Source organism: Sparus aurata, chromosome 12, assembly GCF_900880675.1.
Source record: "Sparus aurata chromosome 12, fSpaAur1.1, whole genome shotgun sequence".
Lineage (NCBI taxonomy): Eukaryota > Metazoa > Chordata > Actinopteri > Spariformes > Sparidae > Sparus > Sparus aurata.
The window spans coordinates 787,262-859,350 of NC_044198.1; the positions used below are offsets into that span (position 1 = coordinate 787,262).

At 43.4% G+C, this 72,089-nt stretch overlaps 2 protein-coding genes across 3 annotated transcripts in view; both read left to right on the top strand.

Moving 5' to 3' along the window:
• Positions 1 to 16,452: 16,452 nt before the first annotated feature.
• LOC115593358 (thyrotropin receptor-like) lies at positions 16,453 to 48,491 on the top strand. Of its 2 annotated transcripts, XM_030436874.1 has the most exons (12): positions 16,453 to 16,935; positions 17,190 to 17,461; positions 17,553 to 17,624; positions 32,641 to 32,715; positions 33,030 to 33,104; positions 33,200 to 33,274; positions 33,372 to 33,449; positions 42,114 to 42,182; positions 42,465 to 42,542; positions 42,735 to 42,923; positions 45,263 to 46,346; positions 46,422 to 48,491. In XM_030436874.1, exons 2-12 carry the CDS (start codon positions 17,298 to 17,300, stop codon positions 46,653 to 46,655), a joined length of 2,193 nt encoding a protein of 730 aa, XP_030292734.1. In that variant the 5' UTR covers positions 16,453 to 16,935; positions 17,190 to 17,297; the 3' UTR covers positions 46,656 to 48,491. The 2 variants fall into 2 exon arrangements, with proteins under 2 accessions (XP_030292734.1, XP_030292735.1); XM_030436875.1 differs by lacking the exons at positions 32,641 to 32,715; positions 33,030 to 33,104; positions 33,200 to 33,274; positions 33,372 to 33,449.
• Positions 48,492 to 60,060: 11,569 nt separating this feature from the next.
• Positions 60,061 to 72,089, top strand: part of LOC115592943 (uncharacterized) — a 12,257-nt gene continuing 228 nt past the window's right edge. The window contains 12 exon segments of the mRNA XM_030436213.1: positions 60,061 to 60,865; positions 61,012 to 61,064; positions 61,149 to 61,344; positions 61,546 to 61,873; positions 61,875 to 64,539; positions 64,753 to 64,814; positions 65,385 to 65,445; positions 67,172 to 67,760; positions 67,907 to 68,239; positions 68,883 to 70,066; positions 70,898 to 71,416; positions 71,418 to 71,903. Of these exon segments, the coding sequence (XP_030292073.1) occupies positions 60,061 to 60,865; positions 61,012 to 61,064; positions 61,149 to 61,344; positions 61,546 to 61,873; positions 61,875 to 64,539; positions 64,753 to 64,814; positions 65,385 to 65,445; positions 67,172 to 67,760; positions 67,907 to 68,239; positions 68,883 to 70,066; positions 70,898 to 71,416; positions 71,418 to 71,903 (7,281 nt within the window).

The following is a 72,089-nucleotide window of genomic DNA, read 5'->3' on the forward strand; positions in this document are numbered from 1 at the left end:
AACTATGAATTAGCCAAATACCGCGTGTAGTACACGAAATCATCTGGCAACGGGGCGGTGCGAGGCACAACAACACAACAAAACCACAAACAACAACAACAACAACCAACACAAACAACAAAACAACCCCCCAGGGGGGACAGCCTGACATTCCGACAAACCACCATTGCGAAACCCCACCACTCCGAAACACAGCTGTTCCGACCCTCCCCTCAAAACACCGCTGTTCCGACCCTCCCCTCAAAACACCGCTGTTCCGACCCTCCCCTCAAAACACAGCTGTTCCGAAATTGATTTTCAGGTTTACATTACTTCCTACATCAAACACTGCTGGCCGCACTCATACAACTCATTGTTTTTTATTGCTAATAGGCCTATGTCACTACCTTCATTTATTATGTAGTATATTTTTGCTTGCAGCAAACACATTTAAACGTTTGTCTTATCTTTTTACACGTGCTATCCGTGGTGCTGAAATCCCCACTTCCAGCCGCACTCGCACAATTCTGAAATAAACTGTGGCCCATGGGTGCGATTTGCCGGGGAATGACCCCTCTGGTTGTTCGTTTTAACATAACTTGTCTTTGTGGAAGGTTAACAATGTATGAGTGGATTGAGCAGTGCTGCTCAGTTTGTCTTTGAAAAAAAAAAGCAGAGGAGAAGAATATAGGCTACCTATGTATTTTTGATTCAATAAAAACTACATGAAATTGATTGTGTATCCATCTCTTATAGCCATAGACGGATTATCATGACCACGGGCCTACACACGCAAACTGTGCGCACGCAAAGGCGCAAAGGCTGTTACATTATTACATTGAATGTAATAATGTCCGCAAACGTAATAAACCTCAAACAACTGACCGTGCGTGCAAAATCCAGCTGCTGACCCTCCGCTCCGCTGTCACACAACGGATCCCCCATCTGCGCTCCCTCTCTCTCTTATAATTATTTGCCCGAAAAATAATTTCCATGAAGAAAACATCGCCTGACATTTAAATTTAAATTCCCATTGACAATACAAATCTCAAGAAATCTGGATGTATTGCTCATTTGTAAACACAACACTTATCAGTCTATAGGCAAGAATCTAAAGGTTTATTAATTCAATTCATTTCAAATTCGCTTTATTGGCATGAATGCCACAACAACAATATTGCTCCAAGCACCAAGAACCATGAAAAGAATACCTAGCACAGTACCGTTATACTTGCTGTGTGTGTGTTTATGTGAAATAATAATAATAATAATAATAACTTTGAACATTATCACAATTAATCTAAATTAATCTCAATCTGCTATGTAAACAAAATGCAAACATTACAGACTTCTAACAATTTTCTAAAAGTGTCTGTATTTTAATTGAGAATAGTTTTTATATAAATTACACAAAAGGAAAAGAAAATGTGATTTGTTTTACCTATTTCAGCCATAAGCGGTCATATTGACCGCACATCATTTCGCGGGATTTCATTCATTGTCTCTCTTGTCTCTAACTTTGTTAGCGGTCTCCAGCTGTACGACTGCAACACAACTTTATACGAAGAAGGACTAACACTAATAGCCTAATTGATTCTTATTTATTCCACTTACAGAACTGTTTACGACTTGAAACCATGTTATTATATATGACGTTTCTAAACCAAATGTTGCGGCTTCAAATGCATCAAATTCCCACATCCAGTTATGCAGGCAGCTGTCCAGGGTGCTGAACCAGGTCACAGACAAAGTAGGCTGCACTCTGCGTTCTGATGTTTGCTGGGCATATCTGTCCCCCTTGCTTTCTCACCCACTCTGTTGTGGGAGATCTCCCACAGAGCAAAAGAAATACACATTTTTACTCTCTCGGCTGAACTCTGGCTTGAGCCCACTTCACCCAGGCGCGAGCCTGCAGCCCCCGCTCCTGCTGACAACAGACCGGGGGAGAAAACAGACATTTCTTTGCTCAGAACCCATATCAGGCTGTGTCTGAATATGCACGAAGATCGGTATAATGCATTGGAGCAATTTTCATACAATTTCGGATATTTAGCATGATAAAATAATTTCAATTCAACATAGCCATTTGTCCAGCTGAAGCATAATGAGCGTTATGTCATTAATATGAAGTAGGCTTGTTTTGCGGTTAATCAGCCACATGATCCGTTTGAACCCACAAAGGAAAAAAGGATAAATGTGCAGCCTCGAAGCCTCGTTAAATTCCTATGACGCGCACTATACGCGCAGGGATCTGATTGTTCCACACGGACCGTTGTTCAGGAAGCACACCAGCGCGTCATACATGTTGAATTTAGCTGGCTGGCACAATTTAGCTCTGTATTTGTAGTGATGTGATGCGGTTTGACTAGATATGATGTTTAGCTTTGATGTTTTTAACCTCTTCAACCCGAGCTGCGCATGTTGCATTATACACCTTATAAGAGCATGCTAACCATGTAGCAACATATTAATGCAGCACACCAACTTAACGGGAAGAAGCTCAGCTAAACGCTCATGATAATCATTTTCACCTAATCGGAACTCAATTCAGACACCAAGCAACTAAAGGAGCACGTAGAAAATACACGCTATTGGCGCATGTCAGAAAAATCGGCGTTAGCGATTACGCTACTTTATGCTAACGCTACATACAGTATGTCATATGAAAGCTGGGACTCTACAAATTTCAACGGTATACGTCTCGTCTCATCACTCTGCGCCCAAAACTCACTGAAACAGCCGCCGAAGAAGAGCAAAAATAAACATCACTTTATACAGACATGATCATGAATTACGTGCTACATTGGCTGTTTTGTGATTATAAACTCTGTTTGAGTGCATAACACCGCCTCCACCGGCTAATCCAATGTGACTGTGTCACTTTGAAATGATTCCTGACAGTTCAGGATAAGTTTCGGTTCCAGGAAGACCCTAGTCTTCCCACACAGTGTATTTGCCTCCTTGTGATTGGCGGATTAGTGTGGTTATCATGGATTTGGGGACTGAAGACTGAAAAAGTCTTATTTATAATTCATTTATTTTATTTGTTTATAATTGTTTTATTTACATTTATTTTTTATAAATTGTACACATTGTGTGACTGTTTGGCTTGATATTTTATATTCATTCCTTGTTCTCAGGTGGGTAATTTGCAGAAGGTGCAATCCTTTTTTTGTAATGTTGTATTAAGAAAACAAAACCAAGGCCAAATGGCCTTTACTATTTAAGTTTGTATTCACAGTTTTACATGGTATACATGTTTTACAGTAAGTTGATTTAACTGTATTGTTGTTTAATTATTGGCAATGGCACTTAATAAATGGGCTTAGTTTTGGAGCCAAATGTTGGAGTTGGAATGAATACCTCTGTTTTTTTGAGAAATGCTTGATCATTTTACAGCCACATCATTTTCGTTATGGATTATTTGTTTTGGTTGTTTAAAAACGCAGTAAAAAAATTATCCGATTACTCGATTAATCGATCGATAAAGTGCTAGATTAATCGATTACAAAAAGAATCGATAGCTGCAGCCCTAATTAGCTTATAGCACTTTATAGAAGGAGCTTTATAAAGTTCAGTCCATTGACTTGTATTAGTTCACGGGGCTGAGCTGCCACATCCAATATGGGGGCGACGTCGACGTACGGTCCAGCGCTGATACCTTCAGTTTGTTACCAGGAAATACTGACTGTAAAGTACCGTGTGTGTTTCATGGGTCTGACTGTGAGTCTGTAGTCTCACCCTCCGTCACTGCCAGCAGCTCTTCAGAGCGGCTTCATTACGATCACCGTAAATGTTAGAGAATTTCGCAATTTCTGATTTAACCAGAGCAAACTCTCCTCTCGTTTCAGGTCACTTGCCCTTCCTCCTGTGTCACCGGTCTGGCGTCTCCCCTAATCCTTGATTGTTTCCACCTGTGCTCCCTCCCCTCATGTGTATATAGTCTTTGTCTTTCCCTGTCCGCGTTGCCAGAGTATTTCGTTCGTCCTGTCGTGTACATCCAGCCTAATTCACAGCCTTGTCTTGTCTTCAAGTTAAAGCCGGACTATGCAGTAGTCTGGCACAAACCCGGATAGCCGACCTGGAGTCAGCCTGTCTAGAGATGAAAGACACGCTGTTGATGGTGGTGAAGCAGAACATGGAGATGCTAGCCAAAATTGTCAATTTGGAGAGCTGTTCAAAGGAAATAATATCAAGATTTACGGAGTGCCACAAGAAAAAGAGGGGAGTTCAGTCATTGAGTTTGTAAAAGAACTGCTTAAAAGTCACCTCACCCTGCCTTATGGGGTGGAGCTCCAGATCCAGAGGGAGCACAGAGCACTGATTCCAAAGCCAGCCGCTCCCTCATCCCCGAGATTGATCATAGTTAGCTTTTTACAGTTTCACGTTCAAGAGGTGATTCTTAGGAAAGCTTAGCAACAGAAGATTGAGATGAACGACCAACGACTTTACTTTGACACATTTACGCGACTGACATCAAGGAAAGACGCAAGGTGTACGGACCCATCAAAGCCACGCTGACGGATAGGGATCCGGTATCAGACGCCCTACACGAAGATGTGAGTGCTGGGACTCCGGACTGAGGATTTACAGGACAGCGGACGAAGCGGCTCAGGAACTGATTTGACAGAGTCAAGGTGATGGTTACAACAAAGGTGAGCGCCGCGACGGCCACTAAGGAGCAACTGGATGCGGTGATGCCATGGAAACACACCATCGCTTCAGAAAGCGCAGCTCAGTGCGCAAGAGAGAGGCTGACGAGGCACCGAGTGAGAGAACCGAAATGAATAAGGAGATAAATGTGGCCCAGGTGAATCCAAACATTATTATTTAAACAAAACAGGGTATTATTATTAACTTACTTGAATAAATATATACTTTTGTGTGAGGGTTTTTGTTTAAAACATCCAACCCTGGGCCACATAGGATAAATGACTCATGTCTTACATTATTAAGTTAGTAAAACCGACCGGAGGTATGTAGTTTACACAAGCACTTAATGTTGGACAATTTAATAAGTATTTTCTCACATCTAGGATGGGCCCCTACAGAAATGAGGCACTTTACCCTCTTTCCACCAACAGGGACCTTAGGGGATGTCAAAACACATCCTTTCTTTTGGAAGTCACACTGTTATTGTTGTTCCATAGTTATAGTTATTATGTTTTCCATGTTAAGAGTTGGATTAGAATAGAATAGAATAGAATTACTTTAATGATCCCAGACTGGGAAATTATTTTGTTACAGCAGTAGTGGGTCAGCAAATAAAACACTTAAAACACATAAATAGAATCCAATATATACATAGTGTATATATACAGTGCACAGTGTGCTATAAACAATAATAATATATACAACAAAACAAAATATGCAAAATATACTATGACAATAATAATATATACAACAAAACAGTAGAGAGACCAGAGTTCTCTGTCAGGCAGAGGTGAGAGAGTTATTATATAAAGTGATGGCTTGTGGCAGGAAAGATTTCCTGTATCTGTTGCTTCGACAGCGAAGCTGAAGCAGTCTTCCGGAGAAGGTGCTCCGCTGTCTGACCAGTGTGAGTTGGAGAGGGTGGAGAGGATTATCCATGATGGATAACAGTTTTTTCAGTGTCCTCCTCTCCACCACAGCCTCCAGAGTGTCCTGTTTGCAGCCAATCACAGAGCCAGCCTTCCTGATCAGTTTGTCGAGTCTGTTGGTGTCGCTGGCTCCAATGCTGCTTCCCCAACAAACCACAGCAAAGAAAAGTACACTGGCCACCACAGACTGATAAAGATCTCCAACATCTTGCTGCACACGTTGAAGGATCTCAGCTTCCTCAGGAAGTAAAGTCTGCTCATCCCCTTCTTGTAAACAGCTTCAGTGTTAGATCTCCAGTCCAGTCTGTGGTTGATGGTAACACCCAGGTACTTGTAATTGGATTGCCACACAAATTCATAAACAGTCAAGTTAAGAGTATAATAAGATATTGTCACTGAATGTTAATGGTCTGAATAATCCTGTGAAATGTCAGAAGAATGACTAAACTGAGGAAGGATAAATCACAGATTATATAGCTACAGGAAACTCATCTGTCTAGAGAGGAAAGTGAGAAGCTTAAGAGGTTTGGCTACACAAAATCATTTTATAATTCATTTCGCCATGGGTGTAGAAGAGATGTGTCCATACTTATTCCCAATTCTGTGAAATTTGAGTGTATCAAAGAAATTAGTGATAAAGAAGGGAGATATATCCTTGTGAGAGGAAAACTGGAAAACTAAATGGTGACATTGGTTAATGTATATGGCCCACCCAATAGTGGAAAGTTATTCTTTAAAACCTTGCTAGATATCATAATTTTAGAAGAGGATGGAATACTAATATGTGGTAGAGACTTTAATATTGTGATGAATAGTCATTCTGACACAACAAACACGAATAAATGTATCAATCATGTTACTAAAGTAAAAAGATTTAAAGAATTTGGTATAGTTGATACTTGGAGGGAATTACATTCCTCTAAAAGAGACTACACACATTACTCAGCCCCTAATGACAGCTACGCTCGAATTGACAATTTTTTCATTAATAAAAAGGAGCTATATAGAGTAAGGGTGTCACAATTTCGATTTTAAATCGAAATCGACTGAAATTAAGTCACAATCTCAAACTTCGAATTAAAAAATGGAATCGCCAATGCTGCCATGCCCCCATGTCACGTCCGGTCTGCTTGCCAAGCGGAAAAAACCACACACGTGTTGAAGTGCTTGCGAGTCAACCTCCTCTAACTTAACTACTAGCTAAACCAGTAGCTATTAGCTGCTACTCCTTTCCTTGAACCCCCTCCTCTTTCACTGAAGTCGCTGGTGTGGAAGTATTTTGGATTTCCAGTGAGCTATGTTGACAACGTTTGCGTTGTTGACAAAAAAGCCACAGTTTGCGAGCTCTGCAGACACTAGATGGCAGGTTATTTTGTTTAAGTTTCCAATTGACTGTAGATATAAGTTATTGTTACATTATGTTGTTATTAAATGTTTTGAATTTGACAATGTAGTGTGGTACATTGCGAACAAAGGTCAGATACTATATTGCATAAAAGTCTAGTCTAAAAATGACATAGCAACCTGTGCTTTAAAAAAATAAATGTAAAAATCAAGAATCGAATGGAACCGTGACCTTAGAATGGAAATGTGATGTAATCGAGGATTTGGAGAATCGTGACAATCCTAATATAGAGTAAAGAAATGTGAAATTCAAGAAGCAGACGTATCGGATCATTGTGCGGTTTATCTCAAAGTAAAGAAAGAGAAAGAGAAAAGTACATTATGGAGGTTAAATGTTGGAATCTCTATAAAAGCAAGGAATCTCTGTCTGTCTGTCTGTCTGTCTGTGTATGTGTGCCTCAAATATCTCTGCGGATCAGGATCAGACTGACCTGAGAGTTTCAACATGTCTGCTGCGTGGTTCAAGGGTGTGCGACTTCGCATTTTTTTGGACTGCAATGATACCGTTAATAAATTATTTCGTAAATGCTTTACAAATTCTGCGAGCATTGTCCACCGGAGCCACCACAGTCACGTGCGCACCAGAGCCAATCACTGCAGAGCTCAAGCCACGACATACCTTAAGAAACAAGCGGATTTATACCTGCAGCGGGGCGAGCTGGACTGGGATTTTGCCGGCGGTTTGGTCCCGTTCTGTTCTGTGCATCTAAACTGACTGTTGTGGATTAATGAGACTAAACGAGTCCGGACCGAGTCTGTTCGGGTCTGAGGAGATCCGGAGACGCGCGGACAACAAAGTGGAATCGGAATCTGTGGATGTTCGTGTGTAGCTAGCTGCTAGCCGCTAGCCCACCCACACGGCCCACCTCCCGAGGCGACGGACCGGACCCACTGGCACGTCCAAAACCGGACTTAGGGTAAATAATGTCCGCCACGCTTTTTCGCGAACGTTGCCGTCACGTTTGCTTTGTGTCTGGTGCAGAAGAAACGGTAAAAACGGGCTTTTGTCATGAAAGTGTCAAAGCAGCAAGTTTGGTTGTTGAGGAACAGGAAGTTGTGTGAGGGACGCCGGCGGTGATACAGACAGCGACAGAGATAGCGAGTTTTGAGAGTTGAGAGATTTGTGACATTTAGCGTGTTTGGATTGTATAGTTAGTGTGTAATGTAGTGTTTGGTGTAGTGTGTTTAGTGTGTAGTGGAGTCGTTTTTTTGTTTAATGAGTCAGAACCGCTGACTCTGCTGGCGGGGGAGGAAGCTGGACAGACCTGGCAGGCCCAAACGTATCGTGAGGGTCTGCTGGGAACGTTTGGCAGAACCCTCTGCCAGGGAGATCTTTAACTCCCACCTCCGGGAGAGCTTTGACCAGATCTCGAGGGAGGCTGGGGACATAGAGTCCGAATGGACCATGTTCTCCACCTCCATTGTTGACGCGGCTGTCCGGAGCTGTGGCCGTAAGGTCTCCGGTGCCTGTCGCGGCGGCAATCCCCGAACCCGGTGGTGGACCCCGGAAGTAAGGGTTGCCGTCAAGCTGAAGAAGGAGTCCTACCGGGCCTGGCTGGCCCGGGGGACTCCTGAGGCAGCTGACGGGTACCGGCAGGCCAAGTGTGCGGCAGCACGGGCAGTCTCGGAAGCAAAAACTCGGGTCTGGGAAGAGTTCGGGGAGGCCATGGAGAAGGACTACCGGTCGGCCTCGAAGAAATTCTGGCAAACCATCCGGCGCCTCAGGAGGGGGAAACAGTCCTCCACCAACACTGTTTACAGTGGAGGTGGGGAGCTGTTGACCTCGACTGGGGACATCGTCGGGCGGTGGAAGGAATACTTCGAGGATCTCCTCAATCCCACTGACACGCCTTCCATAGAGGAAGCAGAGGCTGGGGACTCAGAGGTTGACCCATCCATCACCCAAGCCGAAGTCACTGAGGTAGCCCGTAAGCTCCTCAGTGGCAAAGCACCGGGGGTGGATGAGATCCGCCCTGAGTACCTCAAGTCTCTGGATGTTGTGGGGCTGTCTTGGCTGACACGTCTCTACAGCATCGCGTGGCAGTCGGGGACAGTGCCTCTGGACTGGCAGACCGGGGTGGTGGTCCCCCTATTTAAAAAGGGGGACCGGAGGGTGTGCTCCAACTATCGGGGGATCACACTCCTCAGCCTCCCCGGGAAAGTCTATTCCAGGGTACTGGAGAGGAGAATTCGGCCGATAGTCGAACCTCGGATCCAGGAGGAACAATGCGGTTTTCGTCCTGGCCGTGGAACAGCTCTATACCCTCCGCAGGGTGCTCGAGGGTTCATGGGAGTTTGCCCAACCAGTCCACATGTGTTTTGTGGACTTGGAGAAGGCATTCGACCGTGTCCCTCATGGCATACTGTGGGGGGTGCTCCGGGAGTACGGGGTCGGGGGCCCTCTGTTAAGGGCCGTGCGGTCCCTGTACTGCCGGAGCAGGAGCCTGGTTCGCATTGCCGGCAGTAAGTCAGACCTGTTCCCAGTGCATGTTGGACTCCGGCAGGGCTGCCCTTTGTCACCGGTTCTGTTCATTACTTTTATGGACAGAATTTCTAGGCGCAGCCACGGGCCGGAGGGGATCTGGTTCGGGAGCCAATGGATCTCATCTCTGCTTTTCGCGGATGACGTGGTCTTGTTGGCTCCTTCGAGCCGGGACCTCCAGCATGCCCTGGGGCGGTTTGCAGCCGAGTGTGAAGCGGCTGGGATGAGAATCAGCACCTCCAAATCCGAGGCCATGGTTCTCGACCGGAAAAAGGTGGCCTGCTCCCTCCAGGTGGGAGGAGAGTTCCTGCCTCAAGTGGAGGAGTTTAAGTATCTTGGGGTCTTGTTCACGAGTGAGGGAAGGACGGAGCGTGAGATTGACAGACGGATCGGTGCAGCGGCCGCAGTAATGCGGTCGTTGTATCGGTCTGTCGTGGTGAAGAGATTTTCGATTTACCAGTCAATCTACGTTCTGACCCTCACCTATGGCCATGAGCTCTGGGTCATGACCGAAAGAATAAGATCCCGGATACAAGCGGCCGAAATGAGTTTCCTCCGCAGGGTGGCAGGGCGCTCCCTTAGAGATAGGGTGAAGAGCTCTGTCACCCGGGAGGAGCTCAGAGTAGAGCCGCTGCTCCTCCACATCGAGAGGAGCCAGCTGAGGTGGCTCGGGCATCTGTTTCAGATGCCCCCGGGACGCCTCCCTCGGGAGGTGTTCCTGGCATGTCCCTCCGGGAGGAGACCCCGAGGAAGACCCAGGACACGCTGGTGTGACTATGTCACTCAGCTGGCCTGGGAACGCCTTGGGGTCCTCCCGGAAGAGCTGGAGGCAGTATCCGGGGAGAGGGAAGTCTGGGTGTCCCTGCTCAGGCAGCTGCCCCCGCGACCCGGCCCCGGATAAGCAGAAGAAAATGGATGGATGGATGGAGTCAGAACAATGAGGAGAAGCTGAATGTGGAACAGGCAGGAATGAGCTGAGGAGCCTGAGGCATTGCCTGCATTTAAATGTAAATAGTTACATATAACTTTGTAAATTTCAAAAACTTATGCACAAATTTAGCAAACAACAATTTATATTTGCATTATAACTAATGCAATTGGTTCATTAAACTGTTTGAGGTCCTACTCTGATGTTATGTTATTTTGTGATTTGTGATCCATAGTGTTAATATTATATGTCAAAATGAAAAAATAACTGTACAGTCACACATGTGAGGTTGTGCTGAAAATAATGACACCAAACAAGGAAAGGCAAATAGTTTTTAAGGTGAAATATAATGGTATAATCAAAAGTAGTCAAAAACAGCCAATTATATCCCTGACGTCCCACCTTCAAACACAGCCTCATTTGGCCATCCATGAAAAAGCTACTTAACCTCCCACTTTTCTATAGGAATACATGCTTCCTATGGTCAATGCACTAGTATTAAATAACAAGTCAATAGTGGAAGAGCTAAAGAATGACATTCCAAATTATCAAAAGGAAAATGACAATGGAGAGGACACACCTGTTGTTTTGTGGGATGCCCTGAAGCAGTTATTAGAGGAAAACTTATTGCAAAGGCAGCAGAAATTTTAAAAACTAAAGAGGAAACTTATAAGAAGGAAAAGGAGACACTGCTCAAAATTTAAAAACAACATAAAACTGAGTTTTAAAAATGAGATTCTTCACCACTTCCAAAAATTAAAGAAATCAGGGATAATATAGATGGAATACTAGTTACAGAAATTGAAAAGAAAAAAGATTTCTAAAACAATCTTTCTACAAAGTGGGGCCAAAGGCAACCACATTATTGGCAAAAAGATAAAAAAAAAACAAAAAAACAACAAGCAGACAGGACAATTCCTAAGATAAGGGATATAAATACAAATCAGATAATCTATGAACCCAAGGAGATTGAAACTAAATTTATGAGCTACTGTAGCAACTATAGCCAGCCTGCGTCTGCTGACACAGACCAAATGAAAGCTTTTCTTGAGAAACTAGACTTGCCAGCAATTAGGAAAAATCAGAACGACCTCCTGACCTCACCCATTACAAAAGAAGAAATACAAAAGTCAGTAAATAAATTAAAGACAGGTAAACCTCCCAGGAGTGATGGCCTACCATCTGAGTGGTACAGAACATTCAGCAAACAACTTATACCATTACTTGAATTATCATTTAATTATACGCTTGAATATGGCAAAATCCCCCCATCCTGGAAGGAAGCAGTAATAACAGTGATCCCTAAGAAAAATTACAGCGAGACTTGTTCAGATTACAGACGTATATCAATACTCAATATAGATTAACTGTATACATCTATTAATTAAAAAAGATATGAGCACTTTATTAGTGACATTACTGTGAATGATCAGACAAGTATTATAAAGGGACTCCAAACCCAAGATAACATTAGGAGAACTCTACACATCATTGATCATATCAAAAATAAAAATATCAGTGCAGCCTTGGTAGGCCTGGATGCAGAAAATGCATTTGACAGTGTTAATTGGACTTTTCTATACTTGGTACTATACAATTCGGACTTAACGTCAAAGCCGTTGAATGTATTAAGACATATAACAGTCTACCAGGCAGGGTTGTTGCCTGTCGCCAACCCTGTTTGCAATTTTCAAAGAGCCTCTGGCTCAAGCAATCAGGCAGAATAAAGATCTTGGGAGAGAAGTACATACCATTGGGCTTTTTGCTGACAATGTGATCTGTTTTTTAGAGGACCCAGACACATGTATTCCCATATTAATCAACCAACTTGAAACGTTTGGTTTCTGCTAGGGATATAAGCTCACTCTGACTAAAACACAAATTTTAACTTTCAATTATTACCCCTCTTAACACATACAATTCAAATATAATTTGAATCGGAATGCAACAAAAATGGAATATCTTGGGGTCACCCTAACACGAAGAATCGACGAAATATACAAAGCCAATTACATCAAAGTCAATAAGGAAATTAAGAATGATATGGATACATGGGCTGTCCTTCCATTAGACATTGGTTCATGAATAGAGACCAGAAAAATGAATGTTCTCCCTCATATGGAATGGTCACAGACCAAGAATCAAATTTAAAACACTACGGATCGGGAAAGATAAGGGAGGCATGGCGCTGCCAAACCTTAAGGAATATTTTCATGCAGCACAAATTAGACCTGTAAATTGTTGGTGTTTAATTTAGAGCAATTTGTGCAAGGACGAGAAATTTACATTAAAAATGTGTTTTAATTTAGTACAAAAATATAGACTGGAGAAAGAGCTTAGACTACTTCGATGGATAGCCTATGATGGGCATTTCATCCCCAGTTCTCTTGACCAGACATTTAAACAATGGATTTCATGTGGAATAACAGCAATGTGTACAGTAATAAAAAACGGGAATTTCATTAGTTTCCAGGAGATTAAACAAAATATAGATTAAATAATCAGGACATTTCAGATATCTACAAATAAGGGACTATTTTGACAAAGAAATATTCTCCTGGGGAAAAAAGCAGGGAAATGTTAAAGAATTTGCCAACCTTTTATAGATCATTTTAAACAATCAATGTTTCTGTGAAGAAATAGAATGGTCATTTAGACGTAATAAGGACCTAAGGAACAGAGTTCTGCTGAGTCTCCCTGGTTCCTTGATGGCCCAGACACTCCACAATCATATTTGACCCCTCTCCTCCATCTTAAACTCAACATCCCTTTTCCTTTACCCACTGATCTTGACACCCCTGTACTCAGTGGCTTTCCGGGGAGCCCTATTTTCCAGTGTGCACCGCTACTAAACATGTCACACGCACATACGAAATGCGCAGCAACACGATCAATTGCAGGGTAACTGCGAAAAACATTCTACTGTTACTACTACAGACAGTTAATACTGTAATAGCATTTCAGAGAGGCTAAATAACAACATTATAAGGCTACTGCTTCAAAATCAAAGAATACATTTAATAATCAGAGCAAAAAAATAAATAAATACAAAATCACAAAATCAGCAGGGACAGTCAAAGTTGTTCTGCTTCTCATACACACTCCTTCAAGAATCACATGTGGTAAAACAATAAAGCTGAACATTTGTCAAACATCGTATAGCAAACTTAAGAAACTTTAGAAATAAAGAGACTTCTTGTGCGTGTATTATTATTATTTCCATTGCTGTTATCAAAAAGGGATGAGTGCAGCTTTAACAATTGTATAACAAGCAGTATTTAAGAAAAAGATCACTATTTATGCAAAATCTTTGGATATTACAGATACCCTCATTAATTTGCTTGGCCTATACATTTATTTTGTTGGGTGCTGTTACTTTCCTCAGTAGAACACCGGTAAAGCCCCAGCGGACCAGCCATCTCATTTCATCTTTTATTTTTTCTTCCAGCTGGGTTAAAGTCACATAAAGCACAGCTAATCATAACTCTACACTATGTTAAATAATCGCTGTTGTTAGTTTTATATAGCAGGCAGCTCCCGGTCGGTCAGAGCGCAGCAGAGCCCGGCCGTGACGGTGGTGACGGCAGCAGCAGTCACACCGAGGATCAACAGCTGAGGAGCGGCGGAGGCTCCGATCCTCCCCGCCGGACTTTAACGGCTTTTATCTTCGCGTCATAACGCTTTCGGTGCGTGTTCGGCCATTAAAAACAATAGGTTTACCTTATGTACAGAAAATCAAAATCTATGTGACACAAACATGAACAGTGTATTAGAGCTCCCCCTAAATGTCTCAAAGTAGGCTTTCAGGGGAGCTCAGGTCCTTTTCAGGGGAGCCGAGCTCCCCTTAGCTCCCCCGTAATTCGAACCATGCCTGTACTATTAATTTGTCCTCCGTGCTTGACCCCCCCTTTCCTTCATTTTCCACACTCAACCCTCCTTTCCTTTTTTAATCCATACTCGACCCTCCTTTTCTTCGTTCACCACACTCGACTGCCCTTTCTGTCATTCACCGTACTCGACCCCCTTTTCATTTAATCCTCTTACCTCTAAATTCAAATAAAACTACCTTTATGCTAAATGACAGCGTGGTCTTTGTTAGCAAATTTTATTAAAGGAGAGGGCAAAAGAAAGAATGATGAAGTGAAAGAGAGAAAAATTAGAGAAGTAGGAAGAAGCTAAACCCATGGAGTGAGACAAGAATGAAGGGAGCAACAGCTGAGTACAGGGAGAAGGCAGGTAGCAACCCTCAGCTTAGTTTTTGACAAGGGCCTTGACACGCTGTACGTAGAGAGGTCGAAGTGCAACAAGATGGCGACTATGTACGAAACGACGCCGCTGAGATCTATGTAACAATATAAGTGTTTGAAGTAAACAGCATTTGCTCATGATTCCAGCATCCCACCATTGTTTAGTAAACAACACAACATTCACTTCATTCAGTCCTTTGAGCCAGAGTGCCACTGCATCTAACTTACTATCTCGCAGTGATAGCAGTGATATGCGCGACAGTAAGTTGGAGGTTAGATGCCCCGGACTATGTGCTGAGACCCTATTTGTACTGTTGCTGAAGTTTGGTGCTGTTCTGAGCATTATTTGTGGCTTTTTGGTGGCGGTTTATATTTGGATCCATTTACTGCAGTGTATTGTTGTCGTGCGGTCGGTTCTGAGGTTGATAAAACTCCGTAAATTAGCGGTCTGTTAACTTGATTTCTCGAGAGGGAGTGTAACACAGTTTCACAGTGATTTAGACCATGGATTAAATTTACACCGGAATATCCCTTTAAGACTGCAGCGTCTGGAGCAGACCCTGGCCTGCACACAGAACAGATGAGAGGATTAAGATGCTAACTTCTAACTGTATGCTATACACACCATACCTGCACACAGGACACAGAACAGAGAGAGAGACAGTGTCTCCTGCATGTGGGCCTAAATAGACTTTTCAGTGGAGGTACTCAGACACACCTGCCCTCAATCAACACCTAACACAGCCATTGGCTCAAAGCAAAAGTGAGATCCTCTACCCCCCGAAATGGATTCTACACAATAATCCACCACGGAATGTCTTTGCATGGATATAGACTCACAGTTTGCTCCCTCTGGGTGGGGCACAGCATTGATACTGCCCTGGAATACTCCTTGCAAGAGTGCTGTGGTGATCTAAATAAACGCCCAGTCTTTTCAGCCAAACTCGACCAATTGCTATAACCTTTTCAGAGTATTTCCAATATTCACTGTACTTTACACAGTTTAGTCTGTGCAAATTCAAATTCTATCAAATTTAGTCAAATTTGCAAATTGATTTCTACTTTCATCAAGCTTGAATTGATTACAGCCAAAATACACAGTTTCTTTTAGATCTTGTCAAACTCAGACATAGCAAGGGCAGAAATAAATATTTTGCTCCTATCAGTCTTTGTTGTGTTGAGATCCTGTTCGTGACACCAATTTGTTGTGGAATTTTGACTTGCTTGACCATTGAGGAGAGATGAAGAAGATTCAGAGACACTGATGACCTAAGGAGGAACAAAATAACAGCACATTTGTCTGCACAGAGCAATGTCATGTTAATCCTCTTGAGTCTCTCCAATGTTCAGATTATATCTACAGCTTAGAAAGTATCCCTCCCATATATGGTTATTTGTTTAACAACAAAGAAGGGCAAAATTACTGCAGAGCTTCTCATCTCTGGCCCAGAGAGGAATTAAAAGAAAATTGGCAGAAGACAGCAAGTCTTCGGTCAGCTTTGGTTTGTCGGGGATCTGTTCTGTAGACATATCTAAAGCAGTTTCAAACTGCTAAGTTTGCAAAGACCATAAGTGATATAAACTCATACAGATGTCACTATGCCCTCATCCATACTTTATCGTTTATAAAGGGTACATATGACATCCTATCTTATGAGGTCAGAATGTTCTGGACCTTAGATTTTTCTCCAACAGATGTTCCAACAGGACAATGATCCTAAACAACATCAAAACTGATAAAGGAATGGCTAAATCAGGCTAGACTTGAGGTTTTGGAATAGCTTTCCCAAAGTCCTGACTTGAACTCAATCAGGTAGAGTGTTAAATAGATACTGTTATAAGTCACAGAAGTCAAAAGTTACCCGAATGTAACCTATAAAGCAGTTACAATTACTACAACTTTAAACATCTGCAGCAGTGCAACATGTGTGCGTAATGAGCACTATCTTTAATACATTAGTTACATTTTGTTAATCACACTTACACAATTTTACTAAAGTAAGGATTCGAATACAGGACCTTTCCCTGAAGTGGAGTATTTGCACAGTGTGGTTTTCCAGTATTCCTACTTTTACTTGAATAAAGGATCTGTATACTTCTCCCCCACTGTATGTAATTGCTGTTCTACTGGCATAAGATACATGAAAACGATTTGTCACTAGTGCTCCACTCACACAAACTTTGTCCCATCAGCATGTGTCACTTCTTGACTGGCATTTCCCACTTCTGACTTTAGTGTGTTGCTGCAGGGTGCCTTATACAAATGGAATGTTTTTGTGCTGTGCTCTCCTCCACTCCACTTTTCACCAGCAGGTAGTGTAAGAATGTTTATAAAGTTAATATTATAGTGGGATAGAATTTTTCATTGTTTATTATGTTAATCTTTTTTCTTTACTTTTTTTCTTTATATTGTAATTATTCAACAGCTGTCACTGATGTGATTTTTTTTCTGGTAGATATAAAAGCAATAGTTATCCCATAGTTGGTGTAGTTTACTTCAGACACTTTCCTTGGGTCTATACTTTTTCTGGCATAGTCTGTATTAACAATGGGGTTTTATTTTGAAGGTCCTGAGCTAAAGACCTCCAGAACAAGGACAACCCAACCTCTTCCAAGACCCCTCTCACTGAGCAGTGTAGCCTGTGAGTCTCCACCATTTAATTACTGCTCTTACAATGAAGCCGGATTTAAGTCTTCTTTTAACCATTTTAACTAGTGTTGAGGTCGCTCTCCCTCTGGAATATTGTCCGACGCATTGCCTGTGTGACTCGGACATATACAGCGTATCATGTTTCGGAGCTAAGTACATGCCAGTTTTCCATTCTAGCACAAGGGAGGTGTAAGTAACATTCTTTTAACACTGAAGTCAGCTTGTTACTTTCCATTGTATTAATACTGATAAGTCGCAAAACACATTATTTCTGTTTCAGGTGGCTTATTGGGACAAACCTTCCTTTTATTCCACAGAATGCCTTTGCCAACTTGGCCAACATTTCTCGCATGTAAGATTCTCCTTTTTTCCCTCTAGCAAACTATGACTGGCATACAAAAGTCAATGTCACTGACCAAGTAAAAATCTGGCTAAATCTGGCAGAGAATGCATTCCAAATTCTGACCAAGGCTGCAAAAGCCATGTTTTTTTAATAATAGAATATCTTTCTTTGTCAATCAATTTGACAGATTTGGGACAAAAAACTGCTTTGCAGAAACAAAAAGCCTCCTGTGTACATTTGCACAGTCAATGTTATCTCTTGCATTACATTTTCTGTCTGCTTCCGAATAAAATATCTGATTATAATAATCTAACATGGCAAATAAAATGATATACCTTGTGAAAAGCTCAGTTACCATAATATGAAGACCAGCATTTCCTCTTACATGAGGTTGTTAAATCACACATGACCAAGCTTGTGAAATTCCTGTTATGAGATGGGATTAATAACCTCTGTAATTGTAAATGTTGATTAAACAATCACACAATTGATCTTATCACTCTTCATTATTAGTGTGAATGGTGATTCAGGACTGTGGTGGTCTCTATAGTTAGGATTCTGACTTGTTCTTCTTTTGCTCATTTTTTTTTCACTTCTACTTCAGCAGGCTTTCAGCTACAGGAATCATTCAAATATCAAAATGTTCAGCTTTTTAAAAAACGTTTCTGCTTGTATTCTGATGCTACAGCCTTTACTACAACTTCCCTTACAACTACTGCTTCTGCTTCTATTGCTTCTGCTACTACAGCTCTGCTACTGCTACTACTAATACTACTACAATTACTGCGACTACTACTATTAGAATTGCTACTACTGCTAGTCACTACAACCTTTATTATTACCACTGACAGCTGGTAATAATAAAGAATTGCCTTTCAGTGTATTCAGTGAAGCAGTATAGCACTACTTTCACTGGCTGAGTAATGATATTTTAAATACTCAGATATTTTTTTATTTGATTATTGATAACACGTAGAGGCAATTCCTAATAAGTCCATCATTATTTAGCTATTTTCAACAGTAGCAATAGTATGGTGTTTGTGCGTAACGAGAGCAACCCAATACTGATTTCCAACTAATTCCCATTGTCAGTATTAGACCTGCAAGAGATGCACGTTTTCTGTTTTCTGTGTATATTTATTCAATGTAAGCTGTCATTCTCTAAAGTAGAATCTGCATTTTGACCTTCTCCTCAATTCCTAAACTTTTTGCTCAGTTCTTCAACCACTACTGAACATTTTTAAATCACAACCAGAAAGCTTTATTCTCAAGGCAGACATGTAGTTTTTATTGAACAAATTACATAGTTGTGAAGCTCTATAGAGGACCCTGATAATACTTCAGTATGTTAGCCATCCACTAATAGAGATGCTTTTATAGTAGAAGTGGTTTTAAGTTCAAACCCACCCTTAGACAAAAGTGGCAGCAGTGGCTCAAGTCGTAGAACATGTTGTCTACTAATCCTTGGGTTTGTGGTTCAGTCCCAGGCTTCTCCTGTAGATGTACTGGTGTTACACCCTGAAAGGGGAAATATCAGTGAAGATGCTCGGACACAATGTTACCTCTCTGGCAGAATCATTGAGAATCAAATTAATACAAAAGTATTAACCGAAGGTACAAAAGTTACGATCGTGATATGTACAAAAAAATACAGTATGCAAAAATACACAAATACTGCAAGTCTATGTTTCACTCTGATTGTCTTTAGTCTTTAAACAGGTAAACAAACAGGTAAATATATTCATATTTTTCAATTTCTTTTTAGCAGGTCAATCCAAATACAACAGGTAGGTAGACACAAAATGGTCAATGGATCAAACTCAGTTGTAAAGAGAATAACAGAGTGTCAAACACAATGTCATTAACTCACAAACACATCAGTAATTAACTACAAAAAACACATTTGCAGCATATTACTGTATGTGTTCCTTACCATTAAGCACATAATATGGGTTATTATTATGCTTAAAAGACATTTGCTCTGTGTCTTCCACCAAGAAAATGGAATTAAGCTAGCTGCTTACCAGCATACCAGTTAGGAATCAAAACATAAAAAAACCTTCTAAACCACTCAGCATGTTCATAAAAAAAACCACACAAAACAATTTAGCAATCATATTCCGAAATTCACGAGCATAGATAATCATTTCATACCCAAAATGGGGAAATATCAATAAAGATGCTTGGACACAATGTTTCCTCTCTGGCAGCTTCACTGAAGATGAAGTATCATGGCAGAGAGCTCTATCTGCGCGCCTGCCCTGTAGGCGTGACTAGTCAATCACTATCGTCTCTCATAAAGTGCAGCAGGTAGATCACAGATTAGCTCATCTGACGGGTAGGTATATTTACATTCTTTGTAAATAAGTTTGTCACTTTTTTACCCTCTTCATGGGATTTAAATGTTTCAGTCTTTTTTTGCAATTTTTTGCAGTCTTTCATGAATTTGAAGTTATGACTTATGAAAGTACTTTTTTAGCTAAACTTTTTATCAATGACTTCTCTCATCACTGTATCTGTTATTAATGACTGATTTTATTGACTGTTTTCAAACTGTTTTAATGACCTTTCACTGTCTTATGAGCTTGTATACAATCAGTCTATCACACACTCCACTACAAAATTTGATGTCACCCTGACATCATAACCTTTATGAATTAAGGGTTCTCATTTGGCTATATTCTAGTTGGCTTAACTGTATCTTGGAGTTGATTGCCATGTAGTGACTGTTCTTAGTGGTAGTGTCCATACATATCTCTCTTAAGTTAAGCAGTCTTGCTGACAGCCCAAATGTGTTTTATACCTTGCATGAGTATGGGTTGGTAAACTTGGAATGGATTTGTCTGGCTGAACTTCTCTATATTATATATGGGCTGGCACTGGAACAGCATTTCATTTGCATGTGCTGCACTGTAGCATGCTTGGGCCCCAAGTTGGCCATAAGTAAACATTTTAGAGGCCCGTCTCTCTCTCCTTGGTAAGTCTGTCATTTTCAGATAGGTCTGGAGGCAGGGTTACAAGAACCTCATCCTGTGCTTCTTCAACTGGTTGAATGCTTTCACCCAGATCACAACCTCCTGTGGTATCTCAGACTCATTTACGTATCTTACTGGCCTTTCTTCAATCACTGGCACTTCAGCGTTCAACGCTGGTGACTCTCTGTCACTGACCTCTTGTGTATCGGCATACGCAATGTTTCATGTCAACCATGGGTACTGAGGCTGTACAACTGGATTGTGGTAGTACCTACATTCATCCAGCAACATGCTGTGTCTTGTTTACTGTTTTTCTGTGAAGAATGCCATGTCCATTGACATTAAGTCTTTCTCATTCACACAGTAGGCTCTTGCTTTGCCAACTGAGAGCATTAAGTTCATGTCCTGATGGCTTGTTGCATTTCAGTTTGCACTGCATTACAGGACCAATGTTCTTGTCATCTTGCTTTGCTTGTCTGACCTTAGCGTCCGAGAATGGATTTCACATTTCCTCCCTCACAGCTGTACATTGGAGAGGAGCAAAGCACTGGACGACCCGAGGTGAGCTGGAGTCTTGAGTCTCAGGAGCTTAGGTTGTCTCTGCCACATGCTCTGGTGCCACTTCAGTACACCGTCTCATCATCTCCTCAGTTTTCACAAGCATTTGTGACTGTAGGCATCCATGTTATCTTTGCCTGGACGATATCGGATAGTAAAATGAAAGTCTTCAAGTTCCGCAACCCATCTGCATCCGGTTGCATTGAGTTTGGCACTTGATAGGACATGTGAGAGGATTATTATCACTGAGTACAGTGAGAGTAGGCGTATTATACAAGTAATCTCAGAATGTCCTGTGATTGCCCACTTTAAAGCGAGAAATACCAATTTTCTTGAGTGGAGATGGTAATTCTGTTCAATGCCAGTCAGGGTTCAGGAGCCATAGGCTATCACACTGAGTTTGTCACCTTTGTTGCTATAGAACAGCCCTGAGACCTTAGTTTGAGGCTTCTGTGTGGTGGATGAATAGCTGTGAAAAATCCCAAAGAACCCAAGGCCTGGTGGCTCAACCAGACAATCTTTTAGCCACTCCAGGATGCGATGATGTTCCTCATTTCACAAAACCTTTTTTTGTTTGTGTGATGGCACCCCTTTGCCTTTCCCTGTAACCCCTTCCCTGCAATGCGGGAAAACTCTGCATGTACTGCGTGTAGTACCCTAACAAGCCCACGATAGCTCGTAGCTCTCCGTTGTTGCTTGGTGTCTTATCTTTGTTCTCACAGGGATGGTGTCAGCTGGATCTATTTTGCGTTATTCGGCTCAAACAATTCTTCCCACGTAGCGGATTTCATGCATAAGTAGTTAACATTTGCTTGGCTTTAACTTGATCCAGTACTTTCTAAGCAGCTGGAGAACTTTTCTGACATATTTTACTTGATCTCCAAATGATTGACTGTACACCAGTGTATCATCCAGATAGGGCACGCAGATGTTGTCTTGCACATCTTCCAAGCACTCCTCCATACACCGTTTAAAGGCGGCAGGTGCGTTCGTCAGCCCAAATGGAATCCTTATCCATTCATGCAGGCTACATGGAGTCTAGGGTTGGAATTTCGTCATTTTAGGGGCAAGGTCATTTGGCCTTCACTTTTTTTTTTAGGGGCACAAAGGCCACATGACAGGGCACAAAGGCCATTGAGTAAAATTTGATGATTTCCAGAAATGCTCGCGGCTCGAGTCAGAGCAGGATAGCGCAAACAGCCAGTTATTTCAGAATGTGAAATAACATACACGATGTTGCCGGAAACACCCGCGAGCCGCAGGTTTGCGAGCTAGTGCTACATTGAGTCAGCTGTGTTTCCGGCATCGAGGCTCGCAAGCTAGCCCGCAAGCCGATGAGGGACACACTCGTAGCTAGTAGCTCGTAGCAAGCAGAGGATGGGGGGGGGGCTGCTAAAAACAAAGGCATGGTACTCAAATGATACATAGCTGTTAAAAAGGCTTCATTTGATAACATGTTGTTTCTAGTGATTGATGCAGTTCCGCCTCCTTTTTGGCCCCCTCTAGTAGAAAATAAAAAGTAAAAATTTGGTGGGGAAGCCTCAGTGAGAACAACAGGTGCATCAGTGCCAAGCCAAGGCTCTGTAAGGAGAATGCTGTCTAAGGGCGTTTTCACACCTGCCGTGTTTAGTTCGGTTGAATCAAACCCTGGAGCGTTTACTCCCTTGGTGCAGTTTGTTTGGGAAGGTGTGAACACATCAATCGCACTCAGGTGCGGACCAAAACAACCGGACCAAGACCTTGTGGAAGAGGTGGTCTCGGTCAGGTTTCAAACAAAGTCTGGTACGGTTTGTTTGTGGTGAGAACATGATCCAACCTCGATCCGACCCAACTGTAGGAAGCATCAGTGCTTAACCCCGAATTTCCACTGGATACGTGTCTGCTGCGTTACGGCCCGATCAGGTGTTTTGCTCTGCCGTCCGCCATCCGGTAACCCCCATCGGTTGCGTTTTTAATCGGACACTGCGCAGTATGGTAGACAGCTGGTGTCGCCAGGCCGAGGAGTTCCCGCGATAATCACATGATCACTCATGACCTCAGTTATAGGTCTGTGTTATAAAAACAACAACAGGAAGTGTTCCCGACCGAAGGATTAGCATAAGAGCTTGTGTTTGTCTCTTTTTTGAGATTTGTGTGCTGGTGTCAACACGGAGAATTTTATTTTGAAAAGTAACCGGATGTCATCGTGTTGTTGTTTCAGTGCTTGACTTCCTGTCTGTTCGGTGCTAAATTCAGCTGAATTGCTGCCTCGTTTTCGAAATTCAGACCAATTAGAGAGCAGTTTCCTCGCACATCACACATTTTGGTCCGCTTGTTGCTGCATGTGAACACAAACCAAACTCGATATGCAACATTGTAAGAAGTTGGTGCCTGATTCGGAAAAAAGGATTTGTTTAAAAGAGAGTGCACGTTCAGCACAACCATTTTAATGTTTGTGCTGAACGTGCACAAATCACTTCTTTCCAAAGGAATGTTAAAAACACAGTTTGATCGAAAACAGTCCTGGGTCTAATTAGTTTTTGTGAAATTCTGGTTTTGATTGTGTGGATATTGTCCTGTGCCTCAGGGGCAACTGAACGGGGGGCGTGTATAGTGTAGGAAGGGGAGGGTGAAGGTGAGTGAGGGGCAGAGGGTCCGTGTGCATGTGTATCAACAGTGAGTCAGGAGGTGGGTGTGGTGCAGGAACGGACAGTCAGGTCAGTGTTGACAGATAAAAGCCGTGATCCCTCCTGGTCGTCCAGTTTAATAAGTTGAGGCCTGTTTAAAAACGCTGCAAAATTGTCAACGAATGGGAAACTTTTTGTCAGGCAGTACCACTTCAGCCACAGGTGTAGCTGATGCAGGCGGCTGGTGGTGATGTCACCATACTGAGGTGGGGGAGTGTCCAGCAGGCGATCCACGAGGGAGACGAAATCCTGTTTGAATACCTCCGACTGTTGATTTTTGTGGTCGTTGATGCCGGCCTCCAGGACCAGCGTCGAGGCCGAGTTGTGCTGTGCACTCAGCTGGAGGGCAGAGGATGCCACCTTCTTGACGTGGGCTCCAGGGTGGCAGAAGGTCCGGCCACCGTGCGCTGCCACGTGCCTGACCATGGAGGTCCCGACAACCAGCACAGGTGGGCCGCTCCACTGGCTGCCTGGAGGTGCGGTGGAGGCGGGATGGAGCATGAGGTTCGGGTTGGTGGCGCCTGGCCAAGATGGAGGGGAGGGATCGATGTCTTGGGCTTGGCTCCCTGGCGTTGCCAGTGGGACTCAGCTAGTGCTGGTGCCGGAGTTTCGTTGGTGATAGAGCCGGTCCACGGCAAGGTGGTGTTGTCCGTGGTCGTCATGCTCCGTTCACCAGCGCCGGATGTTCACAGGTGTTAGATCAGCTTTGCCTGGGTCGTGGCGACAGTGGAGAAGTCGATAAGGATTTTGTCCTTCTCCTTGAGGTCAGCCTTCAGACCAATGACGCTGTCCCTCAGTTTTGAAAGGGTGGGGAGGCAGGACTCTGTCCTGCACTCGGGGGATCAGCTGTCTCTCAGGGTGGGGCTTTCTGTTTAGTTCTTGGTAATCTATACGGAGTCAAAGGCTTCCATCCTTTTTGATTACACAAACCAGTGAGGCATAAAATAAGTTGGATTTCTTTAGCCATCCCTGTGCAATAAAATTTTGCAGATCTGTCATATCAGTCTTTCATCTTTTTATATAGTGGCTTCGGCACAGACAGGGAAGCATGTCCCGTACCACTGCTCTTTCTGGCCTACTCAGATGACTCAAGTTGATTGGTGGGTTCCATGGAGCGTCAGTAACTTGCTCACTCTCTTCACTCACTCGGTTCACAGACACTTGAGGGTGGCGATCAGATTTCTCAAGAACAGTAGCTGGATACACATCCTGAGTCTGCTGCAAGGTAAGGCAAGGCAAGGCAAGGCAAGTTTATTTGTATAGCACAATTCAGACACAAGGCAACTCAAAGTGCTTTACAGGCACACACAAATTACATTAAAAGACATAAAAATTTCATTTAAAAGACATTAAAAATTGCATTAAAAAATTTTAAAATAGCATTTTAGACCAGTAAAAACATTAAGAAACAAACATCATGTAGGATAGTATGTGGGCCTGACATGGGCAGCACCATAAATATATAATGTAGGAGACACTGCTCACACACTACTTTGATATATATATGATAATTAATCACTGGTAATTAATTTTACACTCGTAAATGGGGCACCACCTCCGTGTTTAGATATTGGAATAATCCGGAGGACATTATTCCAAACACCTAACTGTACCAGTTGGCTTGGACGGTTAGAGTCCATTCAAAATCAATTTATTCAGTCTCAATATTCTGAAGTAGTGACTTCTTTGCATGTATCCATCGGTTCTCCACATTAAAATTAAGTTCCAGACAAAGACAAACGATTATATACATGTTTATTGACTAAATAATTTGGGGTAAAATAAATGACATGACAATTTTAGATGAACAACAGATAACAGAGAAGGTAAAGACTGTAATAAGGAAATTAATAACTTTGTGTGACCGTAGGTAGATGGTAAAGTTAACGGGTCAGGATATATATATTAAATATTACAGGAGTAATTTTTAATACTATGAGACCCTAATCTTAATTCTCTTAAGTTCATAAGATAGAAGTTAGAACTTAGACAGAAGTCAGAACTTTGACAAAAGTCAGAACTTTAGACACCACTCGTTCTCACGTGTGTGGATCCAGCTGCATGAAGACGTGTAGCCGGTTTTGTCTGGGAGTCAGGAGGCACTGAAGTTTGGTGTTCTTGAGAGTTCTGGGTTGGACTACGGCACGGCACGTCGGTCCAGTAGCCAGAGGGAAGGCCGGTACTCTGTTGAGGAACTCTTGGTCCGAAGGCCCAGCGGGGTTTCCGCCTTGGGAGCGCTGGGGGCAGAGTCGGTCTCGGCTGGGAGCACACAAAGTCTCTTTTTGTTGGAGACTCCTTGCAAGGCTTGCAACGTTCTTGAAGAATTATAACCTGATTAAGACATGAAACAATAAAGTGTACAACATATTACAGTAAAGTACACAATACACAATAGGACCAAGGACTTATACATATTCCTTGTAGTTCTATCTTAACAAAACATATCAGACATTTAACTGGTAAATAACACAAGTATTACACAAGGAATGATGATCTCCAAGTCTCTCCTCCATTGACAAAAGGGAGGGGTGGTTTCTGTTGACCTCAAACTAATAAACTTCATTTGGGCTTGACAATTACATGGGAAAGATCTATTGTATGACCTTCTTACGCTATTTTTGAATCTGCTAAAATTAAGAAGTTGGAATTGTAGTTTATTAGTTATTTAGGACTTATTTGAATTTGGGTGAGGATAGACTGCAAGGGGGATTGGTATGTCAGACCCAGGAACAACAATGGTCGTAAATAACAGTTGGACATGTGAGGAGAAGAACACACAGATTAGATTTCCCATTAAGCCTTCCCCCACTGGAGAATGTTCCAGAGGGAGAGAGACGTAGATTAGTAAGACATCTTAAATCACCCCATCTATGTTAGAAAGCAGTCCTCCTTCCTTTTGGTGTGGAGAAAGAAAACACTATCGGGCTTGACCTTGTTTGACCTTAGGAAAAGGGGTTCATCTTCTTTGGAGGAAGGGGAACAGACCAGATGTGCTTAGTCGTTGTAAATTACTAAAAGAAGGTCTCTGGTGATCTGTTTATTGCAAGAAAAACAACATCTTCCCACTCGTGGAGAGGAGAGGATTTGCCAGGCCAGAATATGGGGGGGCTTTCAGTCCCATATGCTGGAAAAAGGAGTCGATTTGGGTTAAAGGTAATCATGGCCGAAATGAGACCACTTTAAGATGCAGAGACAAAGGCTTGTGTTCCTACAATCAAAACAAGTAGGCTAAAATAGAAAAGCTTTAAAAGAAACAGGACTGTAGAGTCAGAGTCATAATGCAGTTCAAAGACTTGAATTGCTTCAGTTAAAAGCAGTGGCAAAAAGAAATGTTTTAAGTCTTGATTTAAAAGAGGTGAGTGTTGGAGCAGACCTGCAATTTTCAGGGAGTTTGTTCCAAATATGTGGCGCATAGTAACTGAAAGCTGCTTCTCCATGTTTACTTCTGACTCTGGGGACTGAAAGCAGACCTGATGATCTCAGAGGTCTGGATGGTTCATAACGTGGCAGCAGATCAGAAATGTATTTTGGCCCGAAACCATAGAAATCTATTCTTTGATAGACAGGAAGCCAGTGTAAAGATCTAAGAATTGGAGTGATGTGATCTACTTTTTTGATTCTTGTGAGGACTCGAGCAGCAGCGTTCTGAATCAGCTGCAACTGTCTGATGGAGTTTTTAGGGAGTCCTGTAAGGACACCATTACAGTAGTCGAGTCTGCTGAAGATAAATGCGTGAACAAGTTTCTCCAAATCCTGCCGAGACATAAGCCCTCTTATCCTGGATATATTCTTAAGGTGATAGTAGGCTGACTTTGTAACTGTCTTAATATGGCTGCTGAAATTCATGTCTGAGTCCATAATTACACTGAGGTTTCTGGCTTGGTCTGTAGTTTTCAACATTACAGACTGTAGCTGAGCAGAGACTTTAAGTCGTTCTTCCTTGGATCCAAAAACAATTATTTCAGTCTTATCTTTGTTTAACTGAAGAAAACTCTGACACATCCAATCGTTGATTTGTTCAATGCATCTACTCAGGGTATGTATGGGATTATAGTCCCCTGGTGATATGGTTATATACATTTGTGTGTCATCTGCATAACTATGGTAGCAAATTTAATTGTTTTTTTCATTATCTGAGCTAGAGGGAGCATGTAAATGTTGAATAGTAGAGGCCCCAGAATGGAGCCCTGGGGTACTCCGCTTGTCATTTTCATCCGTTCAGATGTGTAATCACCAATAGACACAAAGTAATCTCTCTCATTTAGATAAGATTTAAACCACTTTAGTGTTGTACCAGAGAGTCCAACCCAGTTTTCCAGTTGGTCCAGTAGTATATTATGGCCGACTGTGTAAAACGCAGCACTGAGATCCAGTAATACTGAGACTGAGATTTTTCCGCTGTCTGTGTTTGAATGAATGTCGTTGAGGACCTTAACAAGAGCCGTCTCAGTGCTGTAATGTGGTCGAAATCCTGATTGGAAAACATCAAAACAGCCATTTATTATGACTGCCTTGACTTTTTTTATTCTAAATTAAAAATGTAAACTCTCTCTTTATAAATGTCAAAATGAACCTGGAGATTTGTTTTTCGCCACCTGCACTCAGCTTTTCGACATTCCCTTTTTTCCATCTTGACTAGCGTGCCGTTTCTCCAAGGAGATTTTTTTTCTTACCAGAGACCACCTTCACTTTAGTAGATGGTAATGGTATTCATGACATTTGTAATTTTGGAATTGAAATGAAGGACAAGGTCATTGACAGAGAACCTAGAGGGGTGGTGAGGAAGAGAGAGCATCAATGAATATGTCACCAGTGTTTTCAGTGATGTATCGCTTTGAGACAACCTTAGTTTGAACATTTGTGTACACATTTATATCACTCTCAAAGAAAACACAGTAATGGTCAGAGAGAGCGACATCAGATACCAGAACCTTAGAAATGTTCAGACCCTTTGAGATAACTAAGTCCAGGATGTGGCCCCTGTTGTGTGTGGGTTCTGTCACATGCTGAGTGAGTCCAAAGTTATCAAGGACACAGCACAGTTCTTTAGTCCATCTGTCCTCAGGCTTGTCGACATGGATGTTAATGTCACCAACAATTAACACACAATCAAAGTCAGTGCAGATAAGAAACAGTAACTCAACAAGGTCATCAAAGAAATACAAACAGTATTTAGGTGGCCTGGAGATGTTTAGAAATGTAGCTTGAGAAAATGAGTTTACCTGAAGAGCAACATATTCAAAAGAAGTAAAACTTCCATAAAACATCTGCTTGCATTTGAGTAACTCATTAAACAGAATACTAACAAGTAAGATTGTGTTTGATGATAAAATCATGTATTAAAAAAGATTTTCCTGCCAGAGATCTGATGTTTAATAGAGCTACAGTTACAGTATCAAATGCAACTGTGCAATTTTTTGCGACAGTTAGTGGCTGACGAGGAATGGGAGCTAAATTGAATGGATTGGCACATTTAGTCCCGCATTTCCTGTTTCTCAACAAATTCACAATATTTCTATCACCTGTAAGCACAGGAATTGAGGAGGCTGCCTGAACTCCAAGGGGCCCCTTTTCTCGGGGGAAAACAGTAGTGATATCAACTTCGTAGCCTGGACCCGGCACATATCAGTAAGCGTTAATTGTACTGTCAGCATGGACAGGATGTGCTTCGCTGTTGTCAGACTGTAGAGGCCAAAGATTATTCAGAGGGGGTGGAGGGGCACGATGACATTTTGGCGATGGTGGTTTCAAGCGTGGCAGATTTGGACGGGGTGTGAGTCTGAGTCCAACATTGACCAGCTTTTTCATCTCATCCGTGAAATCGAGGAGGGGGGAAGAGGGGGAGAGGTTGAGGCTGGCTGAAGAGGGCAGAGAGTTGGTTGGGGTTGGTGGAGAGTGGATGTTCCCTCTTGTTGCGACTGGGGGGCGAAGATGGCAGCAAGGACTCCTCCTGGCACAGCTGACTTGTCTGTTCGAAGCTTATTCGAAGTATTTCTCCTTCCAAGGGCTGTCTTATCAGTTGTTTTGGTTTGTCTTGCCTGCTGTCCTTGAAGGGAGGAACTGGTGTGTGGTGCACTGAGTAGAATATGTTGGAGGTTAACAACCTTACTCCTGACTTGTTAAGGCAGAATCCATCTGCCTTAAAGAGGTGTCTGCGCTCCCAGAAAATGTTAAAATTGTCAATAAAGTTCACCGATTGAGCGGCACATGTAGCTTTGAGCCATCTGTTCAACATCAACAACCTGCTGAATCACTCATCACCTCTACGGACAGTTGGTAGAGGGCCACTGACAAACACCACAGTATCGAGAGATCTGACTTTGTTCAACAGATCAGTGAAGTCTTGTTTCAATACCTCAGATTGTTGTTTCACAACATCACAGGCCCCTGTGTGTAAGATGAGAGATTTCGCTGTTGGATGTTCAGCAACAATGTCCAGAATTTTTTCAAGATGTCAGAGACCATATCGTTGGTAAAAGAGAGTACTTTGGTGTTCTTCTTGCTGCAAAAGCTGTTTACCTCCTTCACAGCAACATCACCCACAATCAGTGTTTGTGGTCCAGTCATTAGCTCTTTCTGTGGTCTTTTACTTTTGGATTTGGTCTCATATCTCTCCTTGTTCATTGACGGAGAGCTTGCATGGTCTTGATAAAGTGCAGCAAATCTGTTCTCCAGTTGTATTTTTGTTATTTGGGTAGGTTTGCTCTTACTTTTTGTTTTCACTGTTGTCCACGGTTGTTTCCTCTTTGGTACGGGCGTTGAGGAGGCACTCTTTTCAGAGGAAAGTGCAGGCCAACCAGTTGCATCACAGATCTCAGGACGCTGGGCTCTGCCTGTTACTCGTTCTCCCAAAAATGATTTATCTTTAGGCTTTGCTCGAAGAGTATTCCAGCAGGGAAGAATGTTCCTGGGCTTTTTATCCAGTCCCCAGAACTCCTGTTTTGTTGAGTCATTGTCGGGGGCTAATTAGCCGCGTGTTAGCAGCAGTGGGGGTTCTAGACCAGTTTTAATAGGGGAGCCAGGTTGGGGCTGGCTTTTTTGTTAGGGGGCACATACAACCCGGAAAAAAAGATAAATCCCTCATTCGGACAAAACAGTGTTTACAATTTCAGCTATTTTGATTGGGTAGTAAACTGCTGAGACACTTTATTTCTGCCTTTCCCTTCAAAACAAAATCATTGCAAGAAATCTGTCATTGTATTATTAATGCAGACTCACTGTCAGGGGGGCCACAGGGGGGTCCAGACTCGGAGTTACGGGGGCACTGGCCCCTGTTGCCCCCCCCCCCTAGAACCGCCCCTGGTTAGCAGGCTCTTGTCTGCTGTTTTGATTCCATGGGAGAGTAGTTTCGTTCCCAGATAGTCCATTCACTTCCACATTTACTTCTATCTGGTGGATCTTGGTTTCCAGCTCAGCAATTTTCTGAAGGATGTCCTGAAAGTTCAGGTTAACGAGAGGCATTTTGGTGCTAGTTAGCTTTAGCTGCTAATAGGCTTTAGCTGCTAATAGGCTTGTGCTACTTCGTAGGCCTCGTTCTGAAAGTACAGAGTTAGGGAAAATAATAAAAAAATAAATAAAAGTGAAATAAGGCAGCAGCAGTCAATTAATTGTTGTCCCAGTGGTTTGTAAATATCCAGGAGTCGCTGCCTGTAATCTCTCAGTGAAAAAAAAGAATAACAGTGGAAAAGAAAGCAAGCAGAAGTGAGAGCAAGCAGAAAAGCGTCTGCACCCAAGCAGATACAGGAAGTAAGATGTAAGAAGTAAGACCCACTACAGTTATTCCTGACAGCTCTATATCGTGATCATTTGGGTTTTGCACATCAAGAATAATGTAAAGTGAAACACCACTTCTGAGGTTTACCAAATTCTCATAGAACTCAAGGCCTTCAGAAGAGAAGGATAGTGTCTTTCTTGGGTGCCTGTGTCTGTACCTTACAGTCAGTTTGAATAGAGGTATGTTGTGGCACAGTGACTTTCCCTTTTGTGGTTTTCACAACGTAGTCACACGACTGTTCGTTTGTCACCAGGTCAATGAGGGCTGTAATAACTTTCCTTGTCAAGGCTGGGGAAAGGTGCTCTTAATCCCCCCATGCAACTGCTCTTCCCTTGTTCTTGTCCTCCAACTGTTCTGTAATGTTGGTTTTAACTATTTGCTCTATGACATTATAGCCTAAGATGGGCTGTGAAAGGCTTCTGCCGTTCATCACTAGCATGGGGACAACAAATCCTTTGGGGTCAGCTCCCTCTGCAGCTAAACTGAAAGTGACGTCAGTGATTTGAATGACCAACCAATGACTCACTTAATTATTTGAATTACCTTTTACTGTCTTATGAGCTTATATAAAATATGTCTGTCTTACTGAAGTAGCTGCAAGGAAGCAGCAGCAGCTTACAGCGATCATCTTCAAGAATTGCACATTGTAGTTCTTTTTCTTCCTTTGTGCACTTTTCCCTCCTGTCTTCTAATACCACTTTGTACCACAAGAGGCGATAGTCTATTAGCCACCACAGTTTCAACTGGGAGATGTAAAAGTGATGGGGTAACCACTTCTAATAAACAAAATAATGTAAAAAAAAAATAGAAAGTATAATGTTTGGACATTTAGCAAATGAAGCATATGAAATGTATGAAAATGTAATACTCTTCTACTTCTAGAAAGTGTTTACAATTGTACTTGTACTCAAGTTTCGTGATTTCATTCTGAAAACTTTTCAGTTTCTCTCTCTTATTTACCTTATATAACAAATACATTTGCGAATGTAGATCATTTTGAGGAGATGACGCCACATTAAAAACACATTTCTTTTGTTTGTGTGTCTTTTCAGATACATCTCTGATGATGATACTTTAAACTATCTTGAGAGGCATTCTTTCCACAACCTGTCCAGTGTCACGCACATGTATGTAAACTTTAACCAACTTCATTGTGATTAGAATGAATCCCATGTATGCTGCCATGAATTTACAGTGTAGTGTTGTCATGCTACCTCTGTCCTTCAGCAGTAGTAGTAATGTACTGGCCACAATATAAAGTAACATTAATAACTTAAGTGACAAACCTTTCTCTCTGCCATGTACTGCTCAATACAAGTAGAACATTTTACATTGGGTAACTGGTAAGAACAGTTTATGAAGATTGCAACTACAGAGAATTAAACTACTGTGATTGTTATCCTGCAAGGTGTGTGTGTGTGTGTGTGTGTGTTTCCAACAGACAACTCACTGGTCTCAAAACACTGTCATACATTGACCAAGAGGCATTTAAGGATCTACATAATTTGAAGTACCTGTAAGTCAAATTTAATTTGATTATATTTTAACTACCAGGCCATAAATAGTAGCTGTTGTGTGCTGCAATGATGACTGAGATTTGTTTCAATACAGTGGGATAACAAACACCGGTCTCACCTCCTTTCCTGGGCTTCAAAATATTCAGTCGAACCAAGAGGATTTTATTTTGTACGTCAAATGTATTTCTACCTAACTGCAATGACTACTGGTTGCTACACTGGATTAATTTTAAACTAAGATCTCTTATTCATTCCTTTTTTGACAGGGAGATAGTAGAGAATATCTTCATACAAGTAATACCTGCTAATTCTTTCACTGGCATATCTGAGAATTCACTGACCATGTAAGTAACAATTAGATAAACAATGGCTCAAATGTAATTTTCAGACTCAGACTCACTGATTCAAAGGCATTGAAGTTAGTTTTATGGTGTGTTTTTGATGTTTGTCAATTTCCGTTACAGCTTTACACTGGTGTGAATTGATTGCTCTTTATAATTTAGAAGCCACCGTTAAGTTTAACTCTGCTTTCTCTGGTGGTGGTTAATGATAGTGTGCTATGCTTTTGTTCTGACGGCTCACCACCAAAAGTGTCGATCCCCAAGAGCGACCTAACAGGCAGGAGAGTAATGGTGGACCGCTCCTCAAGCCTTCCTGTTAGGTCGCTCTCAGGGATCGAGACTTTTTGTCTGCCATGACGGCGACGCGCCGGAGATACAGCTGCTAACATGAGTTGTTCAAAAACCTTCTTTTTAGCAAACTCTGTGTATACAAACAATGTTCTCAATGCTCGTGTTCATGTGTAGAGACCCTGGTGATACTACGAGCAAAGTTTCATGTTGTGTCGAGCCTTCTTAGTGTTTTAAAAATAGCGATTTTGATGCTAGCGTAAAAGTGCCCGTAGCACTCCATTGAAAATGAGCTTGCCCGAAAACAAAACTACGGTAAATCTAAAAAGTGCCTCTTTCGTCGCAATTATGCTTTTACACGAAGGCTTGACTCATATTCAATCACAAATAAAGCCTTGGTTGCTTTCTGGTGAGAGTTTCACCTTAAGATGCTTTGGATGATTACTAGCAGAATGCAATATTGAATTTCATTACATAACCTTTCAGTAGGTACAGTAGAAGTGTGAATGGCTCCAGTTTACAGTTAAGACCAATGATGACTTCAGCTTCAACACAACTGTATAGTCTTAAGTAGTGAATCAGTTACAGGATACAAGGCAATTTAGTCGTCATTGTAAAACACAGGGTTGCATAACAAAAATTAAGTTGTGAAAACTCCTTCATGCTACACAAATGACAGAACATACAGTATATACAGTTATTTATATTCAGATATAGACACGGAGTGCATCTTTTTGATCTGAGTCAGAGTGTACTGTAAGTAGACAAAAGCAATATGAGGGTGATGATAATGTGTTAGACATCTCAGAACACAGTCTGCTGTCGAATTCATCAGCTTGATCCAAGATGTTGGGGGGGACAGGACTCTGTGGGCACAACAGTCTTTTGAAGCTGGATTTGCATGGCTCTTATTCCATCTCTTTTCTTCCCTTTCTTCTCTAGTAATGATTAAAGTGTTTCAGCAATAAAGATGAAAAAATGGTTAAAAGAATGTAGCATCACTATTTCTATTAATTTTGTGAAGCTCCCTATTTTATATGATGGGATTTCAGTCAGATTTAACCACATGCTAGTGACTGGTCCCTGTATCTTGAGCCCCAGGATAAGAATAGTGACTGATACCTAATTAAGTCCAACTCCCAGCTGTGTACTATCTTTACCTTGGTGTACAATACCAAATTGAACCTTATATTTCAAAAGCTCTGACGAAGCGTAACCCTCCTTTCCCAATTCAATCTTACTTTTAAAGTCCATGATGGTCCGTAGCCCATAATAATAATAATAATAATATAATAATAATGATAATAATAATCAGGGTTCTCCCCAGACTGTGGAATAATGGCGCTGCGCCGCTACACTGCTAGCTCAGCGCCACTATACTCATTTAAAAAAATTATTTGGATTATTATTTAGATTTAGATTGCAAACAGCACAATACATGGAGTGTAGATTGTAATGTAGTGTAGAGTGTAGATTACTATGTATTGTGCAATAAATAACATTCTATTCTATCATAAAAAGAACTTGGTGTTGGACATTTTCTTTGATGAATAAGATGTCTCTGTAAGTGGTATATTTAGAGAAGACTGAAGGCTGAAGTTGCAGGAAATGGCCTCCATTGATACTTACATGCTAGAGCTTCCGCCGGACCACCCCCCCGGCGTTGTGCGTTGCTGATGGTGAAATTTGAAAACAGCACCACTATACTAAAAATTTCTGGGGAGAACCCTGACAATAATCATAATGATAATAAAATAATTAAAAGTGCCTTTCAAAGCACTCAAGGACACAGCACATAATCGCAGCAGTACATCAAAAATCAGGAAACATTTTATTATGCAAAGATAAATACATAAATAAGAAGATGCAATTACATTGCATAATAGAATAGGCAACAGTGTGATTGCATGATTAGTCTGATGCAGAGTAAGCCACTCGGAATAAGTATGTTTTTAGGCGGGATATAAAGGTGGAGACAGTGTCAGAAGTGCAAATGTCTGGTGGGAGAAATGTCCAAAGGCTGGGGGCAGATTGGCTGAAAGCTCTTGACCCCGTGGTGGTTAGGTTGGCAGATGGCGTAAAGAGCTGGATGGTAGAAGATGATCTGAGAGTGCGGGAGGATGTGTGGATGTAGGTAAGTTCAGCAAGATATGATTGTGCCAGGTTGTGAAGGATCTTGAAAGTGAGGAGTAGAATCTTAAAATCAATGCGGGATTTGATCGCGAGCCAATGGATTTGCTGCAGGGCTGGAGTGATGTGATCAGCAAAGGGAGTTCTGGTGATGATACGAGCAGCTGCGTCCTGGACCAGTTGGAGTTTATGGAGTGATTTCCGAGGAAGACCGTGGAGGAGAGAATTATAGTAGTCAAGACGGGATGTAACCAGGGTGTTTACGAGAATAGCAGTGCAGGTTGGTTTAAGTGAGGGACGGAGATGGTTGATGTTGTGTAGATGGAAGTGTGCAGACTGGGTAACATTATTGATACAGGTTTCGAACGTTAAGGTGCCGTCCAGGAGGACACCCAGGCCCCTGGGAAACACAGCTGGAGACTGGAGAGGAGCCGGATCTACTCAAATTGTGTGCGACCAGTGAGATAGGATTTCAGCCAAGCCACAGGGACGTCAATGATTCCAGTGGAGGCCAGCCTGTCCAGGAGGATGACATGAGACATGACGTCGAAGGCTGCGCTGAGGTCGAGGAAAATCAGGATGGAGAGTAAACCAGAGTCAGATGCCATCAAGAGGTCATTTGTGAGCTGTCTCAGTGCTATGAAGGGGACGAAAGCCAGACTGAAATTGTTCAAAGAGGTTGTAGTGAGACAGATGGGTGTTTAGTTGAGCTGCAACAGTTCTTTTGAGTATTTTGGAGAGATATGGCAAGTTTGAGATGGGGCGAAAGTTGTTCAAATCATTCAGGTCTGCACCAGATTTCTTGATAGTTGGAGTAATTGCAGCAGTCTTTAGTGGTGATTATTGGTGAACACCAGAAGTCAGTGAGGAATGAATGATGTCAGTTATGATAGACAGCAAGGCAGGCAGCTTTTTACCAGGTAGGGAGGCAGGGGGTCTAACTGGCAGGTGGATGATTTGGATTTAAGGATGAGTCTGGTTATTTGGATTATTTAGTTGGCAGTTTGAAGCTGGCAAGTGGAGAGCTGATGGAAAATGTGGGCAGAGAGTGCAGAGAGGATGTAGAGTCATTTGAAGCAGTCAGTGTCTGGTGGATGTTTTCAATTTTGGCATTAAAGAAGGTCATGAAGTTATTGCACTGTGTAACTGTGAGTAAGTGAGGTGGTAGAGCATCCTCTCATCCCCTCATTACTTAAAAGAGCTGAGTCACCCTTTACAAAACTGGATTTCACTTTTTCCCTATAGCATCCATAGTTTATTGTCTTTCACAGACCATGAGCCGCTGCCTTTGAATCTAACATGTTTCCCAAAATTAGTTCTGGACTCTAAGTCATGATGCATGCTGTTAGATGTGATTGTACTACTCTATTGACCCATGGTTTCTCATGGCATAACTCAGTTGTGGTTTGCCTTATTGAAATCACTGGCCACATCTATAGCAGTGCTATGGTTTTTTGTACGTGCTGACTTGTATAAGGATATAGACTACTGTGATGATTACAGATATGAGTTGGTGAGGCAGATAGAAGGGACAGACTCTGCCTTTGGACTTGCCTTGCTCCTCCATGTTGTCCATTCAGACATTAGACTTCCACTAGTTTAAACTTCATGGCCTGGTATGATAGGGGTCAGCCATTGATGACAATAAAACAAATAATAATTAAATGGAAAATCTCAGTGATATGTGAAGATGAATAATTTCATGTTTCGCTGAGTGATGTGATTGTATTCCAGGCAGCTAATTAATCAAAGAATATCATCTAGACCTGCTGTACTGTACTGCTGTACTACTATCTACTATCATGAGGTAACTTTTGTTGTGAATTGGTGCTATATAAATAAAACTGACTTGATTTCACTTAGGGCTGCTCGATTATGGCAAAAATCATAATCATTATTATGATTGATATTGTAATCACGATTATTAAAGAGGATTATTCATCGATTTGAGAACAAGCACTTATTGAACTTTGAACTCTGGTATTTCTTTAAACATGATAAGTTTGACCTGAAAAACAAGAAAAATGCAAATAAATAAGAGAAAAATATATCAATAAAATTAATTAAATGTGTAAAAAAAAAAAAAAATGAACACTATCCCGGTGCAGCTCGACCATAGGTCCGTTGTGGTGGCAAAATATAATGCTGTTGACACTTCTCTTGCAACTTTTCCGCGACATTCATCATAAAGGGCAGGCAGCGCAATTCTGCTGAAATGGTGACGTGATGGTAACACATAACGCTTGTCCAATGTGTTAATCAGTTTATTGAACCCCAGGTCGCTAACGGTGTTGATAGGGCACATATCTTTGGCAATCATGTATGAGACGGCATCCGTTATTTCTTTATGCCTGTGGGAGCTGGGTGGATATGTGGTGGCATTGTAACGTGTGTCCTTAATTGAGGACTGTGTGGCGGTGGCAGGAGTCGAGGAGCTTTTCATTTTTGAGTTTTTTTGTTCCTTCACTGTTTGGTCTTGTATTACTCTGTGTGTGGACTTTAAATGGTTAAACAAATTGGTCGTGCTCCCTTGAGGTGCAGACAAGGTTGTGTGACATATATTGCACAATATCTTAGTTTGTTCCGAGTCAGACTCCTCGAAACCGAAGTGTTTAAACACCACAGAATTCACTTTACCTTTCTTCCTGACCAAAGGCTGCATTTCTGCCATCTTCTACCGTCTTCTTCTACACGTTTTTTCCAAACACGCACTGGCAATACGCACCGGCGTGGCTGAAAGCGAAAATCTTCAGACGGGAGCGGGGCGGAGCAGAGTGCATAGGTGGAGATGGAAGGGTTCGCTGCATTTACCACACAAGACAAGGCGTGCGGCAGAATGATCGTTTTATTACGATTATCTTGTTTTCATGATCGAGGGAAGCTAAAATCGAAATCAAAATTGAAATTCAATTAATCGCCCAGCCCTAATTTCACTTCACTAAAATAGAGAGACCAGCAATGCACGCACTGGGGCTGTGCGAGTGCTACCCCCCAAATGGTCAGTGAGCACAAAGCTTTATTCTCAGAAGCCAGGTGGCACCTTTAAAGAGTGAACCAATATTAAGCCTAGTAGAGCGAACTGAACTGAAGAAACCATTGCTATCAGTCTGGCACGGTCCTGGCTTCAACATCCATCCTGTACTCCATCAAATCAGCAGGAACATATTCTTTCTAAAATTGGTGGCTGGTAAAGCTTGGTGACCTGAATTTTCACATTAATGATGTTTTGGATTCTAAAGCAACCGAATTTCTAGATCTTCTTTCTAGTCTCAACTTCATCCGACATGTCACTGGCCCCACTCATAATCTTGGTAATACTTTGGATCTAGTCTGTACAAAGGATATTACTGCTGGCCTCCCTTCTATTCTTCAGGTCCCGGTCTCAGATCACTCTTGTGTCTTTTTTAACCTTTTCACGCATGCACAGACTATTCGCTCTGAACCTAACCCTCACTCTTTTCGTCCCATTAACAACCATGTTAAGTCCCTTTTAGCAGATCATTTGCCTTATAAACTTGAGTCATTTTCCAACACGGCTATGTCTGTCAACAACCTCACAGATAGCCTAAACAGTGCACGGTTAGAATCATTTGAGTCTTTTGCTCCTCTTAGAACTAGTAGAGGCACTCGAACTAAATCTGTGCCTTGGTTCTCCGACCTCACTCGCTCATTAAAACGGGCTTGCCGTAGACTTGAAGACAAATGGCGCACTTGTAAATCAGAGCCCTCTCGTGTCGCCTGGACTCTTAGCTTTAAACGTTATAAACATGCACTCTCTGCTGCCAGATCTTCTTATTTCTCCAACTTGATTGAAACCAATAAGAACAATCATCGGGTCCTATTTAATACTGTGGCCAGGCTTACACACTCTTCACCTGTTCTGAGCCCTTGTTTTACAGCTAATGATTTTTTAGAGTTTTTCACTGATAAAACCTCCCAAATATAGAACAATATCATTAGCCTGCAACTCTCTAGTACCATGACCAACCAGTGCTCTGCATCTTGGTCCACAAATTCACTCTCTCAGTTCAAACCCATCTCTGCTGAGGCCTTGGCCTCAATGGTTGCCGCCTCAAAACCAACAACTTGTTCATTAGATCCCATCCCTTCTGACCTCCTTAAGGAACTTTTTCCTATTCTGAATGCCCCTATACGTGCCATCTTGAACACTTCCTTCTCTGAGGGGTGTGTCCCCTTAACCTATAAATCTGCTATCATTAAACCAATCCTCAAGAAACCCAATAGCGATCCACTGGTTCTTGCCAATTATCGACCTGTCTCCACTCTCCCTTTTTTATCCAGAATACTTGAGAGAATTGTTGCTGATCAACTGACTGCCCACCTTTCTGCCAATAATCTCTATGACAATTTTCAGTCGGGTTTCCGCTCCTGTCACTCTACCGAGACTGCCCTAACTAGAGTAGTTAATGACCTACTTGTCACTGCTGACTCTGGATCAGCCTCCTTGCTTTTAATTCTTGACTTAAGTTCGGCCTTCGATACCGTAGATCATTGTGTGCTTCTACACCAACTGGAGCATTACGTTGGTGTTCACGGGCTGGCACTCTCATGGTTCCAGTTCTCTTCCGAGAGTCTCTGTCTTAATATTGATGGATGTTCGATTTCTGAAAGCATGCACATTAGAAACCTAGGTGTTACCTTTGATCCAACCTTGACTTTCCAGACTCACATCAAGGAAATCACCAAGACGGCTTTCTTTCACCTGCGTAATATTGCCAAAATCCGCCCTGCTTTTTCCCGGCGTAGCGCCGAGGTGGTTATCCATGCACTTGTGTCTTCCCGTTTAGATTACAGTAATGTCCTTTTTCTGGTCTCCCCATCAGTACTACTAGGAGTCTTCAGCTTGTGCAAAATTCAGCCACCAGACTTTTAACAAAAACAAGCAGATTCTGTCACATAACTCCTATCCTGGCATCATTACATTGGCTGCCCATTCAGGCTAGAGCCGATTTAAAGTTCTTCTTTTAACTTATAAGGCTTTAAACAGACTTGCACCATCTTATTTAACTGAACTACTTTCTCCCTACATTCCTTCACGCCCTCTTCGTTCTCTTAGTTCAAACCTCCTTGTCATCCCATCAATCAATAAAAAGTCAGCTGGTGGCAGGGCCTTCTCTTACCGTGCTCCTCTTCTATGGAATGGCCTCCCACTAGATATCAAAGAAGCTACATCCACTGCAAATTTTAAGTCCCGTCTTAAAACATACCCCTTTACCCAATATTTTGGTTTAAACTAATTCTTAACCGTTTCATCATTTTCCTCTGGTGTTTTACTACTGTCTGTTATTATTGTACTTGATTTTATTGTAAAGTGTATTGAGACCATGTACCATGGTGATTTTGCACTTTAAATAATAAATTGATTGATTGATTGATTGAAGTGCTGTACACTGCATTTTTCGTTACAAGTACTGTAGTCCTCTCTATTCTCCTGCTCTAGGAAACTGTGGATTTACATGCTGGTGTTAAATGCAGTATTTCAGCATGATAATAAAATGTAAGCTATAACTACAGAAAAAAGAAAGATTAGAAAATTTAAATCATGTAGGTTCACCACCACCAATTACAAACATCGTGCACATACAGACTCTGAGATATTAATTCCCAGCATGTTACATGCGATGTGTGCAATTTGAAGATTGTTTAAGATTGTTGGAACTGCCTCTTTTTCCTGTCTTGTAAAACATTTTAAATTCTGCACTCGGGGCTCTGTGTCTCAAGAGGTACAGCATGTTGTTTACTAGAATGGAAAAATGGGGGTTCTATCCCCAGCTTTGGCTGCATGTTGAAGTGTCCTTTGACATGACACTGAAACCCAGAATTGCTCCTGGCTGTTTCATCAGTGTGTAAGTGGATGTGTAAATGGCTGTGGTTTGAAAGCTAGTTAGTTCCATTCGATTACTCATGTGTTAGCTGTCTGGCCAAAGCTTGTGCTTCATTTAAATTGCTATTGTTTTAAGATGTAATAAGTGAAACAGAATTATTTGAGGCTGTGACTTGGGTCTCCTACTGATCACAGGGCTGGGGGTTCAATCCCCTCCTTCACATATCAAAGTTTCCTTAGGCAAGACTAAGCTTTCTAAACTGTTTGTCTCCATTTATTATGAAATTATCATTATTAGATATAGTATGATTTTAATTTAAAATGCATATGGATTTGCAATACAATTGCTCTTTTTAATTCCATTTATTTTTCATTCACTTTTTTCTTTTTCTCCACTTTATTAGCATGCTGAATAGCAATGGCGTGAAAGAGATCCAGCGCTATGCCTTCAATGGGAGCAGCCTAGAGGAAGTGTATGCCATCTGAATTATTGAAGTGGAAGAAGAAATAAAAGCTCAAAGTGATAACACAGGATGGAACTTGCTAATATTTTCACTACATAAAACCTGTGGGGTTTTATTTGGTCTACATTGTTGTTATTGTTGTTATGATATCACTAGCAATAAACAATACAAACAATTTCATTATCTGGGTTAGTGAAATTTGTGTGGAGCAGGCTGATGTACACAAAACTCAGTAACATATAAACAAACAATAAATGATACAAGCAGCTAAATGCTTTCTCCATTCTTCAGGTACCTTCACAGGAATCTGCATTTGGAGCGAATTGATGAGTTTGCATTTTATGGTGTGATTCACGGCCCAACTCACTTGTGAGTGACTGATGGAATCTGTTCCTCTGGTGAAAATATAGATTAAAAAAACTTGACTATATGTTTTTCTTATATGAAATAATATTCTTACAAAAATACATTTATTTTCCAACACATGCTGAGGTTGGATACAGAAACAGCCTCAGCTTTGTGTCCAAATGAAGTAATGTTAATTGTTTTTTGTCTTTACAGGGACCTTTCAGAAACCCAAGTTACCTCTTTGCCTTCAATAGGCATGGAGACAATTGAAAAACTCCAAGCAGAAAACACTTGGGCCCTCAAAGTACTGCCACCCTTTCAAGCTTTTCTCCATTTACAGAGTGCTGAATTGACCTTCCCAAGCCATTGCTGTGGTCTGAAAATGTTAAAAGGATGGAGAGGGTAGGTAAGAGAATTTGAAGTGTTTGGAAATACTTTCCCATTGCGGTTCTTTTTGTGTATTTGTCCTTTACATACCAAACTACCCTTAGGCCCACAGTATATGTAAAGAGGTACTCACAATAGATGGCTCAGTCTAGTGTGATTTCAATAAAACACAGTGAGTACTTTAGGTTTGTACTGATTTTATATTTAAACAGTACTGTGCAAGAAATGTTGACAGCATTGATAATTTGGGGTAACAGACAATATTTTGGTGCTCAGACAACCTCAGGTAAAATTCATATTGACAGGAGCCCTATGACCATAGACTATATGCAAACATAGACTAGAAAATAAACATTAGCCTACATCAGTGGGTGCCAGCAGCATCTCCAGGTACCTAAACAGTCAAGAGTCGAAAGAATACTGAAAATCTATGCAATTAGTTCCATAAGAAAATGATATAAGGGTGTTATTGATAACATTCAGCCACTAAGTGTCTTCCCCTTCCCATTGCATTCATGTCATGACACCTATGTTGTTTGAGTCATCTGCTCCTTCAAGTGGCAGAAAGTTTGTTGCACAAGTTAATATTGCTAACACAAGCTAACAAACATTGAAGTTGCTCACACTAGCTAAACGCTAATGTCACTAACACTAGCCAGCTACCTGCACACGTGTCCTGTCTTACTGATTTTAGTTCCGTCTATAATAATAATATTCCAGCAAGCCTGCATAACAAACTCCTAAAGATGGGCTTGAACACGTCCATATGTAACTGGAAGGCTACAGCTCAGGCGGTAGAGTGTAGACATTACACAAGTCATAGCCCACTCATGTGCATCAATTAAAGCAAGGGGTGCACTAATAGGAAACTACAGCTTGTTGTTCTGGAAAATGGCAATGTTCTGGAAGCCCTGAGGGGCAAGTGAGAATTTGTTTTTTTCTGGTGATGAAGTTCTATAAAAAAAAATGCCATGTGTGAAGCCAGAGGGAAAAAAAGTTGAGAGGAAAGTAAGCCTCTGTTTACTTTTGGAATATGTATTTCTTCCAAAAGAGGCTGCACAGGAACATTGTGGAGACTGGGGAAACTGGCAACACAGAGGAGGTAATTTAAAGACAGATTGTAGAAATTAAACATGTGAACAGGAGGGAATGTGAGCTTTTCTTATTAGATCATCTGAAGAAATGTTATCAGGAACTAAAATTTTGGCTTCCAAAACCTTCTTCAAGTTACTTACTTTTGAATAGGCATCCCTCTCTATAATAACAAAATCATCCTCAGATTCTCTTGATATGAAAGTTTCATTACTTGGTGCATGCAGAAAACAAAATCTGCATGGGCCACCTCATCTGCAAGCTGATGAGCGGACATATTTCTGCACACAAAGTAATATTTAGTTTAGTTTAAATTGCATTAAGTTTAGCCTCTTAACCAACTTATTTATCTTGAAAGTAGTGACAGGTGACCACATGAAATGCACCATTGCCTAAAGAAACTTGCAGATTTCTATTGCGTTTTAATATTTGGGATGTAAGCATACAACTCAACAAAATAAATAAGGATGGTCTAGTCATTTTTATACATTTTGATACAGAATTATTACTTTATTATTATCTTATGACAGATAACCCCAAATCAAAAATACATATTTTCCCTCTTAGCTGTACAGCTTTTTAGCCACTACACTTGCCAACTGTATCGTCAAGTGAGCGTGCATCTACTCATAGAGGATGGTTACCTAAGCTAACTAACATCACAGCTCAGCAGAGGACATAATTAATTCTACCTATAGTGTGACACGCATGAGCATACCTCCCTTTTGGTAGGTGTAGATTGGTAGAGAGAAATGGTGCAAACATGATACTGTCAACCATGTCATGATTTCTGAAATGAGACACTGCTGTTTTCAACCTTGTTTTTTTTATTATTTTCTTTTTTGTCGGCACAAGCCAAGTGCCATATCGTTCCATTATATTTATAAGAAGGTACAGTAGAGCTCTATAGATGGCCTATAAGTAAGTCTCCAACTTATATCAAAACAATCTAGAGGGATAAAAAGCACTACAGGTAAGAGAAAACAAAATGATTTAGGGCGGACTTTCTCTTTCTAGTTTGCCAGGGAGTTGCTGCTGGTGGCCTCTAAGAATAATTTTTTCATGGGCTTTATCATATGTTAAAGATTTGAGGACAAAGTGATCAACAGTGTGGTTTTTTGTTTGTTATATTCCCAGTTGGGAGTTTTTGATCCTGTGCACCATACACTTTTTTTGTGTGTAAGAACCTTGTAGTATAATATTTTTACATGAGTTACATAAGTTAATTATCTGATTAATAATGCTTATCATTTGTGTTAAAGAGATTCTGAGGCAGTTATTTGCAACTTGACTCGGAGTGTTTTGGGAAAGCTGCGGGAATCCTCTTCAGTTCTCTCTCAGAGGTACTCGGGACACAGAATCTACCAACATCTGAAAGGCGGCTTTGGTCTCCCAGTAGCCAGCAGCACAAACGGCAATCACCACAACAACAAACCTTTTTGTCCAACTCAACAGTCTCAAAATGAGGGTTTGGTTTATGCAGAGTTACAAACAGACCACCTCACTGAAGGATTTGACTTTGCACTGTGTAATGAGCCTCCCACAGATGGACTTGTGTGCACCCCCTTACCAGATGCCCTGAACCCTTGTGAGGACGTCATGAATCAAGGCTTTCTGAGGGTTTTGGTCTGGGTGGTCAGTCTGTTAGCCATTTCAGCCAACCTACTGGTAATGTTCATCCTGCTCACGAGCCAACAGAAGTTGTCCGTTACCCGTTTCCTCATGGGAAACCTGGCGTTTGCAGACTTTTGTATGGGGATGTACTTACTGCTAATTGCATGTGTTGACCTCTACACACGCTCCCATTATTACCACTATGCCATTGCCTGGCAAACAGGAAGTGGCTGCAATTTAGCAGGGACATTATCAGTGTTTGCTAGTGAGCTATCTGTGTACACATTAACTTTAATCAGCCTTCAGCGCTGGCATGCCATCTCCTATGCGATGAGGCCAGACAAGAAAATAAGGTTACGCTATGCAGCTGTGCTGATGCTTGTTGGCTGGTTGCTGTGTCTGATACTAGCATTGCTACCAGTGGTTGGTGTGAGCAGTTACCAGAGAGTAAGCATCTGCTTACCCATGGACACTGAGACAATTGCTGCTAGGGCTTATGTGGTCTTTGTCCTGATGGCTAACGTCATTGCTTTTATAGTGGTATGTGTATGTTACTTCCACATCTACTGTATGGTGCACAATCCCCAACACCAGTCCAGCAGAAGTGATACCAGCATGGCCAAACGCATGGCTGTTCTCATTTTCACCAACTTTCTGTGTCTGGCTCCAATTTGCTTCTCAGGATTGTCTGCAGCTTTCCATCACCCATTGATGACTGTCACAGATTCCAAGGTTTGACTTCCTCTTGAGCATGAATTCAGGTTTTTCCCGTCTAAAACAAAAGCTTATCTATGTTTTTCTCCACAGGTGCTGCTGGTGCTTTTCTATCCTCTCAACTCTTGTGCAAACCCTTTTTTTTATGCTATCCTGACAAAGGCATTTCACAGAGACATCCTGATGTTGCTGAGCCGAATGGGGTTGTGTCAACAGCAAGCACACCTCTACCGAAGCCAGTACTTCTACCCACATATACAAGGAGACAAAGTCTTCCCCGCAGTCCAGCCCCCCAATTCCAACATGTACACGCAACAGGCTGCATGATGCCCCAAACTGGATTAATATACCTGCCAGTGTGATGACATTTTTCTACTGATTACTCAACTAGTGACAACACCATTGTTACAGATTATACTGGAAATTTTACAAGAAGCTCACTATCATCAGAGCATTGTATTTCGTTACTGTTAACAAGAACAGAACATTTTCTTGTGCTGCAGTTCCACATTAAAAGCATTTAACTGGCAAAACAAAAGCTGGCTTTATTTTGATGTAGTCACGCAAAATGCAATGAGTTCAGTAAGTTCAGCACTTACAGGTATTGTTCACCAAAAAAGCTTCAGCAAAACAACATTTAGACATTTTTTTGATAGTAGATAAGTTAAAAAATATTACAGGTGGTTTCATACAATATTGGAACAAGGAGCAACCAAAGAAAGCTGTTAGATGAAGAGCTACATGCAACAGGGTGCATCCTTCCATTTTCTATATGAGGTAACCAACTCCTTTACACTCATTAATGTTATCAGTTTCCCTATTTGCATTGGGATTAATTCCACGAAATGTCAAATAGGTGCTGTTGCTTTTTTCTTTGACAGCTGATCTTGTGAAATTGTATTGTTGGTCATCTCTTTTTCACTGTCATCTTTTGATAAGTTAAATGTTACCCCTGCTGCTCTGTGCTGCAAACTCTGCTGCTGTATGGAGCACTTTTAATGTGTAATGGTAGGCTACTGTCCATCATCCAACTAAGTATTGATTAAAAAAAAAGTAAACAATGGTAGGGGTGATGGCCAACTATTGTTATATGTGTATGCCCGAACTGACTGAATGCCAGCAAAAGTAAAAGGCTTCCGTTTAGGGGAAATAAAAGTGGAAATATATCTAAAACTGCTCCAAAAATGTTAAAGATGAGTAGATCTCCAAGATCAGAGTGTGAGAAAGTTAAGGCGTCAATATGCTTCACATAAACCTCACCCATTCCAATGATTTTTGCATCTTTTCCAAACAAGCAGTCACAATATTGTCCGCCTATTTTATGTAGTGTTCATAATGATGTTTAGAAGGTGGTGGTGGAGGTGGGAAGGAAGGTGGAGAAACTTTTCATGTATAGAACTGAGTGCAACTGTCAATGCCCAGAGGTAAGACTTCCTGAAAAGTTATTCCTATTTAAAGGTTTTTATCACCTAGAGACTTAAAAAGAGCAGGAGCTGCACAGTCTTTGGAGAGAGGTTGAGGTCACCAAGGTCCAGACCTCAGTACACATCATGGATGTTGTCCAATAATTAGCTAAACATAACTATACTTGAAAGATGCAAAAATATTGTACTGATAAACTATGAAAATCTAAATGGATGTATGTTACGAGGTAGCCTAAATACTGGCTGCTTTTACGCTAGACTTTTGTGACGGTCCAAATGTCCGTAAATACTTAGAACCATGGCTGGTGTAATGTTAGACTCAAAGTTTCTTAAAATCGACTCACCAAAAACAGATGGTGGGCCAAATGTGTTTTGTATGTATGTATGATATGAAAGAAGTGTTAAATCTAAGAAAAAATATTGACAGCCCTGGTTTGATCAAGTATTTTCCTAAATTTTTATCAGTCAGTCCTGCTGGCGTCAGGTCTGTGTTGTCATGGAAATGCTGGTGCTTTTTCATCCTTGGATTGTGTCATCCGTGTAAACTCTGCTCAGTAGCTAGCCTTGGTATTTTTATGACTTAATTCTAGCAGACTCTGGTAGCATGTAAATAAAAATCTGTTGACCATGTGTTAACCTTATTCACTGAGAGATGAAAATGAAAAGACTACGTCAGGCAAAGCTGAACTTCTGTACTGGAAAGGAGACTGAAAGAAATAAAAAGACAGATGTAATTGTCCACTGTGTCCCTGTGCTGGTCAAACGCTTACATTTAAAAACGGTAAAATTACAATTATTGGTTTGTTTAAGTTGCACAAAATGTGTCAAATCCATGGTTCAATGTTAATGTTAATATTCAATGCAAAATTATCATGATGGCCTTTATATTTCACCACTATATGGTTCGGTCTTGCGTATATAGACTACTTTTTTCTGTAGGCCTAATAGGCTATATTGTAATATGCTATAGTATGTGAAATATATTTATCTCAATTTATCAATTTGTTTTCACAAAATTCACCAGAAGTCATCTTTTAAGGGGTTATTTTTCAAATTTGTCTTCCGGGGGGCATGTCCCCAGAAGCCCTTAGCATGGAGGGGACCCAACATTTTTAGTACCCTCTACTGCATAGCAAATTGTAATTTTGGACCTCAGCATTGAAAATGGATAGTCAGATGTCATATTTACTGTCTCACGATAATTAAGTTTCAAATGGGCTGATACCGATAATTAACCTTTAATCTGAATATAACTACTTTATCCAGGTACACAGGTTATAATTTTGTTAACGCAACACTGAAAAACACTAATAAAATCACACAAATAAATAAAACTACTGCTTTAACTGCATCCTGTCTTTTATTCACAATCTCTTTGTCAGCACTGGTGCTGCTGAATTTGAGGCACAGTATGCATTTCGCAACAGTGTTAAACACAAGACAAGATATTCAGCTTAAGGAATATAGATGTAAGGTTCACAAGCCTGCCTACATGAACACAACTATGAATATAACATTTTACAGAATTATGCTATGGTCACAGGCTAACCAAACTATTGGTTTCATATATGAATAAATTGCATAGTGCATATATTAATTAATGTGCCAGTCGCCACAGTTTAATTTCTATTACAACACCCCTGACACACTACACATGCACATACACATGCGCATACGCAGTACGGCTCCACGACTGTTAAACACAACATGAACTTTGAAAAGACTGAACATGAACTTTGAAAAGTTAAATTACACAATTATGCTACGGACACAAGTTCGACATATCAAAAGTATTCTGTTCCGTATGTTAATTAATAATATATATTTATATCTATATCTATATCTATATCTATCTATATATATATATATATATATATATTATCATTAAATTTATAAGCACAAAGAAAAAAACAATCATGCACTTACCATTAGACTTCATAACAAAACATATCAGTTGTGATTGATTGTGAACGCAGCAAGGATTTTGTTGCTGTCGAGGGCCCTTGTTCGCTCAGTGTTAGCAAACAGTGCCAGGTAGCTGGTTCAAGAGTCCCTACTGCTGTTCCTCAAGTAGTTTTTCAACAAGGCAGACAAGAAAAACTGCGGTCACAGCATACTGATTTGACGGCTCTGAAGTGTCAGAGACTTGCCTATTAGTTTGTACAAGTCTGTAAATTCATCTCTGTGGCTTCACGAGGGATAGGAACTCTTTAGTACTGATGATAATGTGCGGTGTAAGGCCCCGTCCTCTTCTCCATCCTCCAGCAGCTTTTTATTTGGGCCTGGTCAGTAACAGTTAGTGTGGTGTCTACACCTTCATGAGACCTTTCAATGTCCCCTGTATTAGCCCTGTTAACAATCACTCCCATTTTCAGGTTTTGATTGAGTCATCAAAATCAAAATCAAAAACGACTATCAGTCAATCTCTGTAATGCTAGCTACCAGAACAATTGCACCCTTTTTTTTTGCTAAGAGGAAGTGGAATTAAGCTCAATGTGTTCTGCTACCATTGGCCGAATAAGATCACCTGTGTTGGCTTTATGTTTTTTAGTCTAAAAATAATTGTTTTTTTCAATTCACCTATTGATTAATTTATCAATGTATAAATCACAGTATTCACACATTAAAAATGATAAGTAATACAAAGAGATTTTCTTGGGGGTGCTATTGGGGTGCTGTGGCTCACAGACCACCGTAAAAGAGATATTACTACTGATGAGAGTTCATAGATTTACTGGGGGAGCATGGCTAGTTCTTTTAAAAATGACTCCATCCAAGGTATGTACTCCTAGCACATAAATAGTTACATAGAGTAACAGACAGTACATTCTCTGTAACAGCCTTTCCTCAAGTGTACCCCTTTATACAAGCTTTATTTTTGAAAACCTCATGAAAACACATTTACACATGAGTGTATGATGCTGCAGGTACTTAAACATGTTACCGTGCTCCCACTGATGGGCTAACCTGGTGCAGAATAGCAAATAAACAATAAGAAACAACTTGTAAAACCCAGTCCAGATTAGCAGCCGGTACAGTATAAAATCAGAAAGAGTTCTTGTTTAGGAAAATGATCATATCTGCCTTCTCAGGCAGGATGCGTGAGCGTTCTGGACTGATAGTGTCTCCTGCTGTGGAGAACACACGTTCGCTGGGTGTAGAAGAAGCTTGAACGCATAAATAGGTGAAAGCGAGATCTGACAGCAAAGGATAAGTCTTTTGTTGGTTCCACCACCATGCAGCAGGGTCCTCAGACATAAGGACCGGTGGAACTTCCTGGTATATCTGCAGCTCTCTCTCAACTCGTTTCTTGATGGACATGGAGCTCTGCTGTGACACTATGTTCTGTGCCTCTTCCTCAGCGAACAGCTCCTCCAGTGGAGTCTTCCTGGGCAGTTTGCAGGGAGGCTGTTGCGAAAAAACAAAACAAAAGGTTTATCAGCATTATCACTAAAAAAAGGGAAAACCTCCATTAAAGGCATGATCATTATTTAAATTGAAAACCTATATAATATCAGCTATCGTACACTTACACTCTCCTGCTCATCCTCATTCTCCTCCTTTGCCTCATTCTCAGACTGCATGGTGCCCCCATCAGCTCCACAGTCTTCCTCTGTTGACTACAAAGAACATAATTAGCATTTAGATCTTAGATTTTATTAGCTGAAAAGGACAGTTGTGCATGAATGACATTTCACCTGTTCAATCAGCTTTCTCTGGATCTGGTCCCAGATGGTGTCATCATCCAATTTAGGTTTAAAGCGTGGATCCAACGCAGTGGCCACTTGGAGAAAGTTCCTGATCTCATCATTCTGCAAAACACATTAGTTCGTTCTTTAAATGTTTTTAACAAGCCACAGGATATTTCTATTCTTCAACAATATCTTTCCAGGTGCCCTGCAGTCACTTACCTGGTAGCGCTTGGATAGGTTTGCCAAAACCTGTTTTTCAAGGTTTGACACAAAGACTGTGTCTCCATCTTTTACAGCCAGGTGTGCCTCAAGCTTTTTTGAGGATAGGCAAAATCTGTCCGCATGTGGGACTCTTTTCAGACGACACACAGAGTGCTGAGGTGTAGAGCACCTTCATCAGGTTGATGAAGTCTTCAGCTTTCCTAAAATCCTCCTCAGTTAGCCGAGCAAGTCTGTATGAAAAAGAATTAAGAAGACATAGATTGGAGTTAGAAATATTCCCTTTTTTCCTAACAAAACACCTAACATATGCACTCCCTACATTAGCACATTCACATTCGCTCTAATACTGTTCTTTAAATTCTTATTTTGTGTGTACTGGTATTTTTTGTCTAAGCTTGTCTATCTATCTCTACCTGTCCCTGTCCATATTTTTTCTCAGCCGTTGATCCAAGCTGGCTGCTTGAATTGCAGGGTACTGCTCTGTGAATCTCTCCAGCATTAGGTACAGAGAGTTCCAGCGTGTTCTCACATCAAGTATGAGTGAGTGTCGGGGCAGCTCTGATAAAAACAAGAACATCAATTTTAAGTCATTTAGCAGATGCTTTTCATCCTAGGAGACAAACAATACTTTTGTAAAATTGGACTCAAATACAGTAGTACTACCAGAGACGTTCTCCTAGAAGGACTTTGGTACTACTCTGCAGAGCTCATAAATAATAATAAGATCAGACATATAAAGTCATTACGTGTCAATGAACAACAGTTAGACAATGTGAACTTTGTGTGTCTTACATAGAAGTTCTTGCCTCTCTTGGAGAACCACCTTGGCCATCAAGCACCTCTTCATCCACACAACAATGGTTCGGACCTTGGCCACCCACTGACTCACAGAATTTAGGGAGTATATACTTTGTGCTGCTAGATTAAGTGTGTGGGCAAAACAGCACAGTTTCACAAATCGCAGGTGCTTAATAGCCACATCCATGTTGGCAGCATTATCTACAGTGACTGCTACAATTTTATCAGATATGCCAAACTCTGACAGAACATCACTGATTTCCTCTGCAACAACCCAACCGGTCTGTGCTTTGTACACAGCCTTTGTTTTTAGCACTTTTTGCTGCATTTTGCCCTCCACTATGTGCTGTGATGGTGAGGTAGTGGTCCTGTGTGATGCTACTCCAGCCATCACATGTGAGTGCAACAGAACTGACTTCACTGAGCTCTGTAATAATGTTAGACTTCTCAACCTTGTACCACGATGGGATTAATGTGTTTGACAGGTAGTCCCTGGAAGGTGGTGTGTATTTGGGGTTTAGAGTTTTCACCATGTCCCTGCAAACATATACAAACATGTAAAGTTGTTGTTACTGTTTAGCTCTATCGTTATTGCTTAACTAACCTAAATGTTGGTGATTCCACCTCTGAAAAAGGATGCAGCCTTTTCACGATGTGTGCAGTGACCTTTCTGTGGCACTCTTCCTTTTGTTGCACCGACATCTTCCCCTTTGCGGCTATAGTGAACGGAGTCGGCTCAGCACATCGCGGAGTCGTGGAGTCACCAGACTGGCTAACGTTAGCACGTCGTAAATTGTCTCTGAAAAAATACGTGGGCTAATTTGTTAGCTGCCTCAATGTTGGCGCAAGACATATCATTTATTGTATATGTATTGTTTTACTTACCGGATTCAGACTGCAGTGCAGTCACTGCGGTGCCACGCTGGGGGTCGGGGTTGGAGCCGGTGTGACAGTTTAACTGGCGTTCATTTTAACTGGCGAGGTTCCCAGATGTGCTGGAGGTGTGGTTTGAGAATCCCGTCTGGAGAGGGGTCCTCGGCCATGTCCGCTAACCAGGAAAAACATTCCGATCACCCTGCTCATCGATCCAAGTCATGTATATGTGTATAAGTTTTGACGTGGCTTGAACACTTCTACTCCAGACGGAGATGCCGACGTCTGCGACCTGCAGACCACTGTTAAACGAGCGCTACAGAGCACACAGTGACAGTGTAGGTGACTGTGACGATGCCTGTCCGAAAAAACGCAACTGTCTATAAATCGTCTAAAAGTGCGTGTTGTCGGTTTCATATCTTTGTCGTGAATGTCTGTACTCACAAACAACTCATGGATGGAACAGTATGAGGCATTTGTCCACGCCGAGCGGCTCGAGAGCAGCGTGGAGACGCTGTTAGCTGTTGGCTGTGGGGTTGAGTGTGCAGCATCCAGGTTAACTTGTGACACCTGTGACCATCGGGTATTTCTTTCATTCCGCGCTGCGTTCAAATGGTTACTGAATGAAAGCCACCATTCCCAGCCGCATACATAAGCCGAAGTCAAGTCGATGTGAAACCTGTATAATGTGTAGTGGAAATTCTCCTTTGTGAGGTAGAGAGTTGCTCAGTCTCCGAAGAACTTCAGATAGTCCAGTTGGGTAGCGCACAAATTACCTAATACCGTTACCGAGGTGATAAAAGCACCAAATTTTACATGAAGCTTCTTTAGGACCTCCTGAATGATTTCAGCCTAGGAGCCCAGCTGAAATATTGAAATTTAGTGTCAAATCACTAACAAAACAATATCCAAGAAAAAGCTTTTTTGTTTTTTTCCTCTCGAGTAAAACTTTCATGGTAATGGCCATTTAAGACCACTGAATAAGCTTCCTTTTGTTAATTTGTGCTCTGGCCAGTAGATCTTCTAAATTATAAGTGTAAAATAGAGTACCAAGACATCTTAGACCCCAAAAAACCTCAAAAGACCTGTATAATATAGGCAGAATTATAAAAAAAAAGGCAGCAAAAATTGCTTAAATGTTAAGAGATCTTGGGTTTTCTCTTTTATTTTTTAATTCAACTTTAGGTTATTCAAATAGCCATCTACAGAGCTCATAGTTTGGCCATTAGTTCTGCATCACATCACATTAAATCCTATTTGTGTGTGACAGTACATAGCTAGACGTACTGCTGTTGAATCTGGAGGGGGAAAGCCGATGTAATGATGAAATGCAACGACTGGATATTCACAAGTGCTTCTTCTGTGAGGGTGGCATAGATCAAAGTGCTCTCCATGAAGTATCAACATTTGATGCCGACAGGAATATCCAACATTTTCAAAATTCAAAATGGCAGTTTAAACCATATTTCAACTCCCAGTTTTGATTAATTTTGAATCAATTTAGATGTTTTAGAGGACACTGAATCTATAAAAATAAATTGCAGGATATTTATGAACACAATTTTCCAAATGATGCAGAATATGTACATTTTAATTCACATAACATTACACTCTGAGGTGACATTGGAGGTAACAAAGGCAAGTACCATATCAAACTATGATTAGGCTAAATAATATAGAGAAAAGAATATAATACAAGTTACAGGTAGAACACAAGAGTCCTGGAACAGATTTTAAAACAGAAGTATACCCAAAATTATCACAGCAGAAAACTAGAAAACTTTCATCAAGCAATAGCACCTTGTACTTCTGCTACTCTGCACTATATAACCATATATTCATCATCAACATCATCATCAGCTCTGTCTTCATCTTCTTCTTCGACTACATTTTTGTCGTCTTGCTCTTCTTGCTGTGAGTGTGTGAGCGGGGTGCAACATGAACTGTCATAGCCATTGCAGAAGCAGTAGCTGGTACAGGCAAGGCCTGCAGCTGCGCAGCTACACTTTTTTGTTGTACATGGCTTTGACCCAGCTACAGCTGATAATGTCCAACAGGGCAGGAGGAGCAACGGGGCTTGCATCCAGGACAGGCATGATGATTTCCCCTCCTTCCTTCTCACCTTCCTTCTTGTTCCATCCAAACTTGGTGATGGCCACAGCTGGTGGATCAGGGCGGTCTGCTGGTTTCCAAAGCATCATCTGTAGATGGGCACGCTGTCCATGGAGGTGCACGTTGCGCTCTGTAGGCAGTGTCTTCAGTGCTGGGGGGGTTTTGCACTTTCGGTATAAGTCATATCTGGCGACATTCAGAGATACAGACTTCCTGCGGCTGTACAGAGCCAGGAAAAAAAACCCTCACTGTCTCTGTGATTTGCAAATCAGTCGCTCCCTCCTCTCCAATGAAGTGAAGCAGGTCACCAGGTACTACTCTCATGGCCTTGAGCGTGGACACCTGCCCTTTGCCAACGGGATAGTAGGTGGTGTCACACCCGAGGGAGCATGCATAGCCACCTCTACATCTGCAGGTGACATGTGATACCCACCTTCCAGCACCAACAGACCATTAGCACAAACACATCAGTGTCGTCACTGAGAATGTGGACAGTTTTAGCACCACGCCTGGCTGCTTCGTCATGAGTGACAATACTGTCTGCTCTGCTGACCCTCTCGATGTGATCTCCTATGTTGTGTGTGCAAAGGAGCTCGCCTAGCCTCCACTCGTTTGTCTTGTCCTTCATCACTTTATCGCGGCTAGGTAGGGGGGTTGTCAGTGACAGTTGTACTCTATTGAGCTCCCCCCAGCTCTTTGCCTCTCGTGGTCTTTGGCAGAGACTTGCTCATACCGGTCTAAGATAACAAATGTTTGGGTGATGTAGTGATCAAGCCGGCGCCCTTTTCTGGCTGCGAAATCAGCCACAGTGCCTTACAATGGCCACACCACGCGATAGATTAGCAAGGATTTCAAGACGCTGAACAATCACAGACTTGTTACTGTTTCTGAGGCATCCATACTTACCGATGATGGATGCAGGGACCAGGCCGAGCTAGTAGATAAAGAGGGTAGAGAGCTCCATTCTTCTCTTGTTCCCCACCACCACATGCCTTTCACTCCCTTCCCTTGCTTGATGCATGTCTGCTCCCCAAACATATCTCCACTCACTGCAGCTGCACCATCTGAGTGAAGCACACATGGCTTCCGGCGAGGAGGTCATCCTTGGCAGTAGCAGGAAGGTGCTGCATGTTGCGCAGATGCCATGTGATCCATCTTGAGTAGTTGTGATGACCAGCGGCAAAGAAATAGGGCAGCATCTCTTCAAGGCATGTTGTTGTTGCAGTAGCCAGTCACCCTCTCTTTCTGCTCGCCAGAACTTGTGCGCTATTAGGTTTGGGGTGATGAAGCAAAGTAGTCTAACTTCTTTTGGTAGCTGTGGTAACATTAAAGTCTGTGTAAAGCAGAAATAAATTTGTGTTATGGGTTTGTCATACCACAGAAACATGTGCCATTGACCACTGAGCCAAATTTGAAAGATTAAAACAATTGCCAAGTACATAAAATTAGGTCTCAAAATCATGGAAAAACAAGCACTCGCTTGCGCTTCTCTCTGCTGTGAAACGCTGGGGGCGTGTCAGTTAGAGGCGCTGGAGCCACGCCCACATGCGGGAGGGGAGCCTCCTCCTGTACTGTATAAGGACGTAACCTACAGTAACAATGGAAGCTAGCAGCATCATCGGACGGACCCAGCCGGACCTGTTTGAGCCATCAGAGCCAGAAACTGACTCTGAGTCAGACACTGATAGTGCTCAGCCTCGTTCCTCACAGTCCATGTTTTACATTACACACAAACGTAAAACCCGAGTCTACATATAATTCCTTGTCATAGCTATATTTGTGCACATAAAATATTACCTGTAGATTATCACTGTGCTGTCAGATGGACTCCGCTCAGGGAATGAGGACAAATCATGTCATGATTAAATGCAATAACATTTGCTAACATTACATTGGCATGACAGGATGCACGATGTAACATCACTTTCAGGATTTGCACCTTCAGCAAAATGCTTTTAGTTGCCCAAATGTACAATATTTATAACATACATAAGCACACACTTACACTTAGAGCTTAGATCTGGCCAAATAATCAAGCCCGACCCAAGCCGAGCCGAGCCCGTGCACGTTGTGTCCGAGCTGGCCCGGGTTGTCAGCCTGACTGGTTGACTGGTTAGCTAGCTGCAAACTATTCTAAGAGATGCTATGACTCGAGAGTGAGCGGAAAAACCTCCGAAGCTAATGCGCTTAATGTATTTATATGGCTTCCGCAGCATGGCCAGGTTTATGCAAATCATGGCCGCGTTACCCACCCATTAAATCCTGAACACAGAAATCGTGAAACACAGTTTGTGAGCCTAGCTCCAAAATTAAATTCTAAATGGTTGAATGGCTTTTTACATGTTTTAAGGAAATACATGTATGACCTGTTTAATGTGTTTAGAAGAAAATGGCTGAATTTGCTTTACACAGACTTTAACTGTTGATGTATTAATTACTCTGGATTAAGTCTTGGATTTTACTCAAAAGAACTCCTACCATATTTTAGAGACGGTTTAGAAGTAGGCTATAGAGATATTAGGCTATATATATATACAAAAATAAATTAAATATGCACTACATGTACACTGTAATCACTGTTATCTGCTTCTATTTGATCAGCTTACTTGCATTGAGATGATATGATCCAAATATAAAAAAGCTCTGTTTTGTCCATCTTTCCATCCAGCCAGTATTCTGCCCAATGCAGTTACCACAGTGACAATCACACAAAACTGAGCAGCCAAAAAATGCAAGCAGAACTGAAGCAATTTGAAGAAATATTAGGTCTCAACATTCACACCAGTGACATTGTGCTCTATATGTAGCAGCATAGAAATAGGGCTGTCTTGCTGCAGTTAATTGTGCACAGCTGACCACTAGGGCAGCAGTACATAAGTACAGCCCTCCTCCGTGCGCTCTCAATGACGCGTCACTTCCGGGTCAGAGGTGTTTGCCTGTGCAGGTAATGCTCCGTGCTGCTGTGGCTACGGCTACTGCTTCAAATCAGATATCGCTTGGTGTCCTCGTGCTTAAAGCCTGTGTGTTTTCACTGCAGAGCAGCGACCGAGTGCCCCATACTCCGTGCTCCGTTTGATGCCTGGTTCTCTCGGTGGTAAGTGTCCTCTCTCTCTGCGTTTCACTGTATGCTAGCCTGTAGCTAAAGCTAATGTGGTCGCAGGTAGATGTCCGCTGCCGTGTGGGTCTCTCTCCCTCCCTCTCCCTGTGCAGGTTTGCCTCTAAAAACAGGTATCCTAACTTAAATCTAGCTCTCAAAAGCCTTGGTACCTGTAGCTCCGCCATGCTAATTTTATGTCTATTGTCAGGAACGCTCATCAGCTGGCTGAAATCCACAGGTGGCAAATCACATGACCACCACCAGCTGATTGGGACCGCTGCTGTTTTGTCTCTACCACATTTATGCACGACTTTGTCTCCGCTGCTGCTTTTATATACGACGTTGTCCCCTGATCCGCCGGACTTTGTCTCCGGCAGTGACTGATTTACTGCTCCCTTCATTTTCCCGCAGCTCTGTGCTGCTTGGTGGCGCTGCTGTCTTCCGGGTTGTGGCCGCAGCTGGCTTGAATGGTGCACTGCTGACATTGCACTTTTAACCTGGTTACTTTTGTCATTTTAACTAAATGATTGTGAAAAGTTAATCCCTTATTTTTGGATTATTTGTTTTGTTTTCTTTACGTTATTGTTTGGATTAAGTAAATTGCTTTCTTTAGGCAATTGTGTTTAGCTTATTTTGTGAATTTATTTCTTGCTTTCTTTTGTGTATTTTTGCTGTACATTTTGGGTCAATTATTTCCATTGTAAACTTCCTTTTTTTGTCTCCTTCTCAGTGGCTGCAGGCTGGTGGTGGTGTCCCTCCCTGTGTGCTGTGCTTCTTTTGGATTTTGGTGATATCACAGTGTGTGACTGCCACGCGTGTCTGGGTGAACCCTTTTTCTATAAGTTATCCTTCTTTGAAGTCCCCTTCCCCCTTCACTAGCTCATTTCCCGCCAGTAGGCCTCAGCCCCTGATTAGGCTTCTTCTTCATTGTGCATTAATGCCAATTTTGTGAGTGTGTGTATATATATATAATTATTATCAATAAAGTATTTTTGTAAACTGTGAACGTGTCTTGCGAGCCTTTGCCTCGCCACAATCTGGCGTTGTTGGCAGGATCTACTCCATAAAGGCGGACACGTGTGTTCCTGGGTTTTAATATTATTCTTCCTGTTGTTGTTTTGTGCCCCAATATTGTCTTTGTTTTTTTTTCTGGTGCACTAATGTTGTTCTTCTTGTAGGCCCCTGGGAGAAGTTAAAGAGACAAAGCAGCAGTGGTTTCCAGTGGATCTTCGTGCCAGTTCTGGTGAGGATTTCGAATAGCGGGTTAGTCTTTGTGGGTGGTCTGAGTTTCATTGTGGCCATGGAAGAAGAGTTACAGGAACTTAGAGATATGGTTGCACAGTTAAAAGCTGATAATGAGCGCTTGCGACAGGAACAGGCTTGGTCCTAGTGCTGTACCGTCTACCTCTTTTGTCCCACCTACTGCCCCTTCTACTTACAGTGTCCCTGTAACAGAGAGACTGGTGTTTGTGCCCCGTGATAGGAAGTGTCCTGTTTTTAGGGGAAGAACAGGTATGGGGTTGAGTGAGTGGAAAGAGGAAATACAGGCGTGTATGAGGGCTCGGCGTTTATCTCGTTCTGACCAGGCATTTTTCCTGTTTGACCACCTAGAGGGTGAAGCTAGGGAAGAGTTAAAGTATCGCTCTGGCGCAGAGAGAGAGGACCCTGATAGAGTATTGGCCGTTTTACAGGAGCTGTATGGGTGCTCGGATTCTTATGTTGCTTTGCAGGAGGCTTTCTTCTCTAGAAGGCAGCAGGAGGGAGAGACTCTTCAGGAGTTCTCCCTTGCTTTGATGAGCCTTATGGAGAAGGTGAAACAACGTGCACCTACTGTCATGCCAAATGCAGAAGCTCTTATGAGAGACCAGTTTGTCGAGCACGTGCTGGATAGTTCCCTGCGTCGTGAGTTGAAGCAGTTAGTGCGTAGACAGCCCAATTACACCTTGCTTGCTGTTAGAGCAGAGGCGATTCAGTGGGAGCTTGAAGGTCTACCTGGCGGTGTGAGGGGCCGCAGTTATTCAGTCCCCTCGGTGTTGGGTGTCCAGTATGGCGTTAGAGGTAACCCACAGGGTGCTGTCCCTTCGCCCCCTGTGTCTGCGATGGGTGAGATGAGGGAGATGCTACGGCTTCAGCAAGAGCAGCTCAACAAGCTCACTGAAAGCATTGCTCTGTTGCAGAACTCTCATCAGCGCAGTCATCCACCTCGTAGTGGCCCCGTGCTATGCAGGCGCTGCAACCAGCCTGGTCATTTTGCGAGGGAGTGTAGAGTGCATGCTCCTTCTCGCTCACAATTCCATTCCCAGCCCCCACCTAATTCTGGTAGGCAGTCTCATTTTGCTTCTGGGTCAGAAAACTAGAGCCCACCATGCTGCAGAGCCACAGTTTGGGTGGGGCCGTTACTGGCTCACAAGCTTTTCCAAGCAGTATAGAGGTTTCTCAGCTGATCTCGTTGTGTCCCCATTTAGATGTGGACATGGGTGGAGTGAAGGTCCCTTGTTTGATGGATACTGGCTCCATGGTGTCTACTATTTCTGAGAGTTTTTTTCGCCAGCATTTTGAGCCTTGGGGCCAGGAGCGCCTCTGATCATGTCACTGGCTGCAGCTGAGAGCCGCTAACGGCCTGGCAATCCCTTATATCGGCTACTTGGAGCTGGAGGTACAACTTTGTGGCAAATTGATGCCCCACTGTGGAGTGTTGGTTGTAAGAGACCCCCCTGGTGGTGTGCCCGCTCAAGTGCCGGGCATCCTGGGGATGAATGTGATCCGCAAATGCTACCAAGAGCTCTTTGGGCAGCATGGTTTGGCTTTGTTTTTGCAGCCCTGTGTTTCTGAGGCCCCAGTGCCTATTGTGTAGGCACTGCAGCGGTGCCATCATGCCAAGGTCCCGTTGGACAGTCCAGGAAGGGTAAAGGTTAGGGGTAAGAAGGCTTGGCGGATCTCTGGTGGTGTCATGAAAATCGTGGCAGCCACATGTTCTGAGCAATTCTCTGGCTCCACAGTCTTGTTTGAGCCCCTGGACTCTGGGTTGCCGAGTGGCTTGCTTGCTTCTCCTGCCCTGGTTCGAGTGATCAGGGGCACAGCATACATACCAGTTGTTAACGTAGGTTCTGTGGAAGCGGTGTTGCATCCCCGCACAGTTGTTGGCACACTGGACACTGTCAATGTTGTCAGCCTTCCCTCGGGAGTAACTGAGGTGCCATCAGGGATTGCAACAATGTCCTCTCATACAGTCTCCCCTACTGTACCCCAACAGGTGGGAGAAATGGACCTGTCGTCACTGTCTGCTGATCAGCAAAGCCAGGTGAGGTCCCTGCTTGGGCAGTACACCTGTCTTTTCGGTGCATGATGGAGATTTGGGTTGTACTGAGCTTATCTCCCATGACATCCCCCTGGTTGATGATGTTCCGGTTAGGCAACGCTATCGCCGTATTCCACCCTCAGAATATGAGGTCGTAAAGGGGCACATCAACCAGCTGCTTTCAGCACAAGTGATCCGGGAGAGCAGCAGTCCCTATGCGTCCCCCATCGTGTTGGTGAGAAAAAAAGATGGCAGCCTGCGCATGTGTATTGATTACAGACAGCTTAACAGTAAAACCAGGAAAGATGCCTTTCCTCTGCCACACATAGAGGAGTCCCTGGATGCTTTATCTGGTGCCTGTTGGTTCTCTACCCTGGACCTGGCCAGTGGTTACAACCAGGTACCAGTTGCTGAAGCAGACCAGGCCAAGACAGCCTTTTGTACACCATTTGGCCTATTTGAGTACAACAGGATGCCCTTTGGGCTCTGCAACGCCCCCAGTACTTTTCAGAGGCTAATGCAGCGCATCTTTGGGGATCAACAGTGTCAGTCTCTGTTGTTGTACCTTGATGATATTGTTGTGTTTTCATCAACAGTGGAACAACACCTGGAGAGGTTGAAAGTTGTGCTAGGCCGACTTCAAACTGAGGGCCTCAAGGCCAAGCTCAGCAAATGTTCCTTCTTCCAGAAGGAGGTACATTACCTGGGCCATGTGATTTCTGGTGAGGGTGTCTCCACTGACCCAAGTAAAATTGAAGTCGTAGCTAATTGGCCGATTCCCACTACAGTCCCAGAGTTGCGGTCTTTTCTTGGTTTCGCCAGTTATTACCAGCGGTTCGTGGAAGGCTTTGCTAGGCTGGCAGCACCCCTGCACAAGGCTGTAGCTGAGTTCGGTCGCGCTACAACGGGTAAGAAGTCTGAGCGTGGAGTTATCAGGTGTTGGACTGATGAGTGCCAACAGAGCTTTCAAGCACTGAAAGATAGGCTCACCACTACACCGGTGCTAGCCTATGCAGATTTTTCCCTCCCTTTTATTCTGGAGGTTGATGCGAGCCATGGTGGTTTGGGAGCAGTGCTTTCTCAAGAACAAGCAGGAAAGGTGAGACCAATAGCTTACGCCAGTCGAGGCTTGAGGCCCACCGAAAGGAACATGGTGAACTACAGTTCCATGAAGCTTGAGTTTTTGGCCCTTAAGTGGGCCATGACCGAGAAATTCAGAGAGTATTTGTTGGGTAACAAGTGTATTGTCTATACTGACAACAATCCCCTTAGCCACCTGTCCTCTGCTAAATTGGCTGCTACTGAGCAGCGATGGGCAGCCCAGCTTGCCTCGTTCGACTTCAAAATCAAGTATCGGTCAGGGAGAAGTAACACAAATGCTGATGCCCTCTCTCTTTAGCATCCACCTGGTCCTCAGGATGTGGAAGTGATGCTCCCTGGTACGGCCATACCTCAGTCTTTGCAGCAAGCTTTGGGGTTGAGGAAGGTCGAGGCAACTCAATGTGCCATTGCAGCCTTGCCACAACACACCTCCCCGGAAATTTGTGCTTTTCAACAGGCTGACCCTGTTATTCAGGAACTGTTGGAGTTTTGGGAACAAAAGCGGCGTCCCAGCCATGAAGAGCGGGCACGGCTGTCCCAGCCCACTTTGTCTTTGCTTCGACAGTGGGACCGCCTGGTTGAGAAGGAAGGGGTCCTTTATCGTCAGGTGTTCCGCTCCGATGGTGCTGAGGCTGTGCTTCAGCTGTTGCTGCCTGGTGCACTAACCCAGATACACCAGGAGCATGGGCATCAGGGAGTGGAGAGGACTTTGGCGCTTCTGCGGTCTCTGTGCTTCTGGCCTGGTATGTCATCTGATGTGGCCCGATGGTGTCAGACATGTGAGAGGTGTCAAGTTGCCAAAGATGTTCATCCAGCAGCTCGTAGCTACATGGGGCATCTGTTGGCCTCACGCCCCAATGAAGTCCTTGCTATTGACTATACCACTCTAGAGCCTGCCCAGAACGGTGTGGAGAACATCTTGGTGATGACAGATGTTTTCAGTAAATACACGATAGCTGTCCCCACCCGAGATCAATGTGCCCAAACTGTGGCTAGGGTTCTGGTGACAGAGTGGTTTTATAAGTTTGGTGTCCCTGCCCGGTTGCACTCCGACCAGGGCCGTAATTTTGAAAGCTCTCTTGTCCAACAGCTGTGCAGTCTGTACGGCGTTGTAAAAACGCGCACTACCCCATACCATCCAGCTGGTAATGGTCAGTGTGAGAGGTTCAACAGAACCCTCCACAATCTGCTTCGTACACTGCCTGTGTCTCGAAAGAGGGACTGGAACACTTGTTTGCCCCAGGTACTTTACTGCTATAATACAACTCCCCATCAGACTACTGGAGAGTCTCCCTTTTTCCTGATGTTTGGCCAGGAACCAAGGCTGCCAGTGGACTTCCTGTTGGGCAGAATTGAGAGTCCGGTTAGTAGAACTGTTCATGAGTGGGTTCAGGAGCACCAGGCTCGGCTGCAGGTGGCATTTGAAGGTGCAAGGGAACGCTTGCAAAATGCGGCTGACCGCAGAAAGCAAACCCATGACAGGCGTATTAAGGACTTGCCGCTGAATGAAGGGCAGTTGGTGTTCTTGCGGGACTTCAGTGCCAGGGGCCCCCATAAGACCCGGGATCGGTGGAGCTCTGTGGAGCTCTGTGAGGTATCGAGTGTCGCGAGCACCTGGGGAAGGTGGCTCAGTGTACACCATTGTACCAGTAGATGACCCGACCAAGGTCAAGCATGTCCACCGCAACATGCTGAAGGCAGTGGTTGGAGTGGACCTTCCTGGTTGTGCGTCTTCTAACAACTCATTTGTGGAAGAGCCACCCTCTGTGGATGAGCATTCATTTGAGTATGACTTGATGGTTCTTAGACATCCACCGTCTATGCATCCTTCTGCTATGCCCTCTACCAGATCAGCCACAGTGACCCCAGGTACATCCCAAGTGCCAGTACCATCTGACCCAGGCTCTCCTGCAGGTAGCTCCTCGATGACGCCACATGCTGGAGCATCGACATCTCTGGGGGTTCCTCCAGTCAGCTGTCCTGGCCCCAGCCAGGAGCCCCCCCGCAGGACCATACGGTCAACTGCTGGCCACCACTCTCATGTTCACCGTCTTCCACGGCCAGTGGGAGAGGTGGCACCTGCTGATCCTCCCGCTTTTGTGTCTAATGCAGTTTCTGCTCTTTTCAGACCTTGGAGCTAACTTGTCGCACTTGCATTGATCCCTCCATCGTCGGGGCGACGATGCAAGAAGGGGGGGGTAGAATGTAGCAGCATAGAAATGGGGCTGTCTTGCTGCAGTTAATTGTGCACAGCTGACCACTAGGGCAGCAATACATAAGTACAGCCCTCCTCCGTGCGCTCTCAGTGACGCGTCACTTCAGGGTCAGAGGTGTTTGCCTGTGCAGGTAATGCTCCGTGCTGCTGTGGCTACGGCTACTGCTTCAAATCAGATATCGCTTGGTGTCCTCGTGCTTAAAGCCTGTGTGTTTTCACTGCAGAGCAGCGACCGAGTGCCCCATACGCCGTGCTCCGTTTGATGCCTGGTTCTCTCGGATGGTGGTAAGTGTCCTCTCTCTGTGTTTCACTGTATGCTAGCCTGTAGCTAAAGCTAATGTGGTCGCAGGTAGATGTCCGCTGCCGTGTGGGTCTCTCTCCCTCCCTCTCCCTGTGCAGGTTTGCCTCTAAAAACAGGTATGCTAACTTAAATCTAGCTCTCAAAAGCCTTGGTACCTGTAGCTCCGCCATGCTAATTTTATGTCTATTGTCAGGAACGCTCATCAGCTGGCTGAAATCCACAGGTGGCAAATCACATGACCACCACCAGCTGATTGGGACCGCTGCTGTTTTGTCTCTACCACATTTATGCACGACTTTGTCTCCGCTGCTGCTTTTATATACGACGTTGTCCCCTGATCCGCCGGACTTTGTCTCCGGCAGTGACTGATTTACTGCTCCCTTCATTTTCCCGCAGCTCTGTGCTGCTTGGTGGCGCTGCTGTCTTCCGGGTTGTGGCCGCAGCTGGCTTGCATGGTGCACTGCTGACATTGCACTTTTAACCTGGTTACTTTTGTCATTTTAACTAAATGATTGTGAAAAGTTAATCCCTTATTTTTGGATTATTTGTTTTGTTTTCTTACGTTATTGTTTGGATTAAGTAAATTGCTTTCTTTAGGCAATTGTGTTTAGCTTATTTTGTGAATTTATTTCTTGCTTTCTTTTGTGTATTTTTGCTGTACATTTTGGGTCAATTATTTCCATTGTAAACTTCCTTTTTTTGTCTCCTTCTCAGTGGCTGCAGGCTGGTGGTGGTGTCCCTCCCTGTGTGCTGTGCTTCTTTTGGATTTTGGTGATATCACAGTGTGTGACTGCCACGCGTGTCTGGGTGAACCCTTTTTCTATAAGTTATCCTTCTTTGAAGTCCCCTTCCCCCTTCACTAGCTCATTTCCCGCCAGTAGGCCTCAGCCCCTGATTAGGCTTCTTCTTCATTGTGCATTAATGCCAATTTTGTGAGTGTGTATATATATATAATTATTATCAATAAAGTATTTTTGTAAACTGTGAACGTGTCTTGCGAGCCTTTGCCTCGCCACAATCTGGCGTTGTTGGCAGGATCTACTCCATAAAGGCGGACACGTGTGTTCCTGGGTTTTAATATTATTCTTCCTGTTGTTGTTTTGTGCCCCAATATTGTCTTTGTTTTTTTTTCTGGTGCACTAATGTTGTTCTTCTTGTAGGCCCCTGGGAGAAGTTAAAGAGACAAAGCAGCAGTGGTTTCCAGTGGATCTTCGTGCCAGTTCTGGTGAGATTTCGAATAGCGGGTTAGTCTTTGTGGGTGGTCTGAGTTTCATTGTGGCCATGGAAGAAGAGTTACAGGAACTTAGAGATATGGTTGCACAGTTAAAAGCTGATAATGAGCGCTTGCGACAGGAACAGGCTGGTCCTAGTGCTGTACCGTCTACCTCTTTTGTCCCACCTACTGCCCCTTCTACTTACAGTGTCCCTGTAACAGAGAGACTGGTGTTTGTGCCCCGTGATAGGAAGTGTCCTGTTTTTAGGGGAAGAACAGGTATGGGGTTGAGTGAGTGGAAAGAGGAAATACAGGCGTGTATGAGGGCTCGGCGTTTATCTCGTTCTGACCAGGCATTTTTCCTGTTTGACCACCTAGAGGGTGAAGCTAGGGAAGAGTTAAAGTATCGCTCTGGCGCAGAGAGAGAGGACCCTGATAGAGTATTGGCCGTTTTACAGGAGCTGTATGGGTGCTCGGATTCTTATGTTGCTTTGCAGGAGGCTTTCTTCTCTAGAAGGCAGCAGGAGGGAGAGACTCTTCAGGAGTTCTCCCTTGCTTTGATGAGCCTTATGGAGAAGGTGAAACAACGTGCACCTACTGTCATGCCAAATGCAGAAGCTCTTATGAGAGACCAGTTTGTCGAGCACGTGCTGGATAGTTCCCTGCGTCGTGAGTTGAAGCAGTTAGTGCGTAGACAGCCCAATTACACCTTGCTTGCTGTTAGAGCAGAGGCGATTCAGTGGGAGCTTGAAGGTCTACCTGGCGGTGTGAGGGGCCGCAGTTATTCAGTCCCCTCGGTGTTGGGTGTCCAGTATGGCGTTAGAGGTAACCCACAGGGTGCTGTCCCTTCGCCCCCTGTGTCTGCGATGGGTGAGATGAGGGAGATGCTACGGCTTCAGCAAGAGCAGCTCAACAAGCTCACTGAAAGCATTGCTCTGTTGCAGAACTCTCATCAGCGCAGTCATCCACCTCGTAGTGGCCCCGTGCTATGCAGGCGCTGCAACCAGCCTGGTCATTTTGCGAGGGAGTGTAGAGTGCATGCTCCTTCTCGCTCACAATTCCATTCCCAGCCCCCACCTAATTCTGGTAGGCAGTCTCATTTTGCTTCTGGGTCAGAAAACTAGAGCCCACCATGCTGCAGAGCCACAGTTTGGGTGGGGCCGTTACTGGCTCACAAGCTTTTCCAAGCAGTATAGAGGTTTCTCAGCTGATCTCGTTGTGTCCCCATTTAGATGTGGACATGGGTGGAGTGAAGGTCCCTTGTTTGATGGATACTGGCTCCATGGTGTCTACTATTTCTGAGAGTTTTTTTCGCCAGCATTTTGAGCCTTGGGGCCAGGAGCGCCTCCGATCATGTCACTGGCTGCAGCTGAGAGCCGCTAACGGCCTGGCAATCCCTTATATCGGCTACTTGGAGCTGGAGGTACAACTTTGTGGCAAATTGATGCCCCACTGTGGAGTGTTGGTTGTAAGAGACCCCCCTGGTGGTGTGCCCGCTCAAGTGCCGGGCATCCTGGGGATGAATGTGATCCGCAAATGCTACCAAGAGCTCTTTGGGCAGCATGGTTTGGCTTTGTTTTTGCAGCCCTGTGTTTCTGAGGCCCCAGTGCCTATTGTGTAGGCACTGCAGCGGTGCCATCATGCAAAGGTCCCGTTGGACAGTCCAGGAAGGGTAAAGGTTAGGGGTAAGAAGGCTTGGCGGATCTCTGGTGGTGTCATGAAAATCGTGGCAGCCACATGTTCTGAGCAATTCTCTGGCTCCACAGTCTTGTTTGAGCCCCTGGACTCTGGGTTGCCGAGTGGCTTGCTTGCTTCTCCTGCCCTGGTTCGAGTGATCAGGGGCACAGCATACATACCAGTTGTTAACGTAGGTTCTGTGGAAGCGGTGTTGCATCCCCGCACAGTTGTTGGCACACTGGACACTGTCAATGTTGTCAGCCTTCCCTCGGGAGTAACTGAGGTGCCATCAGGGATTGCAACAATGTCCTCTCATACAGTCTCCCCTACTGTACCCCAACAGGTGGGAGAAATGGACCTGTCGTCACTGTCTGCTGATCAGCAAAGCCAGGTGAGGTCCCTGCTTGGGCAGTACACCTGTCTTTTCGGTGCATGATGGAGATTTGGGTTGTACTGAGCTTATCTCCCATGACATCCCCCTGGTTGATGATGTTCCGGTTAGGCAACGCTATCGCCGTATTCCACCCTCAGAATATGAGGTCGTAAAGGGGCACATCAACCAGCTGCTTTCAGCACAAGTGATCCGGGAGAGCAGCAGTCCCTATGCGTCCCCCATCGTGTTGGTGAGAAAAAAAGATGGCAGCCTGCGCATGTGTATTGATTACAGACAGCTTAACAGTAAAACCAGGAAAGATGCCTTTCCTCTGCCACACATAGAGGAGTCCCTGGATGCTTTATCTGGTGCCTGTTGGTTCTCTACCCTGGACCTGGCCAGTGGTTACAACCAGGTACCAGTTGCTGAAGCAGACCGGGCCAAGACAGCCTTTTGTACACCATTTGGCCTATTTGAGTACAACAGGATGCCCTTTGGGCTCTGCAACGCCCCCAGTACTTTTCAGAGGCTAATGCAGCGCATCTTTGGGGATCAACAGTGTCAGTCTCTGTTGTTGTACCTTGATGATATTGTTGTGTTTTCATCAACAGTGGAACAACACCTGGAGAGGTTGAAAGTTGTGCTAGGCCGACTTCAAACTGAGGGCCTCAAGGCCAAGCTCAGCAAATGTTCCTTCTTCCAGAAGGAGGTACATTACCTGGGCCATGTGATTTCTGGTGAGGGTGTCTCCACTGACCCAAGTAAAATTGAAGTCGTAGCTAATTGGCCGATTCCCACTACAGTCCCAGAGTTGCGGTCTTTTCTTGGTTTCGCCAGTTATTACCAGCGGTTCGTGGAAGGCTTTGCTAGGCTGGCAGCACCCCTGCACAAGGCTGTAGCTGAGTTCGGTCGCGCTACAACGGGTAAGAAGTCTGAGCGTGGAGTTATCAGGTGTTGGACTGATGAGTGCCAACAGAGCTTTCAAGCACTGAAAGATAGGCTCACCACTACACCGGTGCTAGCCTATGCAGATTTTTCCCTCCCTTTTATTCTGGAGGTTGATGCGAGCCATGGTGGTTTGGGAGCAGTGCTTTCTCAAGAACAAGCAGGAAAGGTGAGACCAATAGCTTACGCCAGTCGAGGCTTGAGGCCCACCGAAAGGAACATGGTGAACTACAGTTCCATGAAGCTTGAGTTTTTGGCCCTTAAGTGGGCCATGACCGAGAAATTCAGAGAGTATTTGTTGGGTAACAAGTGTATTGTCTATACTGACAACAATCCCCTTAGCCACCTGTCCTCTGCTAAATTGGCTGCTACTGAGCAGCGATGGGCAGCCCAGCTTGCCTCGTTCGACTTCAAAATCAAGTATCGGTCAGGGAGAAGTAACACAAATGCTGATGCCCTCTCTCTTTAGCATCCACCTGGTCCTCAGGATGTGGAAGTGATGCTCCCTGGTACGGCCATACCTCAGTCTTTGCAGCAAGCTTTGGGGTTGAGGAAGGTCGAGGCAACTCAATGTGCCATTGCAGCCTTGCCACAACACACCTCCCCGGAAATTTGTGCTTTTCAACAGGCTGACCCTGTTATTCAGGAACTGTTGGAGTTTTGGGAACAAAAGCGGCGTCCCAGCCATGAAGAGCGGGCACGGCTGTCCCAGCCCACTTTGTCTTTGCTTCGACAGTGGGACCGCCTGGTTGAGAAGGAAGGGGTCCTTTATCGTCAGGTGTTCCGCTCCGATGGTGCTGAGGCTGTGCTTCAGCTGTTGCTGCCTGGTGCACTGACCCAGGTACACCAGGAGCATGGGCATCAGGGAGTGGAGCGGACTTTGGCGCTTCTGCGGTCTCGGTGCTTCTGGCCTGGTATGTCATCTGATGTGGCCCGATGGTGTCAGACATGTGAGAGGTGTCAAGTTGCCAAAGATGTTCATCCAGCAGCTCGTAGCTACATGGGGCATCTGTTGGCCTCACGCCCCAATGAAGTCCTTGCTATTGACTATACCACTCTAGAGCCTGCCCAGAACGGTGTGGAGAACATCTTGGTGATGACAGATGTTTTCAGTAAATACACGATAGCTGTCCCCACCCGAGATCAATGTGCCCAAACTGTGGCTAGGGTTCTGGTGACAGAGTGGTTTTATAAGTTTGGTGTCCCTGCCCGGTTGCACTCCGACCAGGGCCGTAATTTTGAAAGCTCTCTTGTCCAACAGCTGTGCAGTCTGTACGGCGTTGTAAAAACGCGCACTACCCCATACCATCCAGCTGGTAATGGTCAGTGTGAGAGGTTCAACAGAACCCTCCACAATCTGCTTCGTACACTGCCTGTGTCTCGAAAGAGGGACTGGAACACTTGTTTGCCCCAGGTACTTTACTGCTATAATACAACTCCCCATCAGACTACTGGAGAGTCTCCCTTTTTCCTGATGTTTGGCCAGGAACCAAGGCTGCCAGTGGACTTCCTGTTGGGCAGAATTGAGAGTCCGGTTAGTAGAACTGTTCATGAGTGGGTTCAGGAGCACCAGGCTCGGCTGCAGGTGGCATTTGAAGGTGCAAGGGAACGCTTGCAAAATGCGGCTGACCGCAGAAAGCAAACCCATGACAGGCATATTAAGGACTTGCCGCTGAATGAAGGGCAGTTGGTGTTCTTGCGGGACTTCAGTGCCAGGGGCCCCCATAAGACCCGGGATCGTTGGAGCTCTGTGGAACTCTGTGAGGTATCGAGTGTCGCGAGCACCTGGGGAAGGTGGCTCAGTGTACACCATTGTACCAGTAGATGACCCGACCAAGGTCAAGCATGTCCACCGCAACATGCTGAAGGCAGTGGTTGGAGTGGACCTTCCTGGTTGTGCGTCTTCTAACAACTCATTTGTGGAAGAGCCACCCTCTGTGGATGAGCATTCATTTGAGTATGACTTGATGGTTCTTAGACATCCACCGTCTATGCATCCTTCTGCTATGCCCTCTACCAGATCAGCCACAGTGACCCCAGGTACATCCCAAGTGCCAGTACCATCTGACCCAGGCTCTCCTGCAGGTAGCTCCTCGATGACGCCACATGCTGGAGCATCGACATCTCTGGGGGTTCCTCCAGTCAGCTGTCCTGGCCCCAGCCAGGAGCCCCCCCGCAGGACCATACGGTCAACTGCTGGCCACCACTCTCATGTTCACCGTCTTCCACGGCCAGTGGGAGAGGTGGCACCTGCTGATCCTCCCGCTTTTGTGTCTAATGCAGTTTCTGCTCTTTTCAGACCTTGGAGCTAACTTGTCGCACTTGCATTGATCCCTCCATCGTCGGGGCGACGATGCAAGAAGGGGGGGTAGAATGTAGCAGCATAGAAATGGGGCTGTCTTGCTGCAGTTAATTGTGCA

Coding starts and splice junctions, on each gene's coding strand:
- LOC115593358 (XM_030436874.1), top strand. CDS start 17,298: ATGAAGCCGGATTTAAGTCTTCTTTTAACCATTTTAACTAGTGTTGAG. Junction 17,462..17,552: donor CATTCTAGCACAAGGGAGGT/GTAAGTAACATT, acceptor TTTCTGTTTCAG/GTGGCTTATTGGGACAAACC. Junction 33,105..33,199: donor CTACATAATTTGAAGTACCT/GTAAGTCAAATT, acceptor GTTTCAATACAG/TGGGATAACAAACACCGGTC.